Source organism: Etheostoma cragini, chromosome 17, assembly GCF_013103735.1.
Source record: "Etheostoma cragini isolate CJK2018 chromosome 17, CSU_Ecrag_1.0, whole genome shotgun sequence".
In the NCBI taxonomy this organism is placed as follows: Eukaryota; Metazoa; Chordata; class Actinopteri; order Perciformes; family Percidae; genus Etheostoma; species Etheostoma cragini.
This window is the reverse complement of record NC_048423.1, coordinates 20,080,138-20,145,452: the sequence shown is the minus strand read 5'-3', so window position 1 is coordinate 20,145,452 and position 65,315 is coordinate 20,080,138. Positions and strand designations below refer to the sequence as shown.

General features: G+C 40.4%; 2 protein-coding genes and 1 long non-coding RNA gene across 8 annotated transcripts in view; 2 read left to right on the top strand and 1 right to left on the bottom strand.

The window, feature by feature from the left end:
- Positions 1 to 3,245, top strand: part of LOC117960408 — a 17,813-nt gene extending 14,568 nt beyond the window's left edge. Inside the window, exon 3 of the long non-coding RNA XR_004660140.1 lies at positions 3,125 to 3,245. This is a non-coding gene — a long non-coding RNA (uncharacterized LOC117960408). The remainder of the gene's footprint in view (positions 1 to 3,124) is intronic.
- A 24,475-nt stretch (positions 3,246 to 27,720) lies between these two features.
- Positions 27,721 to 40,667, bottom strand: asrgl1 (asparaginase and isoaspartyl peptidase 1). Of its 2 annotated transcripts, none has more exons than XM_034898291.1 (7): positions 40,552 to 40,667; positions 39,298 to 39,493; positions 37,130 to 37,272; positions 34,487 to 34,641; positions 33,189 to 33,310; positions 30,223 to 30,333; positions 27,721 to 28,009 (listed from the first exon to the last, which is right to left on the bottom strand). In XM_034898291.1, exons 2-7 carry the CDS (start codon positions 39,482 to 39,484, stop codon positions 27,795 to 27,797), a joined length of 933 nt encoding a protein of 310 aa, XP_034754182.1. In that variant the 5' UTR covers positions 39,485 to 39,493; positions 40,552 to 40,667; the 3' UTR covers positions 27,721 to 27,794. The 2 variants fall into 2 exon arrangements, with proteins under 2 accessions (XP_034754182.1, XP_034754183.1); XM_034898292.1 differs by lacking the exon at positions 40,552 to 40,667 and adding an exon at positions 39,865 to 39,883.
- Positions 40,668 to 49,937: 9,270 nt separating this feature from the next.
- Positions 49,938 to 65,315, top strand: part of LOC117960400 (regulating synaptic membrane exocytosis protein 3-like) — a 139,315-nt gene continuing 123,937 nt past the window's right edge. Inside the window, exons 1-2 of one of the 5 annotated variants that reach the window (XM_034898283.1) lie at positions 49,938 to 50,759; positions 56,751 to 56,825. In XM_034898283.1, coding sequence (XP_034754174.1) covers positions 50,599 to 50,759; positions 56,751 to 56,825 — 236 coding nt within the window. In that variant the 5' untranslated portion in view covers positions 49,938 to 50,598. The remainder of the gene's footprint in view (positions 50,760 to 56,750; positions 56,826 to 65,315) is intronic. The other 4 variants (XM_034898278.1, XM_034898279.1, XM_034898280.1 and 1 more) reach the window with 4 other exon arrangements.

Below are 65,315 nucleotides of genomic sequence, written 5' to 3'. Positions count from 1 at the left end.
GGGTCCCCTGCTGGAGCTGCTGCCCCCGCGACCCGATACCGGATAAGCGGTCGAAGATGGATGGATGGATGGATGATCGGATTTGAAACCAAAGTGATCTCTTGGCACCTCACCATTCAATTTCGATTCAGAGGACTACAATTCAATTCTAAACCAATTATCCATGCATCTCAAGGCAACCATTTTTTTTAATGTATATTTCAATGCATGATTTTAAAAAAAATACCTATAATTCTGAGTTTGTTAGATTTTGACATATGCAGTATGTCTACTGAGGTTTGTATTGTGTAGTCATTCCATGCATCTTCTCATTGGGATCTTCCATGTCAGAAGCTGTTATGTTTAAAGGTGGAGAACATGAAACATGACGTGGTCAGATGTAATGTGATAAAGTAGATCAACAGCCTCTATGTGTTTTGCCTAATTGTTTTATGTATGTCTTATTAGAGCATGTGTATTTATACACACAACACATTTTTGTGTTTTATTTTCTGCACTCTAGCCTAAACTAAGTTGTTGTCTGTTATACCATCCTCTTTCCGGCACTTCTTTTCTGATTTGTACTTGCCTGGAGACAGTAACTTTTAAAGAAAAATCAACACATTTAAAAAGAAATTGATTATTACCATATCAGGATCGATAAGAGAGAGAATTGCGAGGCCTCTAAGAATAGATCATTTTTCCCATCCCCACTATGCAGGAAGGAAGGACTTTTGGGGGGCAGAAAATAATAGTTTCAGAAGTCTTCAACAAAAATAAAAACATCCTGCGTTGCTCTAAAAGTTCCACTGGCCAAGAGGGAAACACATCCTGTGTCCCTGTAACCTAAAAAGTCACAAATGAAAAAAAAAAAAAACACAGAGACAGGGAATCAACAGATTACGAGCATGGGAATGCCATTCTTATCTGATAAATGCAACACACACACACACACACACACACACACACGCACACACACACACTCATTTTTAAAGAATTCCTTTAGGGTCCAACAGTTTCTTAAAACACACACAAGCGATACAACGTCTACTCTCCATCCACGATTCCCCTTCACCAGTAACTGGCTAACACTCGTGACTCCTAACTGAAGTGTAATTGGTGACTCAGTACCTGAGTTTGTGAAGTGTCAAGCTGTACCTCCACTCCACTAGTTACTGCTCATGTCGGACTTTACATTCACACATTTAGATGGCTCTGACGTCCAACGACTTTATTTTCCACAACCTTTGTAAACGTTTCTCAGACACTAGAGTCCCTCTCCTTCCGGTGTTTCAGAAAAAAAAAAAAATTATGGTAGTTAACGGCTAGAGACAAAACATTTTTTTATCCTGTTTTGAAATGTGCCACAAATTACACATACGTTTGTAAATTTAAAGACATAATTTCGCAAGTCAAGAAAGTCGCAGTTTGTTGTAAAACTGTTGAAGTATATGGCCGCGTAGTTAGACCAACACAAGCAACAGGTCTTGCTTGTCCTTTTGCTTCCCGGCTGATTAAAAGACCAGGAGTATTTAGATAAATTACACCAATTCAATTTTTTTCACAGTATCAAATCATAACGTTATCTCTAGACACTTTACAGATAGAGTAAGTCTAGACCAAACTCTATAATTTACAAGGACCCAACAAAAAAGCCAGTTGGGTGACGTATGTTGTGTGAGACGAGAGATCTAGTCCACTTAGTAGACTGCAACTTTCTTGACTTGCAAAACTATCTTTTAAAAATTGGCAAGTATCCAATCTCATGGCACAATTGAAACAGAAAGGAAAAAAAAAAATTGTCTCTTGCGGTTGACTTTGACTACCGTGCATATTTGTTTTCCCCAAATAAGGTTCCTTGTGGGACACCAGAAGGGGAGGGACTTTTCTATTCAAGCACTTTCCACTTTTCCTTTGACAACCATCCTCCCTAAAACCCCAGAGTGAGATTGATGTACTGTTCAGTAATATCTGAATCCAAGTTAAACAAGTGTAACATGTGCCCTTGACCTCATAATTAGATTGTTTCTTATCTTCATTAAAAACACTCCCCAGTGAGTACAACCTTTGGATTAGTGTGTCAACGTGTGTGTGTGTGTGTGTGTGTGTGTGTGTGTGTGTGTGTGTGTGGCTTGTGTTTGCGTACAAGTTTCCATTCTTTATCTGATAGCACAGATCCTGCCCTTTCCCTTCCTCCTCCGTGCAGCTCTCTCTCTCTGACGAGTTGACCTTGTATATCCGTCACTGTCAGCAGTTTAACGGACCAGCACATATTCCAATCAGGGTGCTGAATACTAACTGAGCCGGTGGCCCGTGAAACCAGAACTCTGATTATTAACACAGTTGACTCCTAAAAGGACAAAAACAGCAGGTTAATGTCCCCAAACAGCCTCAGGTGCAGAGTACCAGGGGCCTGGGGGAAACTATGTTTAGCAATGGTGTTGGAAAAGTTGAGAATAAACCCTGGGTCGTTCTTAATGAATGCCGTACGCCTACCAACACAACGTTTCTCAAATGGAGGGATACAGGTATGGAATGGTATGTATTGTTTTGGCGCCCCCCCCGAAGAAGTTTTAGCCAGCGTCAAAGGAAAATCGTGGCAAAACTTGGGAGAAAAGTTTCCATTATGCCGTTATATACTCCTCAAGTGATGTCTTTGTGGTCAAGTGTAGTCGGATGCCAAAGCCCACTTTCCTTACTGCATTATATTCAATTTTAACTTCCACAATAAGTTTGTGTTGTTCTTGACATAAATCATGAGAGGATCCCCACACTCACCTTCATATGTGTGTCCCCAAAGGCCCACTCTGAGCCTTGAACACCTCTGGGTACACATAGGCTACCTGAGGGAGTATGTGAGGTTGTATTAAAAAGTTAACTTAAAGGCCCCATGACATGGTGGTCTTTGGATGCTCTTAGTGTTCCCCTAATACTGTATCTGTAGTGTCTTTTCCGAAATTCAGCCTTGGAGCAAAATTGCAATTGGGGGGGGGGGGGCAAGATGGAGGCTGGGGGTGTGGCCTTGACCAACTGCCAATTTGCTCGTTTGAAAGCCACAATGGCTCTCTCTCATGGGTGGGCCAAATTCTCTGGGTGGGCAAAGCAGAGAAAGGGGAGGAAACCTTGCCCCTTATGACCTCATAAGTAGAGAGTCTGATACCATCTTTTGCTTCCCGATACCGATTCCGATACTTGAATTTGCGTATTGGCCGATACTGAGTACTGATCCGACACCAGTGTGTTGTATGTTTTATTATGTTTTAACAGCTGTACTCCCTGTATGGGTTTGATATGATTTGATGTGATTTGTTGTCGGTCTGGCTCAGGTTGAACTCTTTAGAGCAACGCCACAGAACTTTCTTTTATCATCCAGTTTGACAGTCAGTTATAACAGAAAAAGAACATAAACTACTTTAACGTAGATTTTCTTTAGGGCTTTTTTACGTGGTATCGGATCGGTGCAGAAACTCCAGTACTTCCTGAGACCAATACCAGCGTTTTAGGCAGTATCAGAGGCCATACCAATACTGCCTAAAACCCTTAACTCTACTCTTAAGGAGCAAGATTCTAGATTGACCCATCTGAGCTTTCATTTTCTCAAAGACAGATCAGGATACCCAGGGCTCGGTTTACATCTATCACCATTTCTAGTCACTGGGGGACCGTAGGCAGGCCGGGGGAACTCATATTAATAATAAAAGCCTCATAAAGTGGGACCTTTAAAAATATTAGTCATGCATAATTCCTAATTCTTAACATTTGAAATGTAGCATTTTGGTGGTTTTCAGTTACAGTATTGTTGTTTAGTTAACTAGAACCAATGGCAAAGCACCTAGTATTATGCCTCTTTATATACTGTATATTAAGGCTTCTTTTCTCTACCAAAAATGATGTGTGGTCAGTAGATATTCCACAACAGCTACAGCTACATACACATGCTATAACTCGAGTATTTGTACTTAGTTAATTCTGCAGTGAGAACTGTCAACTCTTTTAGATTTAAAAAAAACTGTTAAATACTTTTTTTTAAAGAGTGAGGTAAGAAGATTGATACCGCTATGTCTGTGAGTTTAGTACAGAGCTGGAACTGAGAGGTGATTAGCTTTGCTAGCTTAGCTAAAGACTGGATGCAGGTAACAGCTAGCCTGGCTAGCCTAGCAGGTAACTACTGAGACAGACTGTATATCCAAGTCGGGATTTAACGTGGACCATTTTACATTGCATTGCCTTTTATTTCTAAAATGTACTACTTTATCATATTATTTTTAAATAATTTTTTTTATATTTCTATCCAAAATAAAATGCCCTTTGCCTTCCGCCCTTATTTTCCACTCCAATTTTTGGAGTGGAAAACTCCAAACCAATTTTTGGAGTGGTTTCCGAGTTGGACTCCAGATCCTCGCCATATAATGTAGGCTACTGCAGGATGTGCCAAGAATTCAGGAAGTCGCTCCTGTGGTCTCTATGGCAACCCTGAGGTCAGCCATGCGAGGCCGGAGACCCCTCCTCAAACACAAAGAGCTCAGAGGCCTGGATCAACACAAACAACCCGGTAACTAAAAAGGACTTCCTGCGTAGCCTCTACATGAAAACTACTGCTGATCACCGGAGGACAAACCGATGACTTAAACATCTAAATGAACTTTACTTTAGGAAGCACCGGATTAATAAATTAGAGTTTCAAATTAAGTGATGGTGGTGTCCAACAGAAAAATGTTAACAACAAAAATCCCAGCATTTCAAGCGATATCTTGATCCACACACATAACAACTGCACAGAGATTAAGAGTTTTCAGGTTTGGATACTGTTCATAAGTTCCTGATGTTACACAACGTGTTGGTATGGAGCACCAGAGACAATGATCGAAGAACAGCTGGATCATCATGGCATCTATAACAGCTGCATTAACCAACAAGCTCATGCCTTTTTAAAAAAGGTACACTTTCCTCACTGTGAAAGCTTTTCCGCACACTCATTCTGTCTGGGAACCAAACCCACCATCATCCCGAGGGAGGAACGAGACGGATGGATAGGCAGGGCTAAGGGGGTCTCTTTCATTATGTAACTTACTACGGATTACTGATTACCTATTTCAAATGTACTTTTAGAAGATGACTACTACGTGATCTAGTTGAAAAATGAAGATAAGGTTAAATTATGATTTCCGGTCAATCGACAAACACTAATAGGAAGTATTATCTATTATAGAGCATTCTTTTATGGCTTTTAAACCCCTAGACGATCCTATCCACTGGTCCAATACTACTTATTCATACATTATGCTATAATAACCAAGCCTAACCTTCGATGCACCAAATGTAGATGGATTTATTCTCCTCTGCTTCCCTTCATTCTACTAATAAACTGATTTTTTGATTTTTATTTAAAAGATAAGTTCTACTTAGGAAGTTCCAATATGGACTGGTGCAATATCCAAATCGCAGGAGAGGATTTGTTAATGGCAAAAAATATGTCAAACCATTCTGAACTAAGTATTGTGGTGCTGCAGAGATGTCCTGACCTACAAATCCTATCCTACACACTAAAAGAAAAAATCTGTTTGGTACAGATCACACTAGAATCATTTGAATTTCTTTCAATGTTAATCATTTTTGATGAAAATGAGAATAATTATACAAAAATGGTCATTCCCTCCATTATCATTATATCGCAATATCAATCTAAATAATCGCAATTAGAAATGATCCCCTTATCGTGCTGCTCTAGTTCCACTGCATTAATAGATTTTTTTTACTCTATATATAAATACACAGAAAAATTTAACCATTTTCTCAAAAAAGGCTCAGTGTACTATGTGGCTACTATAGTTACTGCTAAAAAATAGCTTTTTTTGTTAAATTAGTCAAGCATCCTTTCATTTACAGTTGGTGTTGCAGTATCTTTTCATACAGTAAAATGTAGCATAGTTTGGAAACTGGAAATTTGACCTGACGATATGCAATTGTTTGAATATGATTACGACATTACGTGCAGATATGAATTAATGTCATCTGATAACTTAAATGCCCCATAAGCCTAAACTATGTGAAATATTTCATCCCCAAATGGGGTGAGCACTTGAGTTTCTTCTTCAGCAGTTATTCTACAGACTACTCTGTAGAACCCGTTGACTAGATACCATTGTATTAAAGCCCCCAGCCTCAGCTCAGCGGCTGGGCGGATGCAGTAATTGACGCGGATGCGTTCAGTTCTATAGCCTACGTTCAGTTCTCGTGTTAAAGACGCTTTGACAAACTCAATACAAAAATATTTTAATTTCGAAGTTTTTTTGGTCGTCACCATGGTTATATACTACATAAAGTTAGGACATTTAAAGTGTCTAATGACTATTCTTGCTATTTCGACCAGGAGATAATTCACTAAGCAGCACTTACAATTTCACTCTGGTTCTGACATCGCTTGACCGCTCTGATTGGCGGAACGCTAGTTTGCGTATCTAGGAACCAATTCCCAAAGTACTTTTTTTGTTAAGGTTATGTGTGCTTTTAAAATAGGATATATCCCGAATTTAGGAGTGGTATTTTTTAATGAAAGGTATTATATCTATGACTGTTTTACAATGTATGTAAGTGAGCTAAAAGCTGTACTAACTCAAGCTTCACTCATTTCTGTTTGAAGTTTGGCGTAATTGCAAACCAGCAAGACAAGAGACAACAGAAACAGTCCGGAGGTAACGTGAAGTTAACTCACCACTTCCCCGCGGACAGCAGTAGTAGACAGCGGGCCAGCTTTGCTGCTCTTCATATTTCAGAGTGATTTTAAATGGAAGCGACGGTTCCAGGCAAACTTTGACAAATACTGGCATAACGTGACATTTTAAGAGGTCGTTGTGGGTCTTCTATCGATGCCAGTCACTTGTCCTCGGCGATTCCAGCGTAGCAGGGGTGAACTTGACGATGGCAAACACTTTTAAAGTGTAAAGCAAAATCGGAAGAGTCCATACCTTTTTTACTTTTACTTTTAATATCTAAAGTCTACTTTCTTCTCTCCCAGTTAACGCTGTTCGATTTTTACTCCGGGGGTTTTTGTAGGAAGAAAACTGGACAGAGTCCGGCCCCCTTTTCAATGACCGGTGTGAAGTTAGCTCTGAATCACTAGCCACAACAAGAATCCGTTTCCGGTAATTATTTTCGCAATAAAAAACAGCATTAGTAAAATCCTATACGAAATATAGAAATTAAATAAACTATATAATTTTAAAGAAACAAGAATATTTACTCAACATTTGTCAATGATTTTAAAATATAACATAGCATAAGTTTACAGTGAAATAAATACTTTTATGAAGAAGCATTAACATTACTTCCGGTACTATGTTCTCCACTTGTGTTTAACTTGACACTGCCAGAAGCTGTAGGACAGCCGGGCCAAATCTCACCTTGACAGAGAGCTACAACCACATACTGTACACAGACAACACAAATGTTAATGATGCCTTTCCTTAGACTTTCCCTCCTAATTTAACCCTCGTTTAAAGCAAAGTCACATTGTAACCATGTAGTTTATCTCAAAACAAGCCCCATAATGTCTTAATTTCTATTTTATTTTTTTTATTTTCTGTACATGTGGAAATCTATAGGCTACAGTAAAGCCCGACACAGAAATCTGAGCTTCGCCAACCCACAATTATTGCTTAGTTTAAACACAAACTTACAAACAAAGACACAATGGTCTCTCCCACTGGGCCTGAACACAGATAGATGCCCAGAAGTGAGGAAGGATAGCAGGGCCAAATCTCACCTTGCAGACGCTGCATCAACCTCTACCCTGCTGACTGCTAGGAGGTCAACTGTCTACTGATGTCCTTTTCATTCTGCACGGATCAGCTGAGCATGTTTCAATAGTACCTCTCTTTTTATGTGCTGACATTTTACGGCCAGTGTTGGTTATGTAAAGGGAAACACACTTCGCTAAACTCACTAAAGCCTCATTTGACCACACGGATCCCCTAAACAGGCTAACTATAATCAGACCTTTAGTACATTTTGCCATTAACCCTTACATACATAGCATATTCAATGCAGGGCTTTTACTTGTATTGCTGTGTTCTCTTAAGTATGTGAATACTTCTTATTCTATTAATGACTTTAGCTTAAATGCCTGCTGATGGATTTTTAGTAATGTTCTTGGGCACTTTATGTTTTCATTAGATAGGAGGAGGGAGATGACGGGGAATAGGGAAGAGAGGGAGAGAGGAGATGAGGAATAACAAGCAAAAAGTACCCTGGCTGGACTGGAATCAGAGACGTTGTGGTTTATGGACAGGCTGTTCATTGACATATTTGAGTTTGAGGAATACATTGCTAGATTATACAGAAAGTCAAAATAGACCCTTGCTGAGTAAAGTAAGACCCTGACACCATGCATGACAACCTTATGCCTATATCAGTACACACGTAACTCTTGAGTTGTCCTCCCGTGTCAACACTTTTTCAAAAGTTTGTGTCCTTTTTTAGACAGTTTTGTCAGTGTTATTAAGGTTTTTAAGATGTTTTTGTTGCCATTTTTCACACTTTTTTTTTACGTTTTCTGCACCTTTTTCCATTAGTATATACACCACTAGCACCTACTTATTACCAGTAGTTCTATAGCTGAATCAACCTCATTTATCTGAAATGATATCTCATTTTTGTTATAAAAAAGCTGAAATTATAAATCATTTTGGCCTAGTATGTTGGCGGATGATCACAGATATGTCAAAGACACTGTTCTGAAACCTTGTCAATTCTTTTTTTCAAATACTATAAAATGGATTAAAACACCCCAAATTCAAGGGAACTAGTGAACTGATCATTCATTTTACTTGTAGAGAGCATTGTATGGAACCATCCATGCTAACTGTTTTATGAGCTCATCAAATTTTGTGTACTGTACGTAACTAGTAACTAAAGCTGTCAAATGCGAAGAGTATAGTTGAGTATAAAGAACATGTTTTCTAAAAGTTTTTTGTTGCTCCAAAATAAGAGAGAAAAAGGAAAAAAGAACAAAACTTTCAATGTACAAGGAATAGCTTTGTACTTACCCAGACCACCCAATCAGAAGTCAAAAGCTGTGTTATGCTGTAGTTACATAACACTGGTGTGAAATAACTTGGTGCAGAGGCGATATCATGGGTTTAATATAGCCACATGTATGTTTAACACCATGACATAGTCCAGATAGAGTGCTGTACCTAATGTAAGTTAACAAAAGGCCAAGTTGGCCCATGATGTGACACTTGCCATGGCCCACTTTCAGCCTTCAGAGTTGGAGAGCGTGTGTGAGTGTGTGTGTTTGCATGTGTTTGCTGTCTGGGTAACCCTGGGCTAGCACAAATCCTAACCCTGAACTGGCCTCTTGAAGAAGAGAAAGTCGACCCAAATGTCCTTACTTCACAAACATTTCCAAACTCTGAAGGATGAAAAGTCAAATGGCTTCTCTCTCACACACACACACACACACACACACACACACACACACACACACACACACACACACACACACACACACACACACACAAACTTGTTTTTTTCCACTACCCTCATCATTGCTTTGTTTATGGTACAAACTAGAGCATAAGCCTACTGGTATCAGGATCTGAATGCAAATAAAATGTCTCCAGGTTGAATGAATATGTGTTTATACTCAAAGCACCATAAGGATGTGGGTGTTGGTATGAGTTGACACTCAAAGCACAGATGATGTGTGTGACCTACAGAGAATATCCCACTAACAGTTTACTGTATAACAGCAGTCAGGAAACAATAGCGCCATCGTACGACAAACAGCTACTGTTCATATAGTGATCAACTCAATTAAATTAAATTCACTTCTTTTTATAGTATTAAATCATAACAAGAGTCATCTCGAGACAAGAGCAAGCATTTAGTGTGACAGTGGGGAGGAAAAACTCCCTTTTAGGAAGAAACCTCGGACCTCAGGCTCTTGGTTGGCAGTGTCTGACAGGGCAGGTTGGGGGTGCGATGAACAGAGGCAATAATAGTTACAATAAAGATAATGGATCTATGACTAGAAATAGTTGTTGTAGTAGTTCACGGTATAGCAGGGCAATGCAGGGCAATGCAACGCACACACCCTATATTTAATTGTAATTATTTAAGTTAAAAATCAAGTAATGTGTGTTTGGTGTGACAAAAGATCTAATGATCACGACTGAGCAATGTATGCAGCCCAAACATGTTCTTATTAACTACTTCCACTACTTTATTTTTTATTTCTTACTTCACCTTTCCACGTCGTCCCAGTATTTAGCCATGGACCGCAAATTTGGTCTGTTGGCCCGGCAGTCAGTCGGTCCACCACTTTGATCAAGGCTGAAACATCTGAATAACTAGTTGACTGGTTGCCATCCTTGGTTGGTGGAATTAGAGTGAACTAGTAGAGACATTCATGTTAAGAATTAATTGTAATCACATTAGTGCACAATTTTCAGTTTTGCAATACTTTGTTAAAAATGTTACTTGTAAAAATACTTATTTGTTGTTAGAGGGAGGTCCCTCCCCTTCAATCGGATTACCATGGGACATTATTTTGTAATAATTGTGTGTAGAAGTTGAATAAAAAATGTTTGTAAATTTAAAAGATAGTTTTTGAAGTCAAGAAAGTAACAGTCTGTCATAAAACAGTTTTAAAGTGCCCATATTTTGCTCATTTTCAGGTTCACAAAGTATTTTGAGGTTGTACCAGAATAGGTTTACATGGTTTTATTTTCAAAAAACACCATATTTTTGTTGTACTGCACATTGCTGCAGATCCTGTTTTCACCCTGTGTGTTTAGGTCTCTGTTTTAGCTACAGAGTGAGACATCTCACTTGTTCTAGCCACATCTGGGGGTGGTAGTTGCTCAGTCAGTAGGGAGTTGGGTTGGGCTGGTTCAAGTCCGGACCAATCTATGGTGGTGGACTCGTAGCTGGAAAGGTGCCAGTTCACCTCTTGGGTGCTGCCAAGGTGCTCTTGAGCAAGGCATCAAACCTCCAACTGCTCGGGGTGCCTTTCCATGGACAGCCCCCCCACAATGACATCTCTCCATGTAGTGCCTGTAAAGGTACTGAGCATGTAATTCAGGCCTGTGTGTAATAACAACAGACACTACAAATTGTAATTAAATATATTACATTATACTATCTTTGTTGGGATTGGCACACGCTCAGTAGCTCGGTAAGATCACATCAGCTAGATAACTCCAACTTTGATCAGTCCGAGGCAGGATTAGCTGGGAAACTTCTTCTAGACGAGGGCCACTTGTGGAATACCTGCAGAACAGGGACAAGAAGTAGTTCTTTTTGAGATTGTGCGTTGTAGCCGTGAGAATGAGCTAGCATGCTAGCGCTACCATGCTAGCGCTACCATGCTATGGTTAGCCACCTCGTCTCGGCTAGTCAAATGTGCCAAGGTAACAGCCATGTTGGTGTTGGTGACGAACATTGTGTGTAGTCACGCTTTGCAAGACCATCAACACGCTGTGTTTAAAATTCCAACACAGAGAACGCAGAAGGAACGAGACATTGGCAAAAACACAGGCATCCGGCAGAATTCCCCGCGGCAACGGAGCAATCCCAGAAATAGAACGTGAAGGGTATAGTCTAATTGTGCGAGACAAGATTTGTATTCCACCGAGCGGTTTAACCCTATGAAAAACCTGATAATCTGCGACTTTCTTGACTTGAAAAATTATTGTTTTAATTGACATATTGCACATGTACGTGTAATTCATGATGCAAGTTAAAAGCGATCCAAAAATGATTTGTCTCTCGCCGTTGCCTGATGTAAGTATTTCTCAGTGTTTCCCACAATTTGGGGAGAGAAGAAATTGGGGAAATTTTTTCACAAAGTTGAGAATTTACTTGTGGTGGTAGGTTTTCACAGGATGTGACGGCACGGCGTGTGATGGCTGGGTTCAGTAATCAACATGCCAAGTAGAACCTATGTATGGGGAACACTGTTTTATTCCGAAGTAGGTTCCAAGGGGGATACCGGAAGGGGAGGGGCTTGGCCTTTCCATGCTGACATATAATACCAAATATCTGCTAAAGTAATGACATTTCCATCATTCCCAGCTATACTTTGTTTAGCATTAATTGGTATGATGCTAACATGCTATCACACATAACTAAGAGGGTTAACGCGGTTATCATTGTAACGCACCTGCTAAATTTTGCATCAGAACTGTCCCTGTGACAGATGTTAGCATTCATTTCACTTTTGTGTTTGATACAAGTTACCAGGACAATTCCAGTTCCAGTTCCAGTTTGATGTGGTCAGAATGCTGTCCATTTATCTTGATTCTTGCTGTAGCTGAGTTTATGGCTTTTATACGGTTGCACAAAGAAAAATATTTGTCCGTTACCTAACCTGAACCTTTCTTTATGTTGGAATTCAAAACACCGGTGGATTTCTCTGGTTAACTGCTCTTCAGATCTCTGCTGGGTGAATCCAGACAGCTAGCTAGACTATCTGTTCAATCGGAGGTTTCTGTTGAATCACCAAAACCACTTTTGAATGTACACATGTTCCACCAAAACAAGTTCCTTCCTGAAGCTACTTTGCAGTGGCACAGTGGCTCCGTCCAGCACTTAGCACCTCCCAAGACGATTGTGATTGGTTAAAAGAAATGCCAATAAACCAGAGCACGTTTTTCTGTGTGACCTAGCCAGACCTTCCTCTGCAGCGCTGTGGAGGAAGGTCTGGCAATGCGCCGACCTTCGTCTTTAGTCTGGCCAAACCAAGAGAGGAAACACAATACCTGTTGCTGGTCTCATCATTTCCCTGTTCTTTCCAGGTTAGACACTAGTAAAAACACACATATGTGGTCAAAATAATGTCAGTACAATGGATGAATGTTTACCTGTGTTTTTTTTATCCAGAAGGTACATTGTGGTTTGTAGTTATTTCAAGAAAATAGAACAGATTAACGTGGTCGGAATGCTACAGCTAAAGGCACGCAAGATAGCTCTCTAAAGGCCCAGACTGTAGGTCCTAGTTTGGCCGAGGGTGAGTCTTCTAGTTTTAACAACAGCTCAAAGGGCTTTTACACCAAATCCAAAAATATCAAAATAAAATCCACATTTATTTACATTTCAATGAACTGCCCTAAAAAGACTATCACAATGACCACAAGTTTGAGAAAGATGGAAAATCTGTCAAAACACCGTCATAGGATGTTTTAATTTTGGCTATTTCAATGATAGTTAATATCGACTGAAACAGTCTTTGAAAAGTTAATACAAACAAGAAATGCTCAAACATTAATGAACGTCAACACAGATTTCCTGAGCATATGAGGCGTGAATCACGCCATGGTCAGGGATGATCATGTATTGCTTTTTCTAGACAAAGTCTTTGCATTTGTAATCACTTGTAATCACAAATTTATCAGAATCTGTCAATTGTGAAAACAAGTCACTCTCACTATAGATGATGATCTGCAACCAAAACAGTGTTTATATACAGTACACACCCATGGGAGTTAAGAGAGGGAGTGTTTGCACATCTAAGCAAATGTGTGTTTCGTATACATGAGAATGAAAACACGGCAGAGGACAGACAAAGGAGGGGGAGGAGAGGACGTGGAGCTCAAATTTCACTGATCTGTTAGAAGTGGCAAAAGAAAGCACAGGTTTTTTATTGAGTGGTTGAAAAACTAGGGACGTCAGAACAGAAGAGAGAAGAAATCAGGCAGTACTGCTCGGGGTCCCTTTCTACGGGCAGCCCCCCCACTCTGACATCTCCCCATTAGTGCATGTTTAGGTACTGAGCATGTGTGTGTAATTCAGGCCTGTATTTAATAACAGAGTGTAAACATTGTAATTTCTTGTCTTAAATCCACCGGCCATTTTCATTATAGATTTTGCAGCATCCTGAGCCTTTTTGGTAAGGTTACAAGGAAAACTCAGTCCAGAGGGATTTTATTCTCCCTAAAACAGGTTTCCTTTTAATTTTTAAAGAACTATACACAAATATCAAAACTTTTTTTGCAAATGTCTTTGTCTCCCGCTACTTCATTGCAACAAACATACTACATTGTAACTTTTGTCTCAATTTTTTACAAAAGTTCCCGCAACATCAGGCATTTTGGGCGGCAACAATCTCAAAAAAAGGCCGTGAAATTGTGGAGGGACTGATTTATTGAGAGGCCACACCTCTGCCTTCTCCTATTGTTGACCTCATCCTCTTCCTTTCTCAAACTGTTGTCATGTCATCAAATGTCTCTCCAGTTATGCATGCAGACACGTGATCTGAAGGTGGAAATGAGCACGTATATTTGCAATGCATACACACCAGGAAGCACTATTATCATGCTGTATGACAATATGGACACTGCAGGCATCATTCATGCAGACGAAATCAATTATTTAAATGATGCTGAGATTGTCAAAACTTCCTGCTACAAGAGACTTTCTCTCCAAAAAGAGAGGAGAAGCTGTAACAAAAGCAACCTAAAGTCTCTTGACAACGTAAGCTTGTTATGGGCTCTAGCTCAAGGACAAACTATAAATAGCAACAACAGTTTATTTATAATATTGCACAGCAAAGATGAACCTGATCACATACTGCTGCTGCCTCTGACAACATGTATACATCATTGGGACTGAGTTGTGTTTCAACCTGACTCACTTGATTGGAAAAAAAGTGTACTCTCAGGCCTAAGACCGGTCGAAAATACAGCTGTGCCAGAGGTTGAAGCTGGAAAGGACTTTGTGCAAACTGATGGAGATTCAGATCTATTCCCATCCAAGATACCTCTGGACCTTTATTAACCAGTCATTTTAAATGTTAATCAAGTTTAATGTTTTCATATAAAGCAAAAGAACTACATAAAATGTCTCAGGGTTTGAGACAAAGAGAAATTCTTTAAGAAGTCATCCAACCTGCGTGTTGTGTTTCAGTGTTGACAGCTCCATCTAGTGGATCCAAAAGGGTAACACACACAGAGAGAGCTCAACACACCAGTGACCCTCTACACACAGACTTTATGGGTAAATGAAGCGTGAAACTGACAATGGTCTGGGATTAAAAAGGCATTTATTTTCAGGAATCAGTGTTTGCCTAACGGACAACCACCCCCTGATCAGCAGCACTTTACAAATACTGGCTCTGGTTCAAACCTAGAAATGATGGCCGTGTTACAGGACAGCACTATTACACAATCACATCACTTGGAATCTCTGTGATTTAATACATTTAATTATAGAATACCATTTTTGTTATATGGCTATTTGATAATCACATTCATAAAATATATTTTGTTTGATTTAAAAATACTTTCTCCTAAAAAACCCAGACCATAGTGCAGGGTATCTTTCTGTGCTGCAGCCCAGGCCATCTGCCGACTGGAGAAGCGAGCAGCCCATTGTCCTTGAGGGTCCACTGTCACCACCCCACCCAGCCCACCTACTCTGGACTTCATGTAGGCCAGAGCTAAATCACTGGCAGCCTCTACTGACTGACCTGGGAACAGAGGAGAGAAGAAATTAGATAATAAATCAGTAAAGAAGTGTTCACCAAGATTTCATTGGCCAACTAAGTCACTGCAACAACACTGATTGAGAACACCTCAATCACCTTCTCTGTAAATAGAGATTAAAGGCATTTTCATATTAGGGATGGTTGATTTGTACAGTGCCTGAGTATGATTAAGGCACTGTACAAATCCCCCCCCCCCCCAGCTTTTACATTAGTAAAATTGTTCCGTACCCGAGGACACTTGCATCATCATCTACATTTGTTTATGTTGTCGCTACAGCATAGCCTGTAAATCCAGACCCAATCTAAACAGATAAAGGGTCAACGAGTATTTAAAGTCTCCCGTCTCGAGGGGCGGCACCAAGAGTGCATTTGAAAAATTCCACTGCACGCAATTGGATAACACTATAACCAATCACAACAATACATTGGGTGGTTGGTTTGGACTTGCAGTGAAAACCCGCACTTAACCTTTTCACAGACACGTTCATTTCAAAGTTAGACCCATATCTATAAATTATAGGAGTCATTGTTTAGCAGTATATTGATTATAGCAGAATTGCTGTATCATGATATCGGTATCATAGGTAATGTATTGTATTTTATCATGAGGTACTCTGTGATTCCAACCCCTATTTTTGATTCAATTTTATTTATAGTGTCAATTCATAACAAGAGTTATCTCGAGACACTTTACATATAGAATAGGTCCCAACAGTTCTAGTAGTTCCCTCCAGAGCAAGCAACAGCGGCAAGGAAAAACTCCTTTTGAATAAACGTGCGATAGACCCAGGCTCTTGGTAGGTGGTGTCTTTGTGACAATAGTGGCAATAACAGTCACAGTTAAAGAGCAGAGGAAAACAGGGCATCGCAGGACGTGTAGCAGGTACACCGCGACAGCTGCAGCCTTCCTGATTCAAGGAAACATGCTGGGGGGAAATGAACATAAAGATAGGAGGCTGGTAGGGCTGTACTGCCCTGCCTCCCCCTAGTTTTATTACATGGTAAATGACTATGAAGAGAAGCAGAGAAGTGAAGGGGTGCCGTGTCTGCAGCTATACACCCTCCCCTGCCAGTCTAGGCCAATGCTGCAACTCCTCACTCCCTAACTATAAGCTTTATCAAAGAGGAGAGTTTTAAGTTTACTCTTTAATGTGGTGACGGTGTCTGCCTCCTGAACCCCTCCTGATTCCACACTAAAGGAGCCTGATAGCTGAAGGCTCTGGCTCCAATTCTACTTTAAGAAACTCTAGGAACCAAAAGTAACTCGGACTTCTGGGAGCGGAGTGCTCTAGTTAAGGCACTAAGAGCTCTTCAAGATATGACAGTGCTTGACCATTTAGAGCTTTGTAGCTCAGGAGAAGGATTTTAAATTCAATCCTGGATTTTACAGGAACACAGTGCTGAGAAGCCACTTAGTACAAAGCAGGGGTCCCTGATGCAAAAGTCTCCTAAAATACAGCGAACTAACAACCAACCACTTTGTACATGACACACAGTGAGCTGATGGGTCAGTTTGTTTAAAATGTACCAGCAATTGTTCCACTGACAGTAATGAACCAGAACCACACCAATACTTCATTTAACACTTCATTTAAATTACTGAGTAAAAGAAAAGATAAAACAGTTCTTCAGTTTTTATAAAGAGTTCTTTTCCACACGCCCAAAGCGGGTAGCTAGAGGACTTTCCTTTACTCATGGGCATTGAAACCTTCATTCAGGTGGCTGCATCCCCTGCTGCTTCGGCCTCTATCAATGTATCTCGATCTGCACCACCACTCGTTCGCCGGCACTTCCTCCAGTTTGTCACAGCTGTAAATGCTCCAGCCCGTATGCTCATCTCCATGTCCTCTGCTTTTTAGTGTCCCTACTTCTCTACTGTCCTGTCCATCAGTCCACTTCTGCTCCATGTTCCTCCCCTTCGTCTGTATTCCCTTCTGCTGGTCTGTTCTCCATTGTCTCTTTTCACTGCCCCCGGTCTCCCTGCCACACCTGTTTTCTATCATTTCATCTAAGTTGGCCGCACCTATCTTTATTCAGCCCATTAGTCCAGGCCGTGCTGCGTGACAGTCAAAGGGAGGGGCCGCAGTGTAGCCATAGTGGTGTATGTGTACATCAATATATATATCAACCCACAATAATATAAACAGTTCATTCATATTTAGAAGATGTACTCTTGCAGTAAGTTTATAAAATACACAAGCACAGCACACTAAAATTCTTAAAAACATACGTGCAATTAATCATTTAAAAAACTATCACGGCAATTCACATGCAACAATCAAATTAGTGGCACACACGGGTATTACTTTATATTGAAATTCTTCACCTTTGACATACATATTCAACATATTTGGGTTTATTGCCCCACTTAGTCCAACATTAACTGAACTATTCCACCATCTCTACGTGTGTTACACTGCAGAAATGCTGTGTGTGTGTGTGTGTGTGTGTTACCTTGCTCCATGTGGAACAGAATGAGTCTGGCTAGAATAACCTTCATGATGGCTTCTCCGTGGCCTGTGGCTGACACTGCTCCCACCTGGCTGTCAGCATAACCTCCACATCCTGCAGTGGCAAAGTGTGGGAAACAAAATGCAGTTAGTCTTAGATTAAGTTTTTTTTCAGGTACAACATTTTTTATTTTTAGTTCCATTGCAACAAGTAGCTTTTGGGCAGGTGTGAAAATACAGTAACCTAGAAATGAATCACACTGTGGTAAATGGGAGAAATATGAAAAAGCAATAAAGACAGTTAATTTACATTTTGTTCTAACATGTTTTTCTTTAACAGTGTAAAAAAAGTCAGCCCCCAAAATCTTACTGCACACACCGTAAAGGATATAGAGACAGAGCACATCGCTTCATCCTCTGATTGCCAAGACCAACAACAGAAAAATGCCTTAAAGCTGCTGTGTGGTGGGATACAATACTGTATATAACCCATCTCTTAAGTTTTTATAAGTTGTTGAACTGAAAAACTGAGCTTTCATCGGTAAAAAAGTGGATACAGACGTGAGGAATCAGCAGGAAGAATGGGAAGATCCTGACACTAAGCTAACAATATGTCCAACATGCAGCCAGCATTTTGTTACCAAGTAAAATGTCAGTTTTAGGCTAACTGTAAGTTGAGCTGCAACTTGGGCTATAGTGAAAAGTGGATAAATCGTAAAGCTGTAGTATTGTTTTTGTGATTATAACTGCCTTAGCTGCCAACACAACAAACATTAGCTTACTTCTACCAGAAGCAGGAGACGTATCCTTGATGTAACGAGGAAGGGGAAACCACAACACTCTCCTGTTGGCGGGTCAGCAGTGACGGACAGCCACTGATCCCTCCGGGCTGCCAGCTCAGCTCCTCCCTCCTGCTCCATAGCCAACCTGACACTCTCTCTGGTGCCTCCAGAAACCTTCACGCTGCCTGTACCTCTTCATCCCCGTCAGTCTCACAAAACAATACAGCCTTGTTGTGATAGAAATAAAAATGTTCGCAGTTGACAAAAGGATAAAACTCCTTAAGGAAATCTACAACTGGGCCATGAAACCTCCTCACCCTACCTCAACCGGATAAAACCATTTCTGCCAGGCCTTCATCCCTGTTGTCCTGCACCTGGTTTTTTTAGCTCTCCGATTTTCTCTCGAATGCCTGCTCACACCCCTCTTTCCATGGGTCCATCAGATCCACCAGGATGATCTTCATTCCTTCAGTGGAGAACAGGACTATTTTTAAAGGTGGTGTGGACAACTTTCTGAAACTGGATCCTTTTCTTCAGGTCTACCCTTAGATACCATGCTCAGGCCAACTGTAGGATACTTGCCCTGGTAGCAGACAAAGACCAGTGGATGTGGTCTGGGATGTGGTAATGCTTCAGAGCTGTTCTACTTAGTAAATGAGGAATGGATCCATTGGCAATAGACAAGTCCAGCCAGACTACTGTCAAGTCGCCCTTCTTTGACCTGGCTTCATTTATCATCTGGCTTAGGAATCCTGTATGTTCCAAACCATCCATCCATCCATCTTTGTCCGCTTATCCGGCATCGGGTTGCAGGGGCAGCAGCTCCAGCAGGGGACCCCAAACTTCCCTTTCCCAAGCCACATTAACCAACCCTGACTGAGGCGTTCCCAATCCAGGTTGGAGATACAATCCGTCCACCTAGTCCTGGGTCTTCCCTGAGGCCTCCACCCAATTATCCAGTGAAATCGGGCGTCCTTCCCTTTTAGACAGGTGTTCACCTATCCAAATGTTTAAACCCTCTTAAATTAGCGTGTCAGCTCATAGTCAACTATAAACCAAGCAGGGATTTTTTATACTAATTAACCAAACATGGCAAACGTCTGCTGGTCAAAGGTCGACCAGACTGGTGAAGACAAAGACCGATGAGTCAATCTTAAAAGAGAAGCAACTTCATGTGTTATGATTGACTATGATGTTAATTGTTATTTGTCTTTCTCTCAAAGGAACATCATTCCCAACTTTATGTGTGAGGACTGACCTATGCAAGGTGTGTTGCCCACCCGTCCCTCCATCTTTTTTCAGGACCCCGCCAGTGGAGGTTGCACAGGCTACGTTGCCCTCATTGTCGACTGCCACTGCTCCAACCGTGCCCATTTTCCACCTACACAACAAAACACACAGGTACAGTAGAATTAGGTTTTCATTTGAAAAGAATACCTAGTTACAATCAGTTTTATACAGTAAACTGGATACCAATTTATAACTAGCTTGAACCAGGTTTGTAACTTGCTCTGTTGTAGGGAATGCAGCAGCAGTCAGCTGGGAGTTACAGCAATCCCAATGAATTCCAATGATGACCCTGAGTCACAGTAAAATAACCCGTGCAAACATCCATAGAAGCTCCTCAAACTCTGCTGCATAATCCAAATTGCCATTGGAGATTTGAGTGCTTAGTATGTTTCAGAAATTCATCACTTTCTAATAAATCGTGACTTCAATACTTTAGGAGGTTCTGCAATATGAGGAAGCAATACAGTAAGGCTGGGTACTGAACTTTGATACATCCTCTAGGCACCCACGAATTTCCTCTAGTATAGACAGTCAAAAAATGCTTTTTCACTCAACACCAAATTTCATTACCTTAGGTGTAAATTGCCTCAGAGTCAGGGAACTAATATGCAGAGTATGCAGTGTGTTTCTACCAAGATCTAATCTTGCTTGTGATTGGTTACATGTTGTGAAGACATGTAGGAAAATCATTAAGTTACACACAGAGACTGGCCTTACGTGTGTGTTGTTATATTTTGGGAGGCTCCACTTCAGCGTGCATCACATTGAATTAAAGAAGCTGGAAAAAATAGATAGAAGATTTGTACCATAATGTTTAGTGTTGTAATTTATTTTTGTTAAAATAGGTATTCATAAAATTGGTATTGAAAAAAAATTGTTCAGGAACCGGTAAAGAAGTCCCAGTATTGTACCGTTATCGACATTTATGAACATTTATCCAGGAGAATCTGTGGGGACTTCTCATTGAGCTACTTATGCTCCCTCCTGTCCTCCTTCCACAAACCCTATAGGTTTGTGGAAACAGGAAACCTGCTTCCACAAAAACATACACTATAAATGTAATGAATAATAAGTATTAAATGTGTCTCTAAGGAGACAAGGACAGAGGAGGCTTCAAGAGGAGTTTCGAGTGTAATAATATTAATAATAACCTAGCTCTAGGGAGTCATTCCCCGAGTCCTCATGTTCTTTTCCCCCAGCATGTTTCCTTGGATCAGGGAGGCCCCAAAATCATGGTGGCAGCTGTCGCCATGGTCCCGCTACATGTCCTGCAATGCAGTGTTTCTTCCTTCTACGCTCTACTGTGCCCTGCTACGTCCTGCTGTGCCTTGTAACGCCGCACATTGCCCTGCTATGCCACAAACTACTACAAAGAACTACTACAACTACTATATTTTGTGACTGTTATTGCCACTGTTCATTCTAACCCCAACCGGCCCGTCAGACACCGCCCACCAACAGCCTGGGTCTGACCGAGGTTTCTGCCTAAAAGGAAGTTTTTCCTCGCCACTGTCGCACTGTTGCTTTCTCTGGAGGAAACTACTAGAACTGATGGGTCCTTGTAAATTCTGGAGTATGGTCTAGACCTACTCTATCTGTAAAGTGTCTCGAAATAACTCTTGTTATGAATTGATACTATAAATAAAATTGAATTGAATTGAATTGAAACCCAGCAATGGATGACCTGCCATCATTGAGGATGTTCCACTGGCTTAAATCGGCCCAATGATTAGCAATGTGGCCCCACAGCAAGAAGGTACAAGGTGTGAATCCTGGTCGTCCTGGGCCTTCCTGTGTGTAGTTTTCATGTTCGCCCCATGTGTGTGTGTGTTTTTTCTGGGTGCTCTGGTTCAACTCCCTCTCTACCAAGCTAATGAGTAGTGAGCGTCTGGCTGCCGTGCATCACCCAGGTGGGTGCTACACATTGGTGATGGTAGAAGCGCTTTGAGTGTCTGTGATAAAGCGATAAATGTCTTGAATAATAATTAATAAATGTGTCTCTGAGGACACAAGGACAGAGGAGGCTTCAAGAGGAGTTTCGAGTGAGGAACCCCAGGGGTATCCTTTGAGGCTTTTACAAGACGCTTCAATCTGTTCAATCTTTTCACTGATTAGTCAGCCAGTCCGATACTGTGCAATCTCCTCGAAATGACAGCATGGATCCACAAAAGATGTGTGGATGATGAAGCAGGAGTAGATTGTAAAGTTTTTTAGACAACGCAATGTTTCTGAGTCCAAACCAGTCCATCAACAAAGCAGCTCACAGAAAGCAAGTTTCATGACTCACATTTAGCACTCCACGGGGTTGGCAGCCTTTTGGCCTCTTCCCAGCACATTGGGGAGTACTCAGCGAGGAGGGCCTCTAGAGGCACCTCAGCGACCCCCATGGACCGGGAAAACTGACGGCTCTGCTCTGAGAAGGGCATGACTCGTCTGACATAAAGATGGAAGTTCACATCTATAAAACCGATCTACAACAACAAGTACAACCAAGTTGTATGTGGAAAGCACAGTGTTTTTTTATCAAATCATTTTGATTGTTTTTTGTTAGACAAAACACAATTTGAAATACAGTTTGATACATTTGAACAAAATCCCATTCCACAAGTAACCCTAACCTATTGCACCATTACAAATGTACAATATAACATGTCAAAACATGAGTGTGATTTACAAATGCAGAAATGTTGATGGCACAGTCTCTTGTAGAATGTTCTAGGATCAGATGATGCATAAAATCTAATCCATAAATTGAAATGTGTTGATTGAACATTAGGAGTGGGAATCTTTCTTTCATCAATCAAAGCAAAGGCTATCATGCACTGGAAATACCGCTATTACTGCAAGACATATTGATATTTCTAACATATCCAAAAACAATTTTAATATAGATTGCCAAAAATCTGTCCATTTTGTGTGAAGCCAAAACATACGCGATTGGTTCACATGACACATTTCCTTTCTAAGTAATGTTTATAGTGTCACAAAGTAGGGAATTGAGGACCCAAATGTAAAGAGGAGGCAGTCAGGCGAGAGTTAAACAAGGGTTTGTTAACAAAAACAGAAAGTCCAAACCAACACAGGGATCAAAAATGCAAAAACAAACGACAAGGAAAAAAACAAAGTCCCAAATCCCAAAAGTCAAAAAATCCAAAAAAAAGTCAGAAGAGAAAAGGGAAAACAAAAACCAGGAATACAGAAAAATGTAAAAATATCTACTTAGCCTACTAGTCACTCCACATTTATACAAAGTTGTCGGCTACACTATGTTTTAATTGCTTTTAATAAGCTTGTTTTATGTGTTGGTTTTATTGCTGTATCTGTTTTATGTGCTAAATGTGCTGATTTTACTGTAAAGTGTCTTTGAGTAGACTACCATGTAAAGCACTATATAAATAAAATGTATTATTTAGCTTACTTTGCCTTAAAAGTGAGCAGAGGGAATTGATGTTCCTCTGGAAATGGACCCTAAGGACTTTAGGCTTCATTTAAAACCCTTATTCACAATGCAAGAACATGTTTTACAACCATATGCACACATTTCTATAAGCTATGTCTAATTCTAAATATCTTTGTACAATTGATGTTCATACGGAACAATCAGAAAGGGACAAAAACTAGAAAAAGAAGTGACTTCAATACACGCTGTGTGCATTTATGTAAAACAATATTCATGTTTTTTTTATTCTTCTGACTACTGACAGCTCCAAAATAAAAAGATTGAGAAGCATTGTGGTGTTACCGGTGTGATGAATGTTAACTACACTACATACGTATACTGACCAAGTTATTGGTCCAGGGATGTGAGACCAATTGAGAAGGTTATGAAACCAAAATAAGCTATGATACCTAATAAACATAAGGCCTACATATTAAGGAATACAAATTATCCTTTATTAGAGAAGGACAAGCAACAAGAAAATGAAATCATGAGTGTATTGGTCTCTGACCAGTCTGCCATTAGCATCATCTGGGAACATTGCTGCAGTGTCCCACGTTATCTCCGGAGCGTCCTTTGTAAACCTGACGCTGCACAGACCACGGACGCTGCGCTGCTCGTCTCTATTCAGACAGAGAGGGTGGACATTGACGTGATGCACAGGTCTGCTGGCAGAACACATTCAGAAGACAACGGAATAACTTAAACGCGCTTATGTTGGATCAGAGCGGCAGCTGATTTAACACGAGACGGCAGGATTAATGCCTGGCTGTTAGCCTGCTCTGGACCAGGCTAGCAGCAAAGAATACATCTCCATGGTTACTTGGTTGGGTTTAATTCAACAGGGTTTTGTACAACCATGTTAAAGTTAAATTCATCCAGGATAACTTGAATATCCCGGCTTAATCACTAAACCTGGTTATGTGCAACAGGCCCCTGACAAGAGATACAGAGTACAGAGGTACAATACAAGAGGTAACAGGTGATCTGATGCAACTGAGGAAACAGAGGGCACTAGGGAACAGTGGCCAACGGGGACAGTGGGACCAAGGACCTGGGGAAAGAACGCACTCAGGGCTGGACAGACTCAGACAGGAAAGACCCAGACAGGACAGGCTCATACTCAGACAGGACAAGCTCAGACTCAGACAGGACAGGCTCAGACAGGACAGACTCAGACAGGACAGGCTCAGACAGGACAAGCTCAGACTCAGACAGGACAGACTCAGACTCAGACAGGACAGGCTCAGACAGGACAGACTCGGACAGGACAGGCTCAGACAGGACAGACTCAGACAGGACAGGCTCAGACAGGACAGACTCAGACAGGACAGGACAGGTCAGACAGGACAGACTCAGACAGGACAGGCTCAGACAGGACAGGCTCAGACAGGACAAGCTCAGACTCAGACAGGACAGGCTCAGACTCAGACAGGACAGACTCGGACAGGACAGGCTCAGACAGGACAGACTCAGACAGGACAGGCTCAGACAGGACAGAATCAGACAGGACAGACTCAGACAGGACAGGACAGGCTCAGACAGGACAGACTCAGACAAGACAGGCTCAGACAGGACAGGCTCAGACAGGACAAGCTCAGACTCAGACAGGACGGACTCAGACAGGACAGGCTCAGACAGGACAGACTCAGACAGGACAGACTCAGACAGGACAGGCTCAGACAGGACAACCTCAGACTCAGACAGGACAGACTCAGACAGGACAGGCTTAGACTCAGACAGGACAACCTCAGACTCAGACAGGACAGACTCAGACAAGACAGGCTTAGACTCAGACAGGACAAACTCAGAAAGGACAGGCTCAGACTCAGACAGAGGGCACTGCAGCTCAGTGAGCTTACCATGTGGCTGAATTTTAAATATGTTAGCTGATTTTGCAATCCACTATGAACTTACAGTGAGCCTTTAATTAAAATGTTGCACACTGACATACTGTAAATGTCACCCTATAGCCATACATGTGCAGGGCTGTATGGTAAACCTCAGGCTCCATTCAGATTGTTTTTCAGCATGAAAAAGTAGTCTGTGTGTGTGTATGGTGGACAGTTAGAAAGAGGGAGAGAGAGAGAAAAGGGACTACACATCTTTTTATACTCATCTAGCTGTGGGTTTAGCTTAAAGACAATCTATAAATAGTAAGTTCATTTATAATATTGCACAGCAAAGATGAACCCGATCACATTCTGCTGCCGCCTCTGGAAACAATGTCAAATGTCAATGCCTTATGGCTGAGTTTTGAACTGACTCAACTGAAAGAAGTTTACTCTCAGGCCTAAGACCGGTCAAAACTGCAGTTTCGCCAGAGGCTGAAGCTGGAAAGGACTTTGTGCAAACTGATGGAGATTCAGATCTATTCCCATCCAAGATGGACCTTTATAGGCAGTCATTGTAAATGTTAATCAAGTTCATGCACACGTTTTACATTTTTTTTTAATATAAAGCAAAAGAACTAAATAAAAAATGTCTCAGGGTTTGAGACAAAGAGAAATTCTTTAAGAAGTCATCCAACCTGCGTGTTGTGTTTCAGTGTTGACAGCTCCATCTAGTGGATCCAAAAGGGTAACACACGCAGAGAGAGCTCAACACACCAGTGACCCTCTACACACAAACTTTATGGGTAAATGAAGCGTGAAACTGACAATGGTCTGGGATTAAAAAGGCATTTATTTTCAGGAATCAGTGTTTGCCTAACGGACAACCATCACCTGATCAGCAGCACTCCACAAATACTGGCTCTGGTTCAAACCTAGAAATGATGGCCGTGTTACAGGACAGCACTATTACACAATAATCACATGGAATCTCTGTGATTTAATACATTTAATTATAAAATACCCTTTTTGTTATATGGTCATTTGATGATCACATACATAACATACATACGACAACTGACGATTGTGTGTACAGGGGACAAAGACAGCAGTTATGGTAAAGTAGAAGAAGAGAGAAAGAATAGAGCTGCGTCCAAAGTTTGGGATCATTTAAAGCTGAGAAAAAGAAAAACTCTACACTGTATAAAACCAGATCCATGAATCCCAAATGGCCACCATAGGCAGTGCTTAAAGGTCCGACTGTTCCCGTCGCCCATGCAAAGTTAGAGTATGTATAGCAACAGTTCCACTTGTGACCTCTGGACGAACCAAGACACTATATCTTAGGTGTTATCAGGGGAACTGTTGCTACAGAATCTTTTCACAGGATCACAAGGATTCTGAGTGACAGAGCGCTCTGGCGGTCACTCAGGATTCATAGACTATAGTTACATCCGTAGCTTTCGTTCTACTTCATCCCTGGTGACCACCAGAGGCGGTGTTTAAAGCACTGAATGACTTCTACCAGCAGAGTCACAAGGAATCCTAAATATCCACCTCATTGAGTAGATTAAGGGGACCCTGGAAGGAGGATCACCCCCATTAGATAGGTAATGGCAAAATTGACCTTATTGAATCAACAGAATGTGCCTAGTAATGCTCATGATGCAGTGGCACATATGTTCTTCAGGGGTACACATCTCAGAAAAGCCCTTGATGTGGAAACACTCCTAGTAGAGTGGCACCTCATGCCAGATAGCAGGGGAGGGTTACTCATCCCATGTGCATGGCTAATGCCGTCCACATTCAAGTGGGAGCTCTTGTGACTGCTGTTGAACCCTGTGCCACTTAGCGTCCACATGGAAGCTGTTAGGCCACATCTGCAGGGACAACTGTCGACACTGATGTTAGCCTGCCCAAGAGATGCAGGAACATGACGTAGGCCAATAACACGCCCATTTGGAAGAGGGCATGTAAGTGGATAATATTGTCCAAATGGAGAGGGGACAGATGGGCCCTCATGGTTGTCGTGTCTAAGGCCACACTAATAATAGTGGGCAATTTTTCTCTAGATTTACCCTTAGGCCCAGTCTGGCCTCGTGGTCACGCAGATTAGCCAGTCGTCCAGGTACGGAAGGATCTTCACGCCTTGAATACTGCAGAGGTGCAAGGGCTGCAGCCATGCACCTGGGAAACACCCTTGAAAATACGGAGAACACAAATGGGAACACCCTGAACTGCTAGTGGCGGCCTCAAAGGGCAAAACCCAGTATGTCTGGTGCTGAAGATGATTTCATGATGGGGGCTAACTAATCAGTCGAGCCGGTCTGTACCTTTTTTTTTTACTAAGTTCTATAACACAATCAGTACAATTACAAAATGTGAATTACATTAATCAATACTTAAATGGTTAACCACTGGAACACCTTAAATTGTGTTAATTAAAATTTGTATGAGTATAAAATAATACTATTCTTAATTCATTGCAAAATTTAAGTTTAAAAATATGAAACCTATTTAGGTTATATAAGAGTGTCAGTGTGGGTCATCGATGCTCTGGGTGAAGTGTTCCCCAGTGTACAAACCATAGTGCAGGGTATCTTTCTGGGCTGCAGCCCAGGCCATCTGCAGACTGGAGAAGCGAGCGGCCCATTGTCCTTGAGGGTCCACTGTCACCACCCCTCCCAGCCCACCTACTCTGGACTTCATGTAGGCCAGAGCTAAATCACTGGCAGCCTCTACTGACTGACCTGAGAACAGAGGAGAGAAGAAATTGGATAATAAATCCGTAAAGAAGTGTACATCAAGATGTCATTGGTCAACTAAGTCACTGCAACAACACTGATTGAGAACAAATCACTTTCTCTGTGTATATGCACATTTCAGGCTGCGTTGAGAAATGCCTTTACAACTCTACTCATTGACAGCTACTCTCGTTTAATAGTAGTCTTAAATAGTAGTTTTCTATTGTTTATATTCTATCTGTCATTATTGTCTTTATATCCTCAGACGTTTACATTTTCTTTAATTGTTTTCATTAGTTGCACTGATTCCTCTGGTGACGTAAGATATATTATTATAAGGGCTGCACAATTAATCGAATTTTAATCACGATCACAATTTCGACTTCCCACGATCAAATCTGTGTGATCGAGCAATTTTTTAAGCGTCATTTAATAGAACGCTCCTGGTTTTTTGCAAAGCCAATCTACCTCTTCGTAAAGCCGTCTGCTCATGAGCCAGTCATAGTAGTCCCCTGCAACCCGTGCAGCTTAGTTTCTAGATGTAGACAGTCCCAGAGGACAGAGTAACGGGAGGAAAACTCAACCGATAGCAGTCGGTTATACGTCGGTCTCAAAGTTAACCAGTGTACTAGTAAACGCAACATTTTGTCCCGTCTGTTGTTTTTCAGACAACAGCAGTGACCAGTGCTAGTCGGTGCTAGTAGCGTCTGTTAGCTGTTAGCTCCTCTAGGACGTACCGGTGCTAATGTCCTTGCATCCGCTGCAATGTTGTTATATGGATATGGTTTTCGTCTGTAAAGCTGTGCCTGTGTTGGATCTCTCCTCTGCTCTCTCTCCTCTTACTCTCCGCGCAGCCCGGCCACACAGCGGCCGCCGGTCCACACTTCTGACATTTTTCTAAAATTTACATTTTTTATTAACACAGCTGTATATTGTTAAACATGAGGGGCAACCTGTATTTGTACCAGTGTTTCCGCGGGTATCTGCTATTGCGGCCGCCACGGCGAAGAACACAGAAGAAGTTACTGAATGCAACTAACTTCAGTTGGTAGAGTAACAGCGTGGGTGATAGAGCTGCTGGACCTGGGCCAGAGATGTGACCCATGGCCAGAATATCATAGGTAATTAAAAGGCAGCGCAGTGAAGATACAGACGTTTCATACACACGACGTGTGTATCCGCTGTTGACACGTGCTGGACCCGTTCATAATGATCAGCCGTCTCTCTGTGAGTAGCGTCCATCACACTCCCTCTCGTAGTTATAAACAGCCTATGTGACGATAAAATTTGTTTTGGTTAAAATCAACAAATAGTCGTGAGAATAATCGCGATCAAAATTTTTATCAAAATAATCGTGATTATCATTTTGGCCATAACCGTGCAGCCCTAATTATTATATTTGAATTTCTTTTCCCAACCGTATACCTCTTATATCTACATTTTGTCTAACAGCTACTGCAAACACTTCAATAAATACAATATAGCAAATAAAACTGAGAAGTTCTTCCAGCCTGGTTCCTCTTTGTCTTCTAAATCTTCTTGATAGTGTGCCGTTTGCAAATTGGATTGCTGTAAATTGCTTGTAACAATAGGTAAAATTTCTTGTCAATGCCAAAACTGTTGGGGTCTGAAAATGGACAAGTCACTACATCAAAAGTCTTCTCGGCATCTAATGTTATTAACAAAAATCTTGATTTTGCTTTTGAGCATAATCAATTAAATGTATTATTCAACTAATATTGTCTGTGTAATCGTCTAACCCTTCTGTATAGATGATTGTTATTATTATAGAGGATTGCCATTGTATGTGTCCATTCCCCTGTATCTAATGCATTAAAAATTATTTTAATAGTAAATGAGTTATTTCACTCCAAATTTTTTTTAAATAAAATGTGTTTGTTGATCCGTCATCTCCTAAAGATTTTCCTGCTTCCAGTCCCTGTATTTGTTGTTTGATTTCCTATGCAGTAATCTTTTTTTATTTTTTATTTTTATTTTTGTAGATTAAGGTTACTCAAATATGTATTATTTATTTTCTATCCACTTTTGAAGTTAATTTATCTAATCAAACACCTGGACTGTGGGGTGAAGTGTACTAGGATCCAGTTCCGTGTCCCTGAGGTTAAAGCCCCCTGAAACACTTTGTCTGTGCACATCTGTTTGCAGCAGCAACACAAAATGTAACTGTGTGTGTGTGTGTGTGTGTGTGTGTGTGTTACCTTGCTCCACGTGGAACAGGATGAGTCTGGCTAGAACAACCTTCATGATGGCTTCTCCGTGGCCTGTAGTTGACACTGCCCCCACCTGGTTGTCAGCATAACCTCCACATCCTGCAGTGGCATTTTTAAAAGAAAATGCACATTTAGTGTTAAATTTAATTCATTTTTTAGGTTCACAGTTGTTTATTTGTAGTGTAGATGTGACAATACAGTAAGCTCAAAATTGAATCAGAAAATAATAAAGACTGTTCACTTACAGTTTGTTCTTTCAACAGGTTTTTCCTTTAATAGCGTGAGAAAATAAAACCTTTGCATCTCTGGTTAGGAATGTAAATTGTAAATGAAAAGTTTGCAACGTGTTATAGAGCAGAAGTTAGTATGGGGATACAATTACACATCCGTATACATGTCAGATAAAAGCAAGTGCCTTGCAGTGTAAGGTAGTAAAATATGTGGACAGTTTATTTCAGGGAAACATCCCACAAGTTTGAAAGTAACTTACATTTGAGAAACGAACACAAGGAGGCTAACCTAGCTTGTCTGAACAAGGTAAAAAAGAACGCCAAGCCCCCTTTCCCCAAAACAGAAGCTAACCCCGGTGACGTTACGGGGATGGATGTGTGGATACGTAGGGCCAGCAGCATGACGGAGACAACAGCAGGACAGAGAACACTACAGACGGGCTTTCTCCGGCGACCCGAGCTGGTTAGTAAAAACGCAGGAACACTAAAACGGGGGGGGGGTGGGGGGAACGGGGGTTAATATGTGAATTAATACCGGGATGTCTCCACAGCTGTGTGAGTTCCAGAGATGGGAAGTAACGAAGTACAAATACTTCGTTACTGTACTCAAGTAGATTTTTCTGATATTTCTACTTTACTTTACTATTTATTTTTGTGGCGACTTTTTACTTCTACTCCTTACATTTTTACACAAATATCGGTACTTTCTACTCCCTACATTTTACAAAATTGGCTCGTTACTTTAGATTTTACAAGAGGTTGTCATGTCGGACAATAGCGCATACACGCGCTGCACACCGCGAGCGGATGCGCGCGCCACACAGAGAAAAAAGTGAGAGAAATGAAAAAGAGACAAGCCAGAGCCGGAGGATAACCAGCTGAGATTGTGTGTGTGCCTCTTTGAGAACTGTAAGTCGTATAACTCATGTTGTCAGTTCACTTAAGCCTATTTTTGGTCTATAGTTCTTCACATTTAAAGTAAGTTAGCTAGTCGTTTTGGTGTGTTCTTCACCTGTTAGCTAGGTTGCACGTTGGTCTTAATGAAGCATCAACACTTTCACCAGCTTTATTCGCATGAGTTCTTTTTTTTTTTTACCGAACTTCAGATGCAGTAGTTCAGTTGACAAGTGGATGGAAACTTAGCTAGAGAGAAGTTGTCTCCGTCTGTTTTAACAGACACACCTGGGACCAAGTTGGACACCAGAATCAGGTTTAATCCAGTCCTAATCTAGTTCTCAACTTTCACATAATTTCACTGGAGTTATCCTTATTATTGTTTACGTCATCAATACCGTATTCAATCTAAATGGATGGGAATACATCTACTCTACATTGCATTTGACGCACGACTAAGACAACTCAACAGATTTAGCATTCTGCATTAATTCACAGCAAATCATTGAGGCTTGATGGCACTAACCAACTAACGTTAGCACATAGTAGTATGGATGGTGTCAACGTTAGCACATAGTAGTATGGATGGTGTTAACGTTAGCACATAGTAGTATGGAGGGCGACATGATTGGAAATGAAGAAAACAGCAAGACATTCCCATCATCCTCAACCTTATCTGAGAGAGATGTTTGAGACAGAAGGCATCAAGAAGGACTCCTGGCCAATGTGCTGGGGAACTTCCTCATTAATGTCTGTTTAGTCATTCATATTTTAATCCTTTATTTTATTTCCAGAAGCTGTATTCGAGCACACACATAAATGTAGATTCATTTTTATGTTAGGGGGAAAGATTAAAAATAAAAACTGGATCTGTGACTTCTCACAGAATCACAACTGAATTCATATCTTGCTAATAAGTCAGAATCTTATTAACCTGGAGTCCCAGTCTCTGTCATAATAATCATATATTTAGGCCTATTGGCAGACATCCATTTAAAATGTAGCCATTGCCACATAAAGACCGTGTCCTCCATGTCCACTGAAGTTCCTCAGCGTCTCTCTAGTAACATTTGTGTGCTTCAGGTAGCTGTTTAAGTCTGTCTTCTTTAGTCTGTTAGCTGTTTAGGTTTCTCCCCTGGAACACGTCAAACACATTCTGCACTTATTTATGTTACATATCTGTCCTCATCATCATATGTACATTGTTTGTACCGGTGTTATTGTTGAATACGTTGTGAATACATATTTCTAAGATTGTATGATGCTGTTGTTGAGTTATTATTACACAATACTTTTTCTGACCTTTTTCGAATCCCCCGACTAATAACCCATATTACAAAAAAGACTAAAACTAATAAAAACTGAACTAAAACTAATAAAAACTGAACTAAAACTAAGCATTTTAATAAAATAAAAATTAAACTAAACTAGCTAACCCGCTTTAAAAATAACATCAAACTATAGCAATATAAATGGTATTATCTTATCCCATATCTCATTTGAAAATATGTCAATATTTTACGGAAAGTCAACGTAACGATAAAAAAAAGTTAAGCACTTTGCAACATGTGTCAGCAGTGTTGAAAAGTATGTTGTAAGCAAACTCAGAGCTCATGGTTTTCTTTACTAATTAACCACAAATGCCAAACTTCTGCTGGTCAAAGGTCCTGGTTGTCAGACTATGATCTCTCTCTCTCTCTCTCTCTCTCTCTCTCTCTCTCTCTCTCTCTCTCTCTCTCTCTCTCTCTCTCTCTCTCTCTCTCTCTCTCTCTCTCTCTCTCTCTCTCTCTCTCTGGCATATCATTCCCAACTATATGTGAGGAGACTGACCTATGCAGGGTGTGTCGCCCACCCGTCCCTCCATCTTGTTCAGCATCCCACCAGTGGAGGTTGCACAGGCTACGTTGCCCTCACTATCTACTGCTACTGCTCCAACTGTGCCCATCTTTCCCCTACACAACAAAACACACAGGAAAAATAGAATTAGGTGTGAATTACTTCATTTTATTCTAAAGAATGCAATAGGTTTAATCGATTCAGAAAATGTCAAGATTCGATTCACTTTTACACTTTTCGATTAAAGAAAACGATTATTACATTATTACAGTATGTAAATGTAGTTACTTTTCCCATGTATTTATGTATGTATGTATGTATGTATGTATGTATGTATGTAAAAAAATGATGTATGTGTATGTTGTGTGATGTCTGTAAGCTACTGGGACCTTGAATTTTCCCCATGGAGATCAATAAAGTATCTATCTATCTATCTATCTATCTATCTATCTATCTATCTATCTATCTATCTATCATGTGATTGCAGTAGACATACAATAAAAATACAATTTAATTTTTTTTAATATCTTGAAAAATAATATGAATATATTTTTGGAATTCTATGAATCGATTTTGAATCAGTAGAGTTTGAATTGCGATTTGAATACAAATAATTTATTTGCACACTCTACTGGTCACCAAGAAAGAACCTTTTTTGGAGTATCAGGTCCTCACTGCTCTTGTCTCTGAAAAGTGTGTAGCTTGCTCTTTTGTAGAGAATGCAGCAGTAGTCAGCTGAGAGTTACAATAACAATAGATTTCCAATGATGAGTGACCCAGAGTCACAGCAAAACAACCTGTGCAAACATTTATAGAAGCTCCTCAAACTTCTCCCGCTGCATAATCCAAAATGCCATTGTGGATTTGTGAGCTCAGTATGTTCCTGAAATGTTCCAACTTCTGATAAATGTTGACTTCGATACTTCACAAGGTTCTGAGATATGAGAAGGTAATACAGTAGTATATTTAAATATGTCCAGGAGAATCTATGGGGCCTTTCCTTTTAGCCAATTATCCTCCTTCCTGTCCCCCAGAAAAGGAAAACTTGCCATCAATGAGAATGTTCCAGTTGCTTAAATGTGTCTCGGAGGAGACGAGGAGAGAGGAGGCTTCAAGAGGAGTTTTGAGCAAGGAACCCCAGGTGTATTAATCAATCACATTAAAATGACAGTATGGATCAACATAAAAAGCAAGAGTGGGATGAGAAGTTGTTATGTCGTCTTGACTTTTTTTTTAATGTTTTTGCCTGTTTCATTTTAAACTGCTGTAAATCCAAACCAGTTATGACTCACATTTGGCACTCCACAGGGTTGGCATCAGGTCCTAGGTTCTTTTTCCAGCGCATGCGAGAGTAGTCGGTGATGAGGGACTGTAGAGGCACCTCAGGGACACCCATGGACCGGGCAAACTGATTGGCCCCCTCTGCGGTCAGACATGCATGATCCGTCTGAAATGGAGATCAAAGAGATAAAATAGAGATCAAAGTTACCTTCTGTAAAACACATCTTTGAACAAAACCTATTTGTACATGGAAAAAACAAGAGTTTTATTTCTCATTGTATTTTTTATAAATGTTCTTTTAGGTTATACAAAATAAATTCCATTTGAGCAGTTAAAGTCTTTTAGCCACAAGTGTGGCAAAGGCTATCATGTTTCGGACGCTTTGGTTGAGACGGTGATCCTACAGTACGGTGAGAAATATTGCTATTATGGCAGGAGAATATTTTGTAGGATATCAGAAAAGATAAGTGGCGTTATGGGCCATAGTGGATCCACGGTCCGTACGGATCAACATTCAAGGTTCCGAATGCATGTGAACCACAGATTAATTACAAAGTTTAACCATATTAATAGTGTGAAATAAATTGTTAATGTAGAGGTTACTTAAAGCGGCCGTATTATGCTCATTTTCAGGTATTGTATTTTGTTGTACCAGAAAAGGTTTACATGGTTTCATTTTCAAAAAACACCATATTTTAGTTGTACTGCACATTGCTGCAGACCCTGTTTTCACCTTGTGTGTTTAGGTCTCTGTTTTAGCAACAGAGTGAGACATCTTACTTCTTTACTATCTTTGTTAGGAGTTGCACATGCTCAGTAGCTCGGTAAGATCACATCAGCTAGATAACTCTTCCTCCAACATTCAGAAACCGTATCTCACTCAAAACAGCCTGGTTAGTTTTTTTCTAAGTTTTTATGTGTGTGGAAACACCAGAGGCACAAAATAACACCGCAAATCCCAGAATTTTAGAATATGGACACTAAAGTATGCTGATAAATCTCTAGGGCTGCTGTGAAGGAAACAAGCAACGCTATTTTGTTGTGTTGTTAAAAACAGTTGATAGAGCTGGCTATAGCTCCGTCGTATCAGCAACCTAGAACCTGATGCCAACCCTGTGGAGTGCCAATAGGGTAGAATAGGGGGCTAATACGACTCTGATGCTTAAAACGACTGGTATGTACCGGACGGAACAGAAACGTGAATTTCAGTGCCATTTTGGTCCCGCTTAAATATCTTTGCTGCACGCTAGTTAACACAGCGACAGACCGGACTAAATGTTGCTTTTACTTGAAACTGTTAAACCTTATGGTGCATTCAAAGTTATTATAAAATACCCCTTTCTCATCTGTTTTAGTCGTTAAACAGCAATTTACTGGTGAAATATGTTATTATTGTTATAGGTTGTTATTACATTTTAAATCAATCATTTAAATTCCCTCTTTTTTGGGCTAATCTGAATTACTCAAAACCGTGACCCGATCCAAACTGTGGTTTTTGTGGTCTGTTGCGCCCCTAGAAAAGAAGTTCTAGAGCTGTTCTGTGAATATAAATCTGTTGATTTGGAGCAGAGCCTAAACGTAAGCGGTACACTGGCTGCTGCTGTGTTTTGAGGCCACTTTTTAACTAGACTGCAGCCATAACAATGGATAATGCTGGGGGTGTGACGAGACACCCAGCTCCCAAGATATTTTACATAAAACTACAATGAAGATATACGACGAGAAAAATAGTCATTATTTAATCAAAAGTCACAAAACGGAACAGAACACTGAATGGTTTCGCCATAAAATCAAATGACTGGGCCCAGTCAGTTACACGGTTACTTATTCCATGTTTATGGTGGAGAGAGTTTTTTCACTCGAGAGAACCAAGGTTACAACAAAGCTAAACGTTTTTTGGCAGTAGTTGAGATCGATGAGACCAAATGTTTTGTACTTGAATTTGTCATTATACAGTAGACAGAGAAATTAATCTTTTTTTACTATTGTTTCACATCGATTACGTTCCAAAGCACAAATAAATTACCATCAAACACTCAACAGATGATTTTTGTAACGACTTTTCTCCTCCTCTGCATTTTATTAATTGCAGCACTAAACAAGGAAATAGACTACTCCAGTATCGATTTATGACCATAATATGAAGAACGCAGAACGTGTATCTTTGTTTATTATCATTAAATGTAATGTAAGGTTTTGCTGTCCGCTTCCGGACTCATTTTAACAGATAAAGAGAATGGTTTGCATGAGAAAGCGCCAGAGTGAACTGCATGCTGCGGATGCCTGTGTCTCTGCCAAGAGACGGGGTGAAGGAGAGAGAGGAAGAGAGAGCGGCGGTCATGGCGGCGGTACTCTCTACCGTTTTTAATGCTGGGTTTTACAAGCAGCTTTTTCTTCAGCTATTGCACTGCAAAAGTTAACTCAGAGTCAACTTTGGAGAACGGGTGGAGGATTTTCTTATGCCATTATCAAGGCTGCTGCTCTGCATTTGTGTACTGAGATCACAAGACAGTTTTTACCTCGTCATATTTAATCTCGCAATATCTTGTGAAGATGAGCTCTCGTCACACCTCTAGTTATTGTACGTTTTTTTGGTTCTTATTACACAATTCCCAATTATATGCCTTGACCATCCTATAGTTTGATGTATGTACCTTGTCCATAACCAGTCTTGCTAGCTGGATAGGGTTGGCTATGTTGCGTACAGCAGACACGGCACCACTACCCAGTGTTTTCCCATCCATCACAATGGCATCCATCTCCACCTCTCCTTTGACGTTCAGCACAGACCCACACCCTGAAACACGATTTGACAAATTATTTAATATTCTTTCCTCTGGGTAAAAAGAAACCTTTGTATACAGAGGTGACATTTGGCCTATTTGTGGAACTACATGGCAACTCATGCAGTAATCATAAAAAAAAGCAATCCATCTTGATGCAAAGCAGGAAAGAGCAGGCACTATATTTTTCATAAAGAGCCCCTATTATACTACATTTCAGCATCATTATTGTACTCTTGGGGTATACTAGAATAGGTTACATGCTTTCATGTTCAAAAAAACTACGATAGCTGTGTTAAAAAATTGTGTATGTTTCTCATACTGCCCATTGCTGCAGTGCTTCCACCTGAAACACTCTGTCTGAGCTCTTGGCCCGTCTTTCTGAAAAGCCCAGTATGCTCTAATCAGTCAGGTGACCCACTTTGTTGTGATTGGTCAAATAAACTCAAACCAGCCACTGGGCAGGCTGTGCTTACAGGCAGCACGTTTGAAAAACTGGGCTTGCATTTTCGATCAATAACATCATTCATTTAGAAATTTCAAATAGGAATGTGGGCAAGCCATTTTTAAGGCAGGTGAGTGCTGTCTGTGGGAGAGAACGCTCCATTTTTTTTGTTTATATACATCCATTATATAAGCAAAAACAAAGTATTTTGTTATACAACTAAAACAATCTTTGACATACATATGTTCCACCAAAACAAACCTTCTCAAGGCTATTTTGCAGAGGCACTGTTACTCCGTCAAGCACTCGTGATAATGACTTATACAATTGCTATCTCGATATAACAAAGTTTGTTTTTTCAAGATAATGAATTAATTATTTCGTAATCTTGACACACCAAAGATCGTTTTATCGAGATAACAAAGTACAAATTCTTATGATATACACGATTCAGCAACTAGTTTGCAGGTAGGTTATTACTTTTTGGTCGGCTAGCAAGTCCAAAGAAGTGTGCGTGCTATGCCTGTTGTTTTGTTTCCAGTCTAGCTGGATTTGTTTTGGTGTGTAATAATAATATACGTAATATATACGTATAATAATACGTTTGCTAGGCCAAAAAAAACGTTAATCTTGCAATAAAACAATTTACACCGTTAACAAGCAGAAGAGGACCAGCTGTGTACCCCTGTGCACTTCTATAATCTTTTTATAGAGATACGCTTGTTTTAATTTATTTGAAAGGCCGGGTCTAGTTTTACTCAGTCAAGCCCATGACACTTAAACTTAAAATGTTGATGATTGTCATTATGAATTAATATTTTGTATTTTGGTTAAAACAAAGAGAAATCAATAATAACTTCTGTAATATGGTTTTAGTATAGATTCTAATGGGCCTCATTAACAAAACATTCTTAATCGTTCTGCAACGGTTTTATATGTGTCTTTGTATGCACGGCTGACGCTACTAAATAGGATGTCTCATTTTTCTTTAACTTCTTGCAGCAGTGTCTCCACTTCAGAATGACTAAAGTTTTTCTTTCTTTTGGAGTCGAGGCCTCCACCGTCCTTGCCACGTCTTTTGGGCATTTCTCTAAGCGTGCACACGACACGGCCCTGCCATCTCATGCCCTTTTATGGTAACTAACGGGGCATTTACCTATGCTAAATAGGAGCAACGGGCACAAGCTTTCAATTTACGAAGACATTGGGATTCATCATTCTAAGAACACATCTGCAAAAAATTCTGCTGTTTAACATGTCATGAATCAGAGGTAGACTTTTTTTAGGGACATTCTTAAGAACGTATTTAGAAGAAAGATATTGGTGAATGAGGCCCATTGTTCTTGAATTATGCAACATAGCTAATTTGTCACAAGTAAGAAGAGAAGTGGCAAACATCTGATATATTCAAAGTAAAATTATTTTATTGAAACAACAGCCATCTGACCAATCAACTTGCCCAACAGGCTGTTTTACTTACTTTTCCCATGTCAAACCCTGACAAATACATACACATGTAGACCTATAGAACATGTGAAAAACATGCAGATTTTGCTATGTGGATTGCTAAATATACACCTAATTTTTACATTACCTGCATTAAAGGAGGGGTTATTCTCCAGCTGGGTCACAGCCTCTACCACAGCATCCATGCTGCTGCCCCCCTCCCTGAGGATGGTGTACCCTGTGCGGGCTGCTGAGCGCACACCTGAAGTGGAGTTTTCTGACCGCGCCTTTGGGATGTGACCCGCCCCTCCATGGACCACCACTACTGGAAGCATGCTAATCACCTGAGAATAAATGTGAACAGATTACATGTAACACAGGATGTAGAAACTTGTGTTAAACAAGCTACGTGTAAAGATCGGTTCTAACATGATCATGTAAGTCTAATTTCCTGCATTACTGCCTGTTTTGCTCAACTGTAAGTTTCCAAAGACACTGGTTCTAATTAAGTCCAAGAACTCTTTTAGGTATGAAAGGTATAAAAAATGGTAATGAGTAAAGTAAATAGCAACTAAAGCTGCCAGACAAATGTATTAGGAGTAAAAAGTAGAATATTTGCCTCTGTGATGTAGAGGTAGGCTATAAAGTAGCATAAAAAATGGAAATACCCCATAATGTACCTCTCATTTGTAATTAATGTAGCTTATTTACTTACATCACACCACTGGTAATATTTAAATAGCCCTCATTAATTGTTCTCTTTTTCCTTTCTGATAATATTTTTTTTAAAGAAAAAAAATAACGTCTGTAACAGATATTATGTTTCTTCATTAGACAGTAACTTAGATAAAAAAGATTGGTGTTGTCTCAGGTTTGCAGGTTACTGTTTACCCAACGATTGGTCTCTCAGAAAAACCAATAGGCCCCAACACGACTTTTACAATAAACGCATAACAACAAAGTAATGCTCATGTTTCTTTGTCTAACCGCAAAATTTGTGAGACGTAGTGAAGTCTTTGGATGCGTGATGTATTATTTATTAACGCTGTTTTAATAAAGTTTTACCAGTGGTCTCGCGCAAGCCCCATGGGCTAAACCTTTACAGTCTGGGATACCGTTAATCTAAATTAACCTAGCGTTTTATTTAAACAGTTGGTTAAAGCAGCAATGTAATTTATTTGAAAATATATTGAACGAGAGCCGCTTGGTGAGCTGTGTATCGGTATGTCGAATTGACGAGACACATGAAAAAAGGTTGACGAACGTTGTACTATGTAACAAGCAAGATGTATAAGGGCTACCATGGCTAATATCTGTCAACCATTAACGTTTAAACAGCCGTATAAACTTAACAATTTACTTTAAAATGTGCTTAATGAAAATCGTCAGTGTACCTACTTACCCTAAAGATTGACCTATTTACTTGCAGCTTAACGAAAAACAGACGACACGAAAGCCTGTGTGCACAGATAAAACAAATCACACCGTCAACAATATCACGGAGCAGTCTCAAAAGGCAACATCTCTTCCAGGAAATGACTGCAATACTTTCAAAATAAAATAGAACTGTGCTAGCATGCAGCAGGCTGCGTTAAACTTTCATTATGTCTATAAAAAATGAAATGAGACATATAGAATATTTATGCAATAATATTTGTAAAATAGCCTAATTTTACGTTCATAGGGTGGTTTTTACAGAGGAATGTCAAAATCAATGCTTAGTCTGTTTTGTTGTTTTCATTTGTATGAATCACTGCATTGATTCACACAAATAAATGATTAGATTATTATTATTATTAGTAGTAGTAGTAGTAGTAGTATACTCCATGTATACAGCACTGTTTTTAAGTAAATATTACCTTAATGTTAAGAAAGTCCTCAAATCCTTAAAATTCCTTACTTTCTGATATGAGACAGTTAGTTGGATGTGCAAAGCATTTGGTTTTCTGCCTGAACATTGCTGCTCTAAATAGGAACTTCCCTTTGGCCAAAGCTGTTGACGAGCGAGTCAAGCAAGTATGCGTCGTTACATTACGGCCATAATGATCAGGGAATTGGTTGTTGGTTTGGATATATTATGAGATGATGATGAAGGGTTTGGGCTAAGCCTGTGTTGTCTTTTTTCCCGAAAGGCGCGTTCAAAGCTAGGCGACTGCTTGGCCTCTTTCACCAGAATCCAGAGTTAAAGATTTCACATGACATATGTTGAGTCGATTAAAATGTCTCTCTCTCTCTCTTCACTTGAACTAAACATTTGAATGCAGAACTTGTCTTGCGCAGGATGGCCATAGGAATCATTAACAAACTCAGTGGGACAATCTTTGTGGGAGTGTGGTGGTCCCCCCCGGAAAATCTATCATAGGAGCAAAACGTGATTAAAACATCATGTGACATGCCATGTGAATCTGCTTGGGTGCAAGGTAGCAGTGAAAATGTTCACTGCTACCAGATGTCCACAAGTGGAATGGATTTGATAATGAAGCACTGACACAGCCTTTACAAAAGCGCAGAGTTGATGTATTTTGAAATGCCTACTACAAACTACCAATGTCAGCAATATGCAGAATGAAATTGGTACATTTATTTAGCAGTTACTAGGCCAGGTTTAGCCCTTACACAAGCTCTCCAAGTACTAGACAAAAAAGACCTCATACTACTTTTGCAATTGAAAAATAAAACTTATTGAACTTTGATTTGTTTTGATTGTTTTGTTTCTGACCAATTTTTTTAAAAACTTATTTCCCTTAAAACTGCTGTTAAAAGAGAGTCGTGCTGTCATTATGTGTGATAATTCTGGTTTGTCCTGCAGGTGGAGACCAGGGACAGTTGTAACAGGGGACGGTTGTAACACCTTGAATTCCTCCAATCAGAAACACTCTAGAGTGATGACACTCACTGTGGTCGTGCTCAGCTATACATTCCCGTGGAGTTAGCATTGTGATGTAGCTGGTGCCATACATATATTACATTTTACTGTCTCTGTTTAAAAAAATATATAGAATGGCAATTATGACCTTTGGTGGTTTCCCTTTAGTCCTAATTACATATACCATATCATGTTATCACTTATGTACAATATACCTTACAAACTGAACTGAAATTTCTTAAATATGTATTTTGTAAGAAAAGCAAATACAACAAACACTACTATGAACTGAAATATTAAATATAATGTACACTACCTGACAGAAGTTTGGGGTCACTTACAAATTTCCACACCCCTCCATTATAGAGAGAATACCAGCTGACCTGAGTGGGGGGCTGATTTTTAATGCAACATCTTCTTTGCCCATTATCAGCAACCGTTCATCCAATGTTCCAAATTTGCACATTGTTGCACATTATGTTTACAAATCTGATATCATTTTAAAAAACAAACTGAGAAAATATTGGAGAAGCCCTTTGCAATTATGTAAGCACATAACGTAATCTGAAAACTGCTGCCCGGTAGTTTTGTTATTTAGTATGCCGCTGTGCTCCATACAGCATCAGCATAAAAGCAAGTATTCGTCAAACTTAATATTCTTATTGTTCAAAACATGTGCATAAGATACATAAAAACGTACGAATGAGGAATAATTACGCTGTACAATCTATTTTTTTTGCTGCTAGTTAAAGTGGCAATCCTTAGGGATTGATCCTGACACTATTGACTGGTGTTAAGTGTTCACCACAGTGACAGCCTGTGGGAAGAAACTGTTCTCGTGTGTGCTTGTTTTGGCAAACAGTGTTCTGTAACGTCACCTACCAGACAGGAGAAGCTGAAAAGCTGAGTTTCTCTGTCGACTCATAAGTAACAGTAGGTTACCTTTTTAACCAGCTAGCAAACAATGTAGCTAGTATTTTGTTTTGCTAAGGTAAAGCTACAGGCTATCTGACTGACCTTCAAGCAAACAATGAATTGTTTTGTTTAAGAGTAGCTACAGGCTAATTAACTGATATTTTAGTAACTGATGAAATATTGCAATATTTGTAAATTTGCAGTATGAACTGGGTGTCTGGCCTGACATCTTCCAGAAAACAATCGGACAAATATGAAAACTTAAAGCTCATGTATCAACAAGACTAGTGTTCTTCATACTTAACATTATTCAGTCCAAACAGCATTGGCACAATGACTAGTATTTACTAGTATTTGTGATTCTTAATATTATTATTAGTCTTCCTCTCCCGGCACATTTTTTGTCCTTGCAGTGTTGCCAGCACACATGGACTGCTCGGGAATGCTGTGTTATTGTTATGGTTTCTGTTTGTGTTTCCTGTTATTCTCCGTGTCACTCCTCAATGTGTGTCGAGTGCAGATTTTAGTTGTGCATGCTCAGATTTAAACGGTTTACGGCATAACATGTCAATTTGAAATTAGTGAAATCCATAAAATAATAAACCTTTTCTCATTACAAACAAAAAATAGAAGATGGGAATCATTTCAAAAACGTTTTAGCTATCTGTGATCGTTTGATTGCTAACGTTAGCTCAAAACGGCATTCAATTGACAACCTTTGTTGTGTTTGATGCTAACTTGTCGCCAACAGTGAACCAACTTTGTTAAGTAGGTCTATTTTTACTGCATTGACATTATAGAAGTCTCTTGTTAGCATCTTGTATGCTACTTGTTGCAAAGTGACGCATGCACAACTCACATCTTCACTTAACGCAAAGTGACTTAAATCATTGAACTTAACTTACTTGTTTGTCTTTGCATTTTTGAAACCTGTGTTAGTTTGGACTTTCTGTTTTTGTTAAATTAATCCGTGCGCTTTCCTGCCTGTGTCATCTCTGCATTTGGGCCCTCTACTTCCATAAACTGTAACAGATATGTCTTTTCTCAGAGATTTGCCAAACGGTTCTCACAAAAATCTCAAAACACTCCACTAAATTGCCCATGGACTACAATGGGAAATCATCAGTGAATCAATGTGAACAGAGCTCAAAACCACCCCTGTTTGGGGCCACGCCAATCCGTCGCCATACTTTAACGTCAAAGTTATTAAAAGTTTAACTGGTCACAAAACCTATGAATATATTGGGTTAAATTGGCATTTTGATATCAAGCAAGGTTTGTTTCATTACATTTTTTAGACTGTTTCAGAGATGTTGAAGCTAGAGTGTACGATATCCCACGAGGGGGAAGGACATTACTTGGTCTGGAAATGCAAGACTATATCCTAACCAATCACACTCCTAATGCCTAAACCTAACCAATCCAACCAATGAAGGCAAGCACTAGCCTATCAGAGGCAGAGAAGGACAGGACATTCTTTTGCCATCCTAGGAAATGCAAATTTACCACCCAAGACCATTTGGGATGGGTTTAAGGAAATGCAAACAACCCAGAGACTTTATTTTCCTTTCCAAGAATGTCTCTGGTGTAGCCAGGCGTTAGTCACAGCAGTCTGGCAATGCAAGACTACTCAAGTAGAGACAGGTAGACTGCTCCTGTTGCCGTTGTGTGAGTGACAGCTGGCCAGCAACTTGTTACAAGCACAATCACTTGTGATGCTTTTCGACTCCAAAAAGGCAGATAACCACAGGTTCATGTTTTAATGGACGTTTGTTTGCTTTGATATAACAGGCATATTAGTGGCTTGCTTTGACCACCGCAGTTATAAGGTGACATTAAGGCATGGATTTAATAAGTGTCAAACGGTGTGACAGTTACTGAGGCGCTGTATCGCTCTCGTTTGGTTGAGGGCTAACTCTTTTAATACCTTCCCCTCAGTAACCCCGGCTCTTACTATGCCCGCTTCTGCCGTATAATAACAACCGTTACTATGAGCGGGGCGGATGGTTAGGCCTATATTAAAAGGAGTTACTTTGATACTTCCCTGATTGTATAAATAATAGATGTTCAATCCACACACACTGATGCGCTAATTTAACACTTTACACTTAATTAGTAATTATTATATCTAGTAATAATTAGTTTTAGTTCTTTTTACTAGAGACACACACACCCTTGCTAAATTTAAAGGGCCCCCACCCGGATCAGGAAAACCGGAGACAAGGCGAGAGGCCTTTTCAGATTTTACCCCAGACGTCCCCCACTAACGGGCTCTTGTCCCACTGTGTATTTTAAGCACTGCCCGAGGGGATCTTTACAACCAATGATTTTTCTTTAGAGTTCACGGTCAGGAACTGTTCCTCCCAGGTCCCCTCCTTTTCAAGGACGCCCGCTAGCCTTCGTTGGTCGCCGGTCCGAGAGAGGCTAAGCGCTCGGTGTCTCTAAACGGCAGAGCGGATGGGGAAATGCACTCCCACCAGGAGATAACAGGAGGTCTGACTGTCAATGTCGATCCCCGGCGGGCTGCAACTCGCCCAGTTGGTTATAGAGGAGTCTTAACTGCCCTCACGGGAGGGAAACTTCTACCCTCGGAAAACCGAGGTGTGAGAGAGAGAAATTAAATGACTAAAATCAAGGAATACAAGTCTTTTGGTCCCCTAGCTCACAATAAGCTCAGGTGGTACACCTGAGCTTATTGTACAAAATACAGTACAAAATACAGAAATGATCTTTTCCCTTTCTGCCCTAAAAGCAGAGAGTATCAAAATCAGAGACTAGAAAAAACCCGATAAGTGGGTATGCTTGCCCTGAAGAGAGAGGCCACATCAACTCATATTTGCACTAAAAGTCTAGACTAAAAACCCCTCCCTTCTGTAAAACTAGGTATTTCCACCACTATGTTATCACACAGGTGGCCACAGCAGAAGACCGGTTCAGATTCCACTGTTACAGTAAGTGACCCTTAGCACAATTAAAAGTGTGCCGAAAGGTCACACCTAACGAATACTAGTTTTTTAGTTTAAGCTCTTTCTAATATTTAGTTCATACTTTCATCAAAACAATATATATCATGGGTTACATAGCACACTTTAAGCAGTATATATATTTTACCTGTGAGTTATTCTTTAAGCAAACACATATATTTTTAGCTTTAGCTTTGTGTTTCTTGGGTTTTTAACTGAACCTCCGTTCAACATAAGCAAAAGTAATTTTATTAACCTATTATTGTCAACCTTAGTGTTATATGTGAGTATGACAATATCAAATTTGAGTTGCAATGGCATAGTGACGCTTGTTCCTGCAGGATATCCATTCGTGCTTGTTGACTCCAGGGGAATGAAGAAGAGTTTGGTTGTAATGTTGCTGCATTGTGCATCCACCCGCACTCAGAAACACACACAGTGAAACACAGGGAGCCATTTCCAAAAAGACGCGTTAGCCCGCTGCAGACGGCTTGCAGCGGACTTTAGTGGCTTCTAAGTTGCGCCTGGCATCTATTGAGCATGTGTCAGTTCAGTTTCGATTTATTCACGGTTTATTAATATTAAACGCGTCACATTTACAAACTTCCCCAAATTCACTGCATGGGGTACCCAGCTACACACCCTCAAAAATGTGATTTATGGTTGTGCAGAAGAGGCTCCACGCAGAGCTTTTGCTGTAGCATACGTTGGTGGCCTGAAATTTATACTTGTGCGTTGGTCTGTGCGTTGGATATCTTAGCAGGGCCTAGTGTGTGTGTGTGTGCTGGGGAGTGTGTGGCAGAGCAAATGAGAGAGTGATGGCGATTATCTACGTAAGTAGCCACGGCGGAGATTTTACGCAAAGCGTAAATGATGCTTAAGTGTGAAGTAGATCAGATGAAAGGTTCTCAAGATATTCAAATGATAGACAGCCAGACTGACACACTCACACACACAGATAATTCCTTATTTCTAGCTAGATGCCTATTCTCCCAGCGTGTTACTAGCTCCCGACTTGCAGCTACCCCTGCTCTCATTACGTTTCCCCTCTCAGTTGATCTGAATAGCGCTGCAGCTCAGTGAGCTGACCAAGGTGCTGAAATTCAAATCTGTGAACTGATATTACAATCCACTGTGAACTTACTGTGATACTGTCTGATCAACTGGTTTACAACCCTTAGTGTAGGGACCTGTAGGGTCCGCTGAAGGTTCAAAGAAGTGTGGCATAGCCTAATTTTCGTACAGTATCCTAACTGTAAAAATACTGTAAATTTCTAAACCAAATCGTGGTCTACAATGAATGTTTCAGTTTTACTAAATCTGGATCTGTGGATGAAAATAATTCAATGCGGTACATTTGTTTCTAAATTTAGATTAATGTGACACAATGAAATTGTCTTGTCTTATACAGTTAGTGTGGTTTACACTTCCCTTTGGCACATTCTCGTGTTCATTTTTTATTTTTTATTATTGTAACCCCTCTCCGCACAGCCTATAACTACATTGTTGTACACTGACATACTGTAAATGTCACCCTATTGGCATACATGTGCATGACTGTGTGGTAAACCTCAGGCTCCAATCAGACTGTTTTTTAGTAGAGTGTGTGTGTGTGTGTGTGTGTGTGTGCATGCGTGCGCGCATGCGGTGCGTGCGGTGCGTGCATGCGTGTGTGGTGAGAACTGCTGGAAGGATGGGAAAGGAGGAAGGACAGAAGGAAGCAGTTGAGAGAGAGAGAAAGAGGGACGGGAGGAAAAAAGAAAAAGAGGATGCACGTCATTCTATTTCACACGCTGTGATTGGTGGGAGAGAGGAGGAAGAGGGTGCAAACACTTTTACTGTGAAGGGTTTCCCACAATACCAGAAAATGGTTCATTAGACTTGCATTCATTTTTTCTTATACATTACTAATATGAATTTAGTTGGATCTATAGGCCGACTACACGTGCACTAGGCATACAGCACATTTCTTTTTAATAGTCTCATTAACCGCTACACCCATAGCTGAGGTAAAGAGACCAAAGAGGACAATAGCAGAGAGTGACCAAGCAAACTCCAGACAAGAATAAATACAAAAAATTAAATTGTGATTGAGTGAACATTTAGGGAAGGTCTTATATATGAGGGTGTTACACTATAAAAGCCAAAGAAATCATAGAAATTTAAAAAATGGACAAATCATGTTGCTCTGGACAGAGACCAGGGAAGGATATTAGAAGCACTTTTCCGGTGATGGCTGAGCGTTACTGTGCAGCTTCCAACTGAGCTTGAAGAAATAGATGTAAAGTGAGCAACCTGTCTGAAAGTTGTAAGTCTCCTGGTAGCTGTAAAAGAGAAATCTCAATCATTCCCAATCAGCAAAGACGGAAAGCGTAGGTACAACAGTAAGTTTTTTAGGAGATAACATAGACACAGGCTAATTACTGGTAATTAACATGCTAGTTAACATTAGTAATTAAACCTAAACAGCTGATATGAGTCCAAACTGTCTGCAAGCTTCCCCTGACAATACCGGGATTTATCGACAATGCGACGGTAAGTCGTGTGGTGTTGGCACAATCGTTAGTCTACTTTTACAAAAACGTCTGCTGCTGAGCCATAACATGAGCCACAAGGCAATGGAGCCTTTCATACAGAGTTGTGTTTCTTTAGAAATAAACAATGTACAAACAGAGTCTTTAAACGCTTCAGATGTAAAGTTTTTCACTGTCAAAGTGGCGCAAAAATGAATGGCATGTCAATGGATTGCTAATGGAGGGTGAGTGCTTTGTAGCATTAAAATAGCACCATAAGAACTACGCTTCGTGGACGCCAGCTTAGTCCCTTGGACAAACGGAGGTTTACCATACGTTCACACTTCCACCGACTTGAGCATCTAAAGTTACCGGAAGTTGTTCATTTTCAATGAAAGCCGGCTTCTCTCAGCTGCAAGGAGCGGCAAATCGATGGGCGTTGCGTTTTGGGCGTTTTGAGTGAGTTGAGCGTCAATAAGAAATGTTATGGTAATGAGCTATGACGCGCTACAGAGGCTAACACCAGCCGCCAATCAGAATATAGACGTCCTTCCCACTGGCTGATCCCGGCGAAACATACAATGTAAACTTTCATTCCTACCAAAACATTAATTCTGAGGACAAGCTCATACTTGCCGTTACTAGGTTACCTATCGTTTATAACGTTTGTACATAGGGACCAGTTAGCGTTACCTGCCGGTCACATCGTCTCTAATGGTCCGCTCACAGTCAATCCTGCACGGATCACTAGGTTTAATCTTGCTCTGCCTGCACGTCGCTACGGCTCAGCGGCTAACGAGCAAGCTAACTGCTGAAAGACTCAGCTGCAACCAATTAAAAATACAATTTCTGTCATAATATATGTAATTTATAAAAGAAGTCTAGTGTCATTGCATTGCCCGTGGCTGCGGTCAAACAGAGAATGCTACCACGTCAGAGCGGCCAAAGCGTCAAAAAGCTTCCCTGTACTTTTTTGCAGCTAAAGTCGGTGGCGGTGTCTACGTACGGTTGGGCAGCCGAGGAAGTGAGGGAGAGAAGAGAGAGGAAGTGATTAATTGCAGTTGTTTCTATTTTAGGGCTTCTGTTTGGCTAACGTGGTCTTTCTTCTTGTTACACTGCCACCTACAGGCTTGGCATGCTCTTGACAGCATAGATTATACACACATACGTGTAACTGAACACTTCTGAAAACTGACAGCTGTGCACAATGTTATTTTTGAAACCCTTAAAACCCCATTATGTTAATATATCCAAATTTACCCCTTAAAAACCTGTGCAAATAATACAATTATCTTATTTTGGCTATAGCCTAGGCCTAATATAGGCTAATATATGCTTATTGGCCTAGATTTTAACAATCGTTTTGAGGTGGAAAATAAAAAAATAAGGGATTCTTCCGTCAGTTTAACATGGTCCTATATCCCACAATGCACCTTTGAGGAACCCTTATTTCCTCAGTGTGCTGTAGGATGGCGTGAGCGCGCATCTTAACAGTGAGTGGAGCCCCCCATTCTGAAATGAGGGCTGCGCGCTCCCGCCGCAAGAGAAGTGAACGCGCTCGAGAGGCTGCGGTCCCATTGACGGTTCCGTCTCCCTGACAGCAGCAGCAGCATCAGTATCAGCGGCGGCGCTGGAAAACAAGAAGTCGCCGCCTCGCCCCGCAGCAACACAGCCACACAGCCAGACCAACGGACCGAGCGGAGACCTGAGCCGCCTCCAGGGGACCCCCCCCTCTCTGCCAGGCCTGAAGGAAGGAACCGAGATCCCGCTCCCGTGTGCCATCATCCCGCACGACCGCCGGAGACATGGGCTCCCCGTAAAGCGGAGGTGGTGGAGGGGAGAGGCGGGCGGGCGGGCGGTGGGAGGGGGGTGGGGGGAGAAGACAGCGGAGCAGCAAGAGGGAGAAAGCGAGCCTGAAAACGGCCACCGGGAACCGAAGCGCTACCACCACCGCTTCTCCTACTACCACAGCCAGCACCGCCGCCGCCGCCCTGGGTGCCCCCCGCCACCGCCATGGGAACTCCGCATCAGTCTCTCCAACCGCCGCTTTGTCCGTGGGCCATGTCGTGATCCGTGGGCTCCGCCAGCGGGTTTTCTATCCGTGATCCCGACCGAGGCGAGGAGGAGGAGGAGTAGGAAGACGAGGAGGAGTAGGAGGGAGGGAAGGAGAGACGGTGGTGGTGCTGGGGAAGATGTTCGCCTCGGTGGGCCCTCGGGGCGGCCCGCGCCCACCCGTAGCCCCGGCTATCCCGGAGCCGGACCTGAGCCATCTAACGGAGGATGAGAGGAAGATCATCATGGCTGTGCTCGCTCGGCAGCGGGAGGAGGAGGCGAAGGAGGAGGCCATGTTAAAGTAAGAGGGAGAGAGAGAGAGAGAGAGAGAGAGAGAGAGAGAGAGAGCTAGACAGGAGAAGTGTGTATGTGTGTGTTTGTGTTTGGCTTATGTGTGTGTCTGTGTGAAAGAGAGAGTGTGGGAGACTGGGCCTGGGCTATTTCCTATATGTCCATCCACCTCTGTTCTCTCATTCTCATATGGATGAAATGTGTCAGCATAACTGCACTGTATCTGACCATGCATATGTTGTGTGTGTGTGTGTCTGTGTGTGTGTGTGTGTGTGTGTGTATGTGTGTGTGTGTGTGAGTGTACATCCTGCTGGTTCCCTCCACACAGAACTCACTCACTCTCTCACTACAGGCCCATGCAGGCTACAACTGTGTGAAAGAGAAAACATTGAAGGGCCAGTGTAGCGCAGGGTTCACCTCCAGTTTGCAGATTCTCACTGCTCCTCTCCTGTAAGAGGCTTAATGAGTGTGGTGGTGGGTCAGGTGTAACTTTGCTCAGGAGTGAGGAAGAAGAACAGGAATGGTGGGAGGGTGAAGGGGTGTGTCACCATGCCCCGTCATAAGCAGCAGAAGCAGCATCACACACTCCATTCAGGGGAAAAATAATAACGTCTTTCTCATTTGCACTTTGCCCCCTAATCATTATCAACAACCCCAATGCATTGGACAAGTGGCGAGTATTTGGACTTCACCAGAGATGTTTCATTTATAGATGCAGCATAAATTTGCTAAAAAAAAAAGCTCAATAAAGCTTGGCATTGAGACTAGTAAAAGCAAAAAACCCTCCCTGTTGGCTTTTATCTGTGCAGCATCCATCTCAACAGCTGCTGTTCTCAGCTCTGGGGTGCGGTTGAGCCTTTCCCAGCCGTATGCACTGTATGTAGGCCAGTGCTCTTGCAACAGAGATCGCACAGGCTGTTATAGAACCAGTAGGCCTATAGCAGGGGGAGGAAAAGGTGCCTGTGTAATGTCATTTTGAACCAAGAGTGACTTATATTCTCTGTGTGCATAAACCTCCTCCTCCTCCTCCTCCTCCTCTATACATGCATGGAGAATTGTCTACTCCAGATATATTTGTCACTGTGCAGAAATGAACCCACATCCATCCATCACCCCTTTTACTCCAGGACCAGAATGGCATCAAAACGATGCCTTTCTCAGGTTTTCTGCATGGTCTGCATGGGGCTGCATGCATAGATGGGCAGATAGAAAGATAGGCCGACCCACCTAAGCGAAGCGCTCCTCAAGCTTTACGTCCCTGTTCTATTTTAAGCCCTCCTTGCGGACTGATAGCCCAGCACTGGAACGGAAGATCGATTCATTGCATCTAAAGAAGGAAACGTCCAATATATAGCTCCGGCTCTAAGTGGATATGCATCATTTTCAGTAATGTATTAGAAGCCGTGGATTCACTCATATCATACTCTAGCTGTTGTCAGCACAGACACGTCTTAACCTATATTGGCTTCAGCACTGTTTCCTCTCATCACTGTTTGAATAGAGATTGCCATGGCAAACGGGGTGTATGCGTCCGCGTGTGTGTGTCTTTACAGTCTGCACTGAAAAGCTGCACTGGTTGACTAATACATGCATGGTGAGTGTTCTAGCAGTAGGGTAGTGTGGGTTGTAATGCAGAGAGGCCGAGAATACACTCTCACATTCTTGTGTGAATTTTGAGATATACTCACCATCAGTCCGCTTGCTTTGAAACCGTATAGGATCACAGCATATGTATGCATACAGTACCTCCCTGTTGGCATATAGCCACAACAACAATGAGGACATGGTAAATAAATTGTGGGGAAACAATAATCTTCTGTCAATAATTATCATGAGGTAAACTGGTACATGATGAAAATGAATTTTATGTACAGAAATAAAGTTGGATAAACTGTAAGTGATAGTATGCCTCTGCTACATCTTTGCTTCATAGATAGAACACACTATTTATTAAACTAAAAATATTCAAATTTCAAGATTTGATTGATTTGAAGACTATTATGTTATATTATTATTATGTTATAAGTTATGTAAGGGGCAAATGATCACCAATTGCCTACTACTAACCAGGGTTTTTTGTGATAGAAAACACACTTGAATTGATAAGAATCTGTATATTAAAAAAAGCTCCAGTAAGCAATAACCAGTATTCCAGTAACCAATTTGAACCTTCACTGCATAATAACAAAGGGTGTTAGTCTGTGGAATAATTAATAAAAAATTGACAATTCAGTCAAACTAAAAAAACTGTTCAGAAACTAAATATTGAATGGCTGTGAGATGGACCAGTGTTTTGGTTGTTTGGTTATTTCTTATTTGGCGAGTGTTTTAATGTTCTTTTGGTTCATCTGTTTGGATTATTTTGTTCTTATTGTTGTCCAAAAGGGTTGATTTGTTCAAGCCGACTGAGTTGAACGTCCTTGTTCTGATAGGATGCCAAATGAATCTATTATCTATGTACAATGCATAAAAAGGAAGAGGGGGTAGGGCCAGAAAAGTTCTCAACTTCTTCCTACCCCTATTGAACATGAATAATATTATTTAAATTGCTTATTTGTTGCTAATATGTTGCAGAGGAACCTTTTTGTTTTTCTGTTGTAAGTTTAAGTTTTCTGTTTAAGTTTGTGTTTGTATATTTTATTTTTATCTTCAATACATTGACTTAATAAAAATGAAAACAAACACAATCCTCTTAAGAGGCCTAAATCCCAGTCACCTAAATGGAGAGTACAGGAACACAGTGCAGTAACGATTCAGCATGCAGCAATATATCCAAGCATTGACGACCAATGAGTAGCATTCTCTCACTCTATTATAAACATAGGGATTCCACCTGCAAATCCTTGATACAATCTAAGCACAGCTTAGCTTGGGTAGGAGGGCCTTCCTACTGCACCGGACTCATGAAACCAGAAACTCAGTGGAAGGAAATTCTTGCATTGCATTGCAATCACTCAATGTCAATATTAGCCATACTCTCTGTGTAGAAATTGATCACTTATTTTCATTACACAGAGAGCTTGTTGATGTCAGTGCCCTTATTGTGTTGATCTTGCCTCAGCCTTAAATGAATGAACAGGACTACATCCATTGTGAAAGGGAGTGTATGAGCGTTTATTGCTTGCATCGGTTTTTCCTTAAATACAGTAGACTAGCAAGATAGCTGATCTCCAATGCATAATTTGGATGCAAAAATTGCAATATTGTTATCTGAGCTAACTAAAAATTGTGGACTCTGTGTCAGTATTCTGTATATATGTGTATGTGTTGCAAAAAAGTGACTAGCAACAAATCTTGTGACTTTCTGTAGAAAGGAGACGCCAGTATCGTCAATCGGGTAAGAGCTCTTTTTCTCCTGCTCTGTCTGGCGATAGCGCTGCCCAAGACGATTGTGATTGGTTTAAAGAAATGCCGATAAACCAGAGCACGTTTTTCTCTTATCCCGGAAGGTGGTGTGGACTAGCCAGACCTTAATGTCTGGCAGTGCAAGACTTCTTTTGACTGAGCAGCAGCGAGCCGATGGTAGTGTAGTGGGCCACTGCTTTGCATGGCAGCTCTGCCACCATCGCTGTATGTGAGTGGTATGTGGATAGGTAGAAAGGTGCTATATAAATGCAGTGAGTTGGGAAAAATAATGAAATATAGAACCAAGCAAGGAAGTGAATGGAAACCAATGAATGCCTAAAATGTTACAACAAGTACAGAACAAAAATTTGGAGTATTGGAGTACATTCATAATGTCACAAAATTATGGGACGCAGAAGTACAAAACTCCTGCGTCACTTGCATGTAATTTAACAGCGCTAAGCAAACGGGGACGAGGAACAAATTGATATACTTTCATTTCATTATTTTAAAATGCATGTTTGATGCTTTCATGTCCCAACACTTTCACTAACATTAGCCTGGGCCGAAGACTAAAAGAAAATGATACCACCCACAGTAGCATTCAGTCCGACCAACGGTGAGATGTCTTGGTTCATAACAACAGATTTGGTTTGTCAAAGACGCTATCTAAGCAACACAGGACAGGAAATAAGTCCAGCAGAAAGTTCAGATAGGTCGGACCACCATGTTCACTAGGGCTGAACGATTAATTATTTTTAAATCAAAATTACGATTTGAGAGGATGTGATTATTTAATCTTAAAGACTGTGATTAATCGCATGTGAAAATGTAGCTGAATGTTTGGTGTGACATTTGGTATACCAATTTTTATTCCTCTATTTATTATTATATTTACTGTTTTTTCCCCAATAAAAATGTTAAAAATATAATGTTAAATATCACAGGTTGTTTACAGAAATGTCCTCTGTTCAGTGGATTTTTCCTTACTTTATTTACGATGATTGTAGAAGGTGCAACATGTAGATGCTGCCATTGGATTGAGGCATTTCAGAAATTTGGGTTTACAGGAAAGTGCTGATATCTTTTATTGAACTTTAAAAATAATGTATGTCCTGTGTTTGACTGTCCAATGTCCCATGCTTATTTAAAGAAAACCACTCATATCTACAAGTCTGTGCTCATCTTTGCATAAGAATATAGAGGAGTTTTGATGGTGTTTCATGTTATAATGCTCAATGACACGTTTGACCAGTTTCCCATATGAAACTTTAGCTATACTTAAAAAAAGATGTGAATCGAATCGTAGCCCGCAATATCTGGCAGAAAATTGCCATTAGATTTTCCCCTTCAGTCAGCCTCAATGATTACCTGTTGTTAGGCTAAATGTTACAGTGATGGCTGAAAATTACAACAGAATCACCATATGCAGACATACATACATACATACATACAGGCATACACACATATCTCTCCAATTTAAATAAATCAACTTCCATTTAAGTTTTTTTTGTGTTGGCGCAGCATCATGGTGATTTGATCTATACAACAAGACTAAAACTTCCAAACACACTGGTATGGTCATTCAATCATTAGTATGTCCATATTGTAAGTAATACAGTATCCTTTACCAGTGTAATCCCGGGATGTCACCATTACCTCAATCATTACTGATTTTAAACAGTCAGTACAGCAAATGATGGTTAGAATCCATTAGGAACAAAGAAATACCACCACCCCTAATGTGCATAAAGTGTCTCTTAATGGGAGTTGTACCCACAGTATTGAGGAAACACATACATGTCAGTTGTAGACTGTGTGGGTGTTGGTGGGGATTCCTCTCTCGAGTTTCCTCTGTGATCTGACTGATCAGAGTCAGTTTGTATTTGGAGTGTTTGCCTTTTTTTGGTTTGGTTGTTTTGGTTGAGAGACTACAATGTAATTTTGAACTAAGGTGACACAACATAGCTGTGCTGAGCTTCTATGCTAGGGTTTTTTCAACCTGAACAATATTTTCCTATGTTATGAAACTGGTCCAGTATCAAGCGTGTCATGTAACCTTATGGGGCAAATGTGCATCGGCAATTCTGTCCACTAAAAGTGTTTATTTTGCCACTGAAAGACTCAGATTAAAATTCTAATTGACATTATGGAAAAGCTCCCTACAGAGATAGGACTTTTAAAAACCTATTTAAGACAATTCTGTATAACCAGAAACAGCTAGAGGTTTTTCAAATTTTCACGTGTAAATCTGTAAACTATGTGTTTATTTCAACCAAAACGAGAGTTGCGATGGTTGGAAAAGAGGAAAGACAATCCAAAACGGCTTTTTATAGTTTTTATTTTGTTTCTGTCGACTTTGAATCAAGTGCCTCTTACGATGCTAAAATGATTGTTTATCAAAATGTCTGGTGGGTTTAGCAAACACTAATTGGCAGATGTTTTAATGTTTGAAAAAGGATCTTACTCTTTTACAGAAAGCTAGACTGTCATACTGTTTTGCAGAAAAATATCTAAAAAAACCTACGGAACACTAACTGAATTCTGTTAGCAAGCCACAAGTTTGGAAATAAATAAATAAACTCAATACAGAAACCAGAAGAGAGTAAACAGTGGTTTTATGTTAACAGCATTTTCCTAACCCCGTGTGTTTCAGAGAAGAGCAGCCTATCCAAGCAAGAACAGTGAACCTGGTTGGGCAGAAGAAACCACAGCAGCAAAATGACGTCCGGTGAGTGGCCCCAGTTGTTTTCCAATCCCCAACTCTATGTCACCTAGTCGATACAGAATATAAAACAAGTTCAAAATGGGTGTTTTTTACTTGCTTTTGTTCACGTTTTGTTGTAAAATCTTTTTAACACCTTGACGACAGAAAAAAAATTAACTTATTTTCTGGTGACCATCTTTTGCAAGGGTAACTCAAGCAATTCTTATGGAATTTGTATGATCAAACTGTCAAGATGAACAAGTCCAAGTCACATGTTTGTGACAAGTAATGTTCTTCCCTTTTATTAATATGTGTCGCTTAACTTAATCAAAAACTTCATTATGATGGCTTTAACTGACCCCACACATAGTTACACAAGGTACCCATCTTGCTTTTGGAAACACTTGAACAAATGTTTGTGTTTTAATCAATTTGATCTCATGAACTTAAATTTCTATAACTTTTTTTGTCTTGTGTGTGCTGTTTTTTACACATTTGTATACTGATTTAGACCTGTGTGTCTGAAATAAAGTTGAATTTTGGAGGACACTTTAAGTTGAATGGCATTGTACAGGCACCTCATTTAGACTTTTTGATTTATTGGGATTGGAAATTTGCCTCAGTTGGTGTCAATGAAAACACATTTACGCAAGCCACACCCTTCTTTACCTTTGGTGTAATACCCTGTTAAACACACACACAAGGTCAAAGGTGACGCCAAATACTCCAGTTGTTGTTAATCAGAAAACAACTGTACAGCTTCCACTGTAAAGATGGACATGGCAGGGTGGTGAATCCAGTCCAGATACTGTTGAGTCCTGTTGAGACTAGCTAATGTTGTCCGCCTCCTCTGAAGAATTGCTGGCTTAGGCTGGATTCAGAGGCTCTGGGTGTAACACAGTTTGCTCGGCTCTCCTGGCAAGCTGCTGGCAGGAGGAATGACTTCCATCATGTCTGTGTGTGTGTGACATGCTTCAGTTTAACTTCTTCTCAAATGTATCTGGAACTTCACATGAGCTTTGGAAAACAGTTGAACAAAGCATGGTCGCTGTGATCTATGATTAGATTGAACAACATAGTAAATAAGTAGCCTAACCAGTTCTAATTTCCCGTAATAAAGCCAGAAAAAAAACTATGGCAGTAGAGCTAACCACACTCTAGCTTGCCAAGAATGTGCTATCACTCACAACTGCTAGCTAGCTAGCTTAGAGAGCTCAATTGGTTGCTTCCTGGACAATATAGCTTATTCAGGGGAAGAAGCTGTTTGTCGTGGACTCTTGTCTCTTAACTGTCTAAATATCGTCTTCTTTTGTGAAACTTTTGTTATCTGGGGGGGCAGGGTTGTATACAAAATCTATGCTAACAATAAACTTTGTTTTCAACTTTAGCCCACTTTTCCCTCAAAGGTCACAATGGTCGAGACAGCTTGCAATTGATTTCTTGCAAAAGTTCACTAAAGTTGACGTCGTCATTAAAGATTTGTGCCCACAGTTTAGTTATTTTATAGGCTGCCTGCCCAGGTTTTAGTCTTCATTTACATTACGTTGAAACGTTATTATCACTCCATAGATGAGCTACAGCATGATATTACTCAAGCTAGCTAAATGTAAAAGTAAAAGTAGTAAAAGTATCCACCTGTACAGTAAATTCTTTTTTCCAAGTTTGCACAACACAATCATGAGTTAATACAGGATTGTGAAAAATACATTCTTTAGTAGAGAAGTCCAGTTCTGAGCAGCAAACATCCCAAAGTTGACTTTATGGTAGTTACTGAACTTATAGAACTTGAACACTGGCATCACCTTTATAGAACTAATCAACGCAACGTCTAGCTTACACAAAAATCACTTCAGGGTAGACAAATAGCCATTGATTTAAATCACAGAAATTTGTTAAACTGGCAAACTTGTTAATTTCTATCATTAGCCATAACTGTGACGTTTGAAGATAAATAGGTTAACACAGAGGTCCAACCTTTCTGTTTCTGCTGTGGAATAAAAAATGGTAAACCAAATGTTACACAAAACATTCAGCTACATATTCACATGCGATTAATCACGGTCTTCACGATTAGATAATCACATTCTTTCAAATCATAATTTTGATTTGAAAATGATAATTGTTCAGCCCTAGGGAACATGGTGGTCCGACCTAATTTTTCTGCTGGACTTATTTTCTGTCCTGTGTTGCTTTGATTGCGTCTTTGATAAACCAAATCTAACATTACAAACAGCAACATCTCACCGCCGGTTGGACTGACAGCTAGTGTGGGTGGTGTCATTTTCTTTTAGTCTGCGGCCCAACAGGTAAATTAGGTCTCCAAGATAACAATAACAAAAGTGTTGAAATATGAAAGTATTAAAGATTGTGATTGCGTCCATGAGACACAGGCAACGTAGCTTCAGCAAGATGTCACCCATGCAACATTGAAGTGTGTAGTCTTATAATTCAACCATTCTATGAAAACTAAGAATTTCTCGACTTGCAAAATTATCTTTTGAATTGACGAACATCTAATCTGTAAATTATGGCTTAATTCAAATGGGATCAAAAAAGTTTTGGTCTCAGCCCGTTCACTACCTTACATATTTCTTCTGAAATAAGGTCCCATGGGGTCCACCGGATACGAAAGGACATTGCCTGTCTATACAGAATCAGGGGTACTGTAGTATAACATGCTGTTAGACATTCTAAACAGAAAAAATACAATTTGTCAGAAACAAAGTTGAAATACAGTAGATGAGCATAACATATCAGCTATAGCTATATCATAAAGTTTAGGTCATTTTGACTGACATTGAGGTTATTATTTAAAGTAAACTTTCAATTGAAAATTTGCATTGGGAAATATACCATGAACTTCGGTGGTCCTCTAAACTTGCAAATAGCGGAACGCTTCTCTGCCTTAGCATGCTTGGCAACATCACACTGAGAATGCAGGTGCATTCACTGAATATAATGCCTCACATCTCGTCTCCAATTAGTGGGGATTGGATGCTTGATGGGTTGGTCTGGCTCAGCTCAGTGATAGTTTTTCCTTCGTCACTGTGTGTGTGTGTGTGTGTGTGTGTGTGTGTGTGTGTGCAAAGTCTGGTTGTTTGATCAGTGGTTGTTAATATGGACTTGAATTGACTGTCGTTTTCACTCTTTGAGGTTATATGAGCATCTCCGTCCCCGCTGGATTATTTGCACGTCAAAATGCAAGTTTCCATGCGTTTTCCTTTGCAGTGACCTCTGCAGACAGTAATGCCTTTTTTTCTGCCGCACAACGATCAAAGGATAACTCTTGTTTATGTTCTCTCTGTGTGCACTCTATGTGTGTTGGAGTGTGTGCATGTTGTTGGATCAGAGAGTGGGGTGGGATTACAGAGTAAGTCAGCTGGAGCACATCTGCTTCTCTGAGGAATCCCACAATATGGGCCCAGTTTAACATTATGCAGCCTTTGACTTTCTGGTCAGTATTCCCCACATTATTATTATTATTATTATTTGTTTTTCAAGTGTGAGTTGGTTACTGTCATCAAATTAAAGAACAAAGATTATGTGGCATCTATTGTGTTAATTGTGAAGTTTTGACTTGTTGTTGGTGAGACATGGTCCTCTACTGAGCAAATAAGGTTAGCATTGTTAGCTGGGAATGAGCGACTTGTTACCCGATCCACATTTCTTTATATCAGTATAATCTCACAATGAAGGACATTATCATCTTTATCATTACTGTACTCATTTTAGTGAGTGAAAAGGGAAACCCTGGATGGCAGACATCAACTGTTCATTGTGTATTTCTTAAGGCATAATGTTTATTCACAGAATTTTTGTAACGTCTGTAGGAAATAAAGTGGGCAGGGAAACCTTGGCTGCTAATGGTCAGTTCTTGCCAAACGTTTGTCAGGTTGATAGGCTCAGTAGAGACAGAATAGACTTTTGGTTAGCTGTGGATTGAGCTGCTTGCAATCTGAAAGCCCTGTAAGAGAAAATGGCTTGTTCAGAACTTGACCACTGTGTACTTTTCAGTTGATCTCTTGGGGGGTTTCAATAAATCCAAGAGTTGTAGACGTTTTTTAATCTGTAGTGGAACATGTAATCCTTCAGCTGTCATGATAATAGCACTAGTTTACAATGTGTGTTATCAATGACCTTGTGTTACTGAATGCTTTTTAAAAGAGCATTTTTCTTATGCAATACAACTTTTTATTAGTAATTCAACACGTGTATGTTCTCTTGAAGGTCCATTGTTGACAATTGTTGTGTTAATTAGAAGGTAAAAGATGTGGGCTCCGACAGTATTTCATAATGCCTTCATGTGCGCCTCGTTAAACTAATGGTGTATTCAACTGCACATCGTAAACTCTGGGAAAGTCAAACAGTTGTTGCCTGCCTTCTAGGTTTTTATTGTGGAATTGTTGTCACTGTTGAAAAATAATATGTTTAAATCGTAAAAGTAATCAAATCCTTACCTTAAAACTGAAAATCAAATCAAATCGTAGATTTTGAGAACACTCCTTGTACTATTGTGTGTATTGTATAAGTGGCAAGAAATATGGTATATTTAGATTTTTGATTTGGCATGCTATACTTGAACATTTTGTGACACCCCTATACTGAAATAATTACATGTTGTGGGAGCATTACATACATGTGGCAGTATCCATCAAGTACAAATGATGGGTAAAAAATATTGTTGATATTGAAAATATCACAACAACAAGCTGGTCAGGTCAGTGTCATTGCTTTTTACATGAGGATTGTCATCGCTCCACCCCTGTCCCTCCCTCCAACCAGCCCTGTCTGCACAGTTAACCCCACGCTTTTATTCTGTAAAGTCGACATGGATGCCAGTGTTTTCCCACAGGTTGAGAATTTACCTGGTGGTACTATTTACTGAAAACATTGACTAGGCTACAACACATTAACAGATGCTTTCAAAATAAATTACTATTTACATATTAAACATATCAGACTAAAAGATACACAAAGGATACAGGTACAGATGAAGTGTAGCCGTGATGTACTTTGTCAATTAAATCTGGTTGGTTAGATGAACTTTGTCTATCTAAAGTAAAAAAAAAAGTTTCTTTGTTGTCTGTATCCTTGTTCATTTTTAGTTTTATTCCGTATTTTGGGGATCGTAAACACACTGGCTACCATAGCTACATGTCCTTGTTGCAATCCTTAAGATCTTATCTGACGATCATTCATACAACTCTGAGTTGTAGTTTAAAACTTTTACAGCCAAGTTAATAACTTTTATTCAGGCTTAAGTCCATGAGTACATGGATTCAGGCACGGAGAACAAAAACGGAAGGCTCAGGTAGCAACAATTAGCTTTGTTAGCAGTTAGCTCCAGTAACTCCATCATAAATATGTGGAGTAGAGGAGATGCGGATGCATGCGGAGCGCGACCTCACACGGGGGGGGGGGTCGAGGCGGCTGGTCTGTGTGCGCTGTCAAAAATACATTGTTGATACGGAAAACATTGTAATTGGAATTGTATCTACCTGGGCGGGTCTCAATCCAGCTGGGCGGTGCGCCCAAGTGGAAGCTATGCATGGGAAACACTGAATGTACTGCAGTACAAATGTGTTTACACTTCACATCACTAGTGTGATTGGCCAGGTGTCCCTTGAAAGCAGGGTACCATGGCGATGGCCCAGCAGCCCCGTAGTAACCTCATTGATCCCTGGGATTTGCGAGAAGTGACTTCCTCACTTCCTTCAGGGATCGGGTGTTATCCTGGTCTTTTTATCCTGAATGAAAAGGGACTTGACACACACTCATTTACTCATTTCTGTATGCTTGAGAGAGTTCCATTTTTACTGGGGAAGACACATTTCATTCTTTTTGTTTTGTTTACAACCACATATTTTGCATAGTCTGTAGGAATGAATGGGATTTGTATGACTTGATGGTAAGAACCAAACATTTTTCAATCACACAGCGTAGAGTATATACATGCAGAGCGTTTACACATTGATGATGTTTATGTTCAATGTGGGTCTTATTTTTGAAAAAAAAAAGTGATTGGTAAGATTTGGGAACACAGCGATATTGTATTAAAGTCTGATGGAGCACGAACCATGCAGATTTTAAACAAAAACCCAGGCCAAACTTTGCCAAACTTACTTGGGAGAGAAAAAAATTAAGATGCACACTAACATTACTACCCAAACTGATTGTTGTAAACATCCATTACAGTTTAAGGGTTCAGTATGCTTGAAATGAAGTAGTTATTCTGATGTGTTGTCAAACCACTTCTTAAGGCAGAAGTGTTTATACTTGTGTATGCCGTGATTGTCGCATCACTTGTTTCGGAAAGAAAATTGAAAAAACTGTCAAGCTCAGTTCCAGTTCTGCCGTTGGAAAAAGGTACACACACTGTTAGTCTTGTTCAGTCTGACACAGACGCAGGTGTTGACTGTGGGTATTCTTCGAGTCCGTTGCAATTTCAGATGTCGCCAATATCTGGCACACACTTTGAGTTTACCAGTTTGCGCAGGATGTTGTTGGGGATGCACTCGGTCTGGCATCCGCTTGGCCGCCTCGCTGACCTTTTCAACAGGTCTGTAAATATGTTATGCTCACTGGGGTGTGATGGAATGCTGGAGATGGAGTCTTTGATCTCCTGTCTCTTGGATGCTTTTATATAGACCTTAGTGGTCCCCTAATACTGTATCTGAAGTCTCTTTTATATAGACCTTAGTGGTCCCCTAATACTGTATCTGAAGTCTCTTTTATATAGACCTTAGTGGTCCCCTAATACTGTATCGGAAGTCTCTTTTTCTATAGACCTTTGTGGTCCCCTAATACTGTATCTGAAGTCTCTTAGACCATAGTGGTCCCCTAATACTGTATCTGAAGTCTCTTTTTCTTTAGACCTTTGTGGTCCCCTAATACTGTATCTGAAGTCTCTTTAATATAGACCATAGTGGTCCCCTAATACTGTATCTGAAGTCTCTTTTATATATACCTTAGTGGTCCCCTAATACTGTATCGGAAGTCTCTTTTTCTATAGACCTTTGTGGTCCCCTAATACTGTATCTGAAGTCTCTTAGACCATAGTGGTCCCCTAATACTGTATCTGAAGTCTCTTTTTCTATAGACCTTTGTGGTCCCCTAATACTGTATCTGAAGTCTCTTTAATATAGACCATAGTGATCCCCTAATACTGTATCTGAATTCTCTTTTATATAGACCTTAGTGGTCCCCTAATACTGTATCTGAAGTCTCTTTTATATAGACCTTAGTGGTCCCCTAATACTGTATCTGAAGTCTCTTTTATATAGACCTTAGTGGTCCCCTAATACTGTATCTGAAGTATCTTTTATATAGACCTTAGTGGTCCCCTAATACTGTATCTGAAGTCTCATTCCCAAAATTCAGCCCGGGTGCAGAATCAGCTTTTGAGGAGGGGGGGTTTAAAGGTGGAGGCTGGGGGTGTAGCCTTGACCAAAAGCCACTTTGCTCATTTAAAAGCCATGATGTCTCTCTCTCATGGGGGGGCCAAATTCTCTGGGCGGGCAAAGCAGACAAAGGGGAGGTTTTGTTTTGTGATTGTTTGGAGCCGAAATTGAAATTAAGATCAATATTCGATTCATTGCACAGCCCTACCGCTTGTAAAACAAGCACTCCTTTTCAAATAAGATTCTTAGGAAAGTAAAGTAGCATAGTTTTTACAGTACATGTCACAATTGATAAGACACCCTTAATACTAAGGGGATTAAAAAAGAGAAAACCAATATATAGGTCATTAAATATATAGATGTATGTATAAATACACATAAAACATTTTTTATTGAAATTATAAACTATTTTGTCTGAGAAATAAATGCGATTGACAATAGAATTGTCTCTTATTTATTACTTTCCAAACTAAATAAAGTTTTGAATGAATCCCAGTCTTGGTAATTGGTAATTTATCTCTGTTATTTGACCCAGAAAATGTAATAACACAATAATAACAAGCACACAGCCGATGAAGTAAACCACGCCTCTTTATTATCATAAAACATTGTATTTTTGTCTACAATGAACATAAAATTGACAATAGTACAGTATTATATAATTTTCCAGCTCTAAGCTAATGTTAGCAATTAATTGCGGTTAAACAAGAACCCGCAATTATTAAAATAATGCAATTAGAATTATAGAATACATGTTACAGGCCCACCAATATATCACATTGGATGTTTTGACATTTTTTTAAAGAGTGGGGGGTGGCATTTCCCTCAGACCGAGCTTTGTGTATGTGTGGGTTCATGTGTGATTGTTTGTGTTATCGGTGTGTGTGTTTGTATATATGTTATGTGTGTGTCTCTGTGAGTATACATGCTGTGTGTGTGTCTGTGAGTATACACGCTGTGTATATGTGTGTGTTTGTGCTGCCTGGCTGTGTATGGCGTTGCCAGGCCATATGGAGCGCTGTCTGGGGAGCACACTACCCACTTAGCTCTGCTGTTGGCTCTGGTGCTCTCTCCATCTGTCCCTCTTCTCTCTCTCTCTCTCTCTCTCTCTCTC

Coding starts and splice junctions, on each gene's coding strand:
- asrgl1 (XM_034898291.1), bottom strand. CDS start 39,484: ATGCTTCCAGTAGTGGTGGTCCATGGAGGGGCGGGTCACATCCCAAAG. Junction 33,311..34,486: donor AACCCTGTGGAGTGCCAAAT/GTGAGTCATAAC, acceptor TTTGTTGTGTAG/GGGAAAGATGGGCACAGTTG. Junction 30,334..33,188: donor GGGCGACACACCCTGCATAG/GTCAGTCTCCTC, acceptor ATGCCACTGCAG/GATGTGGAGGTTATGCTGAC.